Raw genomic sequence first — 72089 nt, 5'->3', positions numbered from 1 at the left:
ATCATTGCATTCAGTTTTTATTCATAATTTGTTTAGTGTCCCAACTTTTTTGGAATCCGGTTTCTACAAAGAATGTGTCATTTGTTTTATAATAAGTTTTATTTAACTATTTTAAAAAGCACAAAGAAAAGTAAAGCACTCCAAAAAAATAAAAATAAATAAATAACAGGGAGAGAGGCTTTTTTCTTTTGTCATTTTACACTTAATCTTGCACTTTTACACTTCCTTTTACACTTAATCATTTGGGAACTGAGGATACCATTTGTTAAAGTTTTTTTTTATTTTTGCTTGCTACAAATGATGGAATATTATTTTGTGTTTTGCCAAAATTCTCCTAAGCCCTGTAGTGTGTGTGGGTGTCTATATATATATATATATATATATATATATATATAATGTATGTGTGCTCCTTGACCCATAATCCCCCATGTGGGGTAACTGTAAGGGTCTTTGTGATTATGTGATTACACTTGTATACATTAAATTTTTCCTACACCCTTTATAATGCCTAATACATTTATTCATTCATTGTCTTTAACCACTTATCCAGTTCAAGATCGCGGTGGGTCCGGAGTCTACCCGGAAATCATTGGGCGCAAGGCAGGAACACACCCTGGAGGGGGAGTCAGTCCTTCACAGGGAGGCACACACACACACACACACTCACACCTGCGGACACTTCTCAGTCGCCAGTCCACCTAGCAATGTGTGTTTTTGGACCGTGAGAGGAAACTGGAGCACCCGGAGGAAACCCACGCAGACACACTCACAGACAGTCACCCGGAGCGGGACTCGAACCCACAACCTCCAGGTCCCTGGAGCTGTGTGACTGTGACACTACCATTTGATTAATTTAATTTATATTTGAACATCCATGTGTGGTTTAAATCTGTGGATGTGTAACCCATGGATACTGATGGCTGACTGTACACTACATTCCCAAACATTTTAGAAACCTTACAAATAGTGAATTAAGCAACTTGAATGTGCAGCCATTGTTCACACAGACGTTCAGCAGGGTTTTCGGTAAATGTCTTCTTTACATAATATGAAATGGAAGCATCTGCTGATGAGCTTAAGGTCACTGTGCTCAGTGTTGAGAGTCTGCTAGGTGGTTATAGATCCCTTTAGCACTCCGCTGTGGAGCAGTGAAACTGAGTGATGAAACTCCAGCCAGTACCTTTGGGAGGAGTTGAAGTGGTGTTTGTGATCCAGAATAAACCATCCAATGTCACTAAGGTTGACATGTCTGAATACTCTTAAATCTTCAGAGTAGCCGTCCAAAAGCTAGTGTAGAGCCTTTGCCAGAAAAGCAGAAGCTTTTAGAGGAAATGTTGTATGAGCTGGTTTCGAAAAACGTGTGATGGCTTTTGTGTACACAGAAACTCTGATCATTTCAGAAAAGCTGTTATTTTTGACATGTTTACAGTCACTGTGCTCAAAAAGATGAAGAGGCAGAAAATGGATGTGATGATTTTTGCAGCTGTGTGAAAAGAATCAAATCAGTATTTTCAGAAAAACAACCAAAGTAAGTTCTGCGAGTTTTGTTAACTGATTTCGGAGCATTGGTATTGGCCCTCCGTCACACACTACAGCAGATAAAAATGGAGAAATAACTCAGGCAGGTGGATGGAAATCTAGGGACTAATAAGAACTGGTGATAAATAGGAAGCAGTCATCTCAGAGATTGAATTATTGTGAACAATTGCTGCATAATTCAATCACTGAAATGAAAAAGTCATCTGATGTGGTATATTGCGTAGTAGCGAAACCCACAACCTCAAATTTCTTCACAGTGGTGGAAAATGGTACTGGGGTCACATTTCTTAATATAGCCATAGCACAGCTACAGCAGTTTTACTCACTGACAATAAAGACCAGTAAACCTACATTTCATGTAACTCTCTGTGCTCTTTTGAAACAATAAACTCTCCAGACGTCTGGTTCCTTTCAATACCACTGTAAATAATTCAGTCTCAGTCTGTTTTACAATAGTGAAGTGTTTCACACCAAACTCATCTGACAACACAAAAACTTTTTGAAAAATGAATGAAATTTTGAAAATGAGAAATTAGTTCCCCTTTCGCAAACTTCTAGACAATGGAATGTAGCCTGGAATTTTCAGTCAGGACAAGAGGGAGAAAGTATAAGAAAGAGTAAGGGTGAGGAACGAGAGAAAAAGAGAATAAGGAGTGAGAGAACAGAGGAAAAACATGTGATAGATAAAACAATTGTGTACAGATTACTACATTATAGTCAATGTTTGTAGTTACCTACAAACTGAAAACAGTATTTCACCAAATTGAGGACAGAATTAATAATAAGGTACACTATAAATGAAGACATAGACTGGAGATCTGTGCAGAAAAATTTTAATGAATTTTTCCATGAGATCATGTGCATAATGTGTTTAATGTCAGTAGGAAGCGTGAGAATACACACATTAAGAAATACCTGGAGAAATCCCCTTACCCCAAATAATTTAATGCGCTTGTGTATTGCAAATAAGCTCTGATTTTAATCTGACAAAGCAGGTTTTTAATTTAAAAAGCAGTATTTTAAACACTCACTAGCCAATTTATTTGAAACTATTTACAGCTCTGTGAAGGAAAATCTGCTACTACACGCTTTGCGTTTGTCCTCCTCAAGCCCTTCATCAATGGTAATTTTCTGACCACGGGTTGCTCTGGGATAGGTATACAACATTTGAGTAGAGTATGGAAGAATATGGACTTTTACACTACACTTTTCAACTGAAATTTAGATACTTGTGGATAAGCTATTGAAAATATTTGTAATATTTTGTATATGTAAACTATAGTAGTTTAGAAAAAAAAAAGATAATTTTTTTTTCTTCAGGATTTGGTATTGTTACTCCTGGGCTCCTTGTACAGATGCAGAATATAATTCACTTTTACAACACTGTCCTGAAATCAAGGGCGAGGGGGTAAGATAAGATCATCTTTTATTTGTCCCACAGTGGGGAAATTGGGGTAGGGGTGGGTTAAGGAGGTTGTGGTTTCCTACCCTCCTCCAAAAGTAACCTAGTGCAGTTTCTGCAGCGCTGCGACCAAAGTAGCAACAACAGAGGCTCTATTCTTCCTATTGCAGCTCAGTAAAACATCACAGTGATTTTGAAGCTGTAATTTTAAGGTAAACATATTACCCAGTGGGGGTGGCACGGTGGCGCAGCAGGTAGTGTCGCAGTCACACAGCTCCAGGGGCCTGGAGGTTGTGGGTTCAATTCCCGCTCCAGGTGACTGTCTGTGGGAGGTGTGTGGGTTGGTGTGTTCTCCCTGTTTCCGCGTGGGTTTCCTCCGGGTACTCCGGTTTCCTCCCACAGTCCAAAAACACACATTGGTAGGTGGATTGGCGACTCAAAAGTGTCCATAGGAGTGAATATGTGTGTGTGTGTGTGTGTGTGTGTGTGTGTCTGTGTTGCCCTGTGTTGCCCCCTCCAGGGTTTATTCCTGCCTTGTGCCCAATGATTCCAGGTAGGCTCTGGACCCACCGCGACCCTGAATTGGATAAGGGATATAATGGATGAATGAATGAATATTACCCAGTGTTATTTAAAAGAAAGCATTTGTAAGTGCAAAACCAATACATAGAAGTTCAAAAGGGGACTTAAAATTGTAAAGGGTCTCAGTAATTTGTGTTATCCTGGTGGTATTATATCATAAGTTATCTATGACTAATTCTTGATGCGACCCTGAACTGGATAAGCAGTTACAGATAATGAATGAATGAATAATTCTTGATGCATTTGAGCCTACTCTAATGGGATATAATTGTGGTCTAGAGGAAGCTAGAAGTCGTTGACAGTATCATCAAGCCAGTTTCATTAGGAAGCAAAATCCTTAGTTTTTATTCCTTTTAATGGTCTTTTCATAAACATATTCTGCCTTGCAACATATGCAGCAAAATTGCAAAAAATAATATCTGGCTCTTAAAATACAATATAAAAGACAGAGGGGTTGCAGGATGGTATATTGTGTGGCCAGAAAAAATTGGGGCCATGCAGCTTAAAATGTAGGTGATTCTGGAGAACTCCCCACTCCCATTTGTGGACATTCAGAAGCTCTGCATATTTAAGGTGGAGTTTTATTTTTGAGTAAGAAAGTGTTGTAGCTTGTTGAAGTTGAATTACTACAGAAACGTGTTTATGACTCAAGCCGTTTAGTTTTCCACTTTCCTCTGTTTACTTTCATGCAGTTAGCAGTCTACAGAATTTGGAGTTAGTCCCGCTTTAAGTAATGTACATTTTTCAGTTTCTTATGGTAAAAAATTGTATGTGGCTGAAGTTGAACTTGCCTGTAAGTTTTATTCACTGTTTAAAAACTACCAGAAGAAAATAAAAATCACAGAACAACAATAAACCAAGTGATTTGGAAAGCTTTGGTTACTGGTTTCCTTTTTCTTTCAGCTTTGGAGAGTTTTGAATTAGCTCTACACCTGTGCTCTCAGCAACAAGGAAAAAAAAGCTAAACAAAACACCATGAGCTTTAATTTATTTGAATTTCCATCTAAATGAATGGCAGAGTGCGGCTGATAAGCTACTCTCCTAGCGCTCACTCACCTCTTGTCTTTGACTTGAATCTGGAGCTTTAAGCAAAATGAGCACAGCACAAGAGGTCGAGTGTGGCGACCCCAATTCAAACGCTATGATAAGGAAGTTACTAGTCGGCCCACATCCTTAAGAGTGTGGCAGGTATCTGTTTGTGTGTTCATTAACCTTCTCCCCTGCAATTATGCAGATCCCTGTACTGAACTCTGTGAGAAACAACCCAGCGTTGGCCAAGGCTAATCAACGGCCCTCTTTACTTACGTTTTACCAGGAGTTTCTAAACTGACCCCTGCTGAGAAAATAAACCCCACTTTTTTGTGTGATACAGTCTCACTTTGCCTTCAAATGAGTTTCAGTGGCAAATCAAACTGTAGTGCTGGAGAACTTCTGTATTCGTTCCATTTTCATAACCCCATAGAGACCACATATACAAAAGCAGAGTAGACTTCAATACTGTGGCCCACATTCCAATTCAAAGCAGGTTTTCCACGTGTTTTTCCAAGCTTCCAAGCTGCCATGCTGGTGAATGTTTAAATCTCTATTTTTTTCCCCACTCTGCTCTGGAAGCAGCAAATGAAGAAAAACACCCCGAGGATATTATGTCTTACCCCAGGAGCTCATGGGCAAGTGAGCTCAGATCAATGTGAAGTAATTATGCCAGTTTCTGTCCGATATCACTTAACTAATACTGGCAGAGGAAATGAGACTCTCGCTCTGGTGGCCTGCAGTCACCTGTCAGTCAGAAGTGGAAGTTTCTGGCTGAATAAACTGAAAGATGTGGGTGCTGGTGCTGGTTCACTAGTGCATTGAAATGAAGGACACACTATTAAAACACTACCTGTGTTTGAAATAGCATCTTTTATAAACAGTAGGCCAGGGAAGTCCTTCAACAAATGTATTGGGCCCAATTTGCTGCAGATTCAGACACAAATTGGATGTGTTCTGCTCAAATCTTGTCTGAAACTGACATATCCATCTGACAGTGGTGGATCAAGTACACAAACCACTTGAGTAAAAGTACGGATACTCAAGATAAAATATTACTCCAGTAAAAGTAGAAGTCGTGGCTGTAGATTTTTACTTCAGTAAACGTACAAAAGTATTTACCTTTAAATGTACAAATGTAACAAGACTCATGCAACAAATTTTCACTTGTTTTAGCATGGCGACTGTGTCCATTCGTCTGCTAGCAACGGAGCTGCTGTGTGTCACGTGGAGAGCTGTGCGCAGCAGGGAGATTTTTTCAGAAACATTATGGTTTTATTCACACATAAACCAAAAATGAACAGCAGATTTTTATAATGTAGTGGAGTTAAAAGTGACTTTGAAATGTAGTGGAGAAAAGTAAAACATCGCCCAAATTAGAAATACTCAAGAAAAGTATAGATACAAAAAAAATACTTAAGTAGCTACATTATCGAATTATATTTACTTCGCTACTGTCTACCACTGCCATCTGAACATGTAGTTTATTATTCCTGTGCAAGGATAAACACAAAATGTATTTCTCTTTCTTAACAATTGGGTTTGTATTAGAGTCTCAAAAACATGGCGTGTACACATTTCTGTTTAAAACAGCAGCAGACACTGAAGCTGAGTCCAGGCACAAGCCTTGAACATGTCCAGAAATATCTATCATCAATCAGTATAACAGTGTCTAAAGTGTTTCACAAAATGTGTTGTTTGTTCAGACACAGTGTTATTTCACAATGTCTGTTTCTTAGCCAGGGTTAACACCCCAATAGAATGTTTAAGTGGGAAAATCATCTATCATGTCTTTTCATTGCTGAACTTACTTCTTGCTCCTACTTCCCCCTCTTCTCCCCCCTGGAGCCTGGAGAGCAAGAATGGTGTATGGAATTTGTGCAACAGTCTACACCCCTATCCCCAGCTCAGTATCCAACATCTAAGCAATATAATAGCCAGGAAGCAGAGCAGTCATTGGTAAAGTTTATAATGTCCATAAATCTATATTGATTTGGGAAATTACACCGTACCTCAAAGAGTACATTTAAATCGAATTGAAATAAATTCCACTGTTCTTAGTATGCTTTTTTTCTGTGTGCATGTGAAAAAAAATGACCATTTTAAAACATAATTAATACACTTTATTACCTTTCTTTATTTGACACAACTATTGTAAAGACCCAGTAAAACCCAAGGCTGTGTGTTATTAGGCATAACATAACAGCTGTAATGATTTATGGCTCTCATTTTCATCTTGTATTTGTAACCAAATCACAGCCTTGATATTACACACACCATGCACTCCCATTTTCACATTATTTGCAGATCAGTAATAAGTGGGTATAAAAATAGTAAATAGTATGGTAAACTGTTCTACATATCCATAAATTAAATGGATTTTTTTTGCATGCAATTTAGTCATCTCAAATTTGATTCACCTTAACTTAAGCTAACCAAAGAATGCTAACTATCCAGATTTATTAAACCTGCTAACAGACTCCCACACTGGCTAATAATGTGCTTGTGATGAGAGGAGAAGGAGGACCATTGATCCACCCAGAGAGCAAGGACAATTTTGCAGAAGCATCACCAGGGATTTAACCGGTGATCTCTATAACAGAGTCAATCAATTTGCTCATATGCTCTCTCTTTTGTTCTGACTTTGCATTTATTACTTCCCAAATTGTTGGAGTACAATCACAGCTCTGCAGTTTGTTATAACTTAAATCTTGGAAAATAATTTATGAAAATGTTTGAGTTACAGCTTCACTGTGATTCCACAGAGCAATTATACATGATATAAACCAATGACGAATATTGAATGTTTGTGGGAAAACTACCTTTAGTGTTAGGATACTGGGTCAGAGCACACTGAAATATCTCAAAGTTCATCTTGATTTTTACAGACAGTATGAAACAGCTTCAGAAAAAAACATCAGACCACTTTTTAGCTTTTAAATAAAAAAAAATGTTGCAGTGTGAAAAGGCTCCACAGTGAACTACAGCAATTCCAAAACTGAGAAAGGGAATTCAGAGAAAGGCCCCGCAATCGACCTGACCCCAAACCTTTAAGGCTCTGTTGAATAACAAGGAAATTGCTGTCTGCCAGCAAATTTAAGGCAACTTGAGGGAACTGTAGCAAGTCTGCCATGAAGAATAAGTGCACATATTGTCCACAGTGAAACAGGAAGCAGAGAAAGCTCTTATCAAATATAAATAAATAAATAAATAAATAAATGCAAAGCTGTCATAGTGGACTCTAATGGCACATAGATGCACTGACATCAGTGTAGCCCTGTACAAACCTCCGAGATCATTTCTCATTTATTTAATATCCAAACTATCCAATCAAGACTACCAATAGCTCATCAGGTAATCAGTCTGGAAGAAACCAAGCTCCATGTTACCTTCAGTTCTGGGCAAAACTCTAGAAATGTTTCTGTCCAACATTCTGCTTTGAGAAGACCACAACACAAAAGGTAAAAAAAAAGGGCTAGCAACTAAACGATTTCTTTTCCTTCTTTTTTCAGCATATTTTGGCAAATGCTAATTGAAGTGAAAGATGGAACGGTGCACCCAGTAAATATTGTAAATGAATTTTATTTAATGGAGAATTAATGTGTTTAAGACAAATCTGTGTTTTTTGTTAAATATATGTTTCTGTCTTTTCCTGACAATGAGAAATGCATAACTTTACACTTAATGACCAGTTTGCCATAAAGTAAATGAAGTGTGGTCTATAACCTTGACACAGAACTGTTTTATCCTTTTTTTTTTCATGCAGAAATGAGGTGCACTAATAAATAAAACACATTCAGTCTATGTGTTTTTTCAGTTTAGGAACTATGACAAAATCTGCCAGTCTGAAAATGCTGTTTACCAGATACAGGTTTTTTTTTTTTAGGGCATTTAGGGATTTCAAACTGAATTTTGCTTCTCAGCCATGCACCAAATCTGCAGACATTCTGGCACACATTTTGTTTTCCACTTAGACAGCACTTCGACAACATCCAGTTGGCAAAATACAGTCTGTGATTCTGGAACATTATTAAAATCTCTAGTGTGCAAGTCCCAGTGCAGAAACTCAAACCAAGTGTTTCAAATAAAGGGTATTTGGATATTTACATAGTGCATAGAACCTTTACATATGTGGATTGGATACTTTAAAGAAGTCTCATATCCCATTTACAGGAAGCTTACATTGTAAATATTCTGTAGGGAATTAAACATTGTTCTTATTTGGCTCCACATAATTACTAGCACCACTGTAGTGTAACGCATTTGCTTCTCACATACAAAAGTAATTTGGGTGAAGGAGTCCCCCCAGGGTAGGATGTCCCCATCTTATTTTCTTTGTTGATTAAATGATGAAGCCAAATCTAATCCCAACACCTATACTGAGTGACTGTGGTGTAATTAATTCGGAAAGTTCATCTGGATGACGGTTTACAAGGGATTTATTCTTCTGGTTTATTTTTTGTCACATGATACTATTGACCTGCATTTAAATAAATATTTCTTTGAAATATTTCATAATTAATAAAGATTTGTTTCCTGTGGGTATGTTTTTGTTGCAGCACTGTTCTGAGCAATATCAAACCCTGTCAGTCTAAACAGTGCTTTCTTGGCAAATCAGAGGGTTCTTGGTAATATTTAGGGACAAAATTATTTAGACCCTGATGAAAAGCCAGAGGTAAGAAGCCAGGAGTGGGAAGATGTCCACTAGACATAAAAAAATGCCTCTTTATCATGTCACACCATATATATTATTTGTAATAATATTAAATGTGATTCCATCATTCGAAATCTAGCATTAGTAATGATCAGCTAAAATAAGACAACATTTTCAGACATCTTTTCATTAATACATCTTTAAATTTCTTTATCCTGATTAGAGTTGCAGTGGATTTGGAGCCTATCTGAACTCATTGGTACGCACCCTAGAAAGGATGTAAGTCCATTAATGTTTCTCACATCTTATTGGACTTTCCAGCTAAACCCAAAATCCTAGGACTGTCCCACTGATCAAACAAAATGAACTGTCTAGACTAAATCAAATTTAAAGCATGAACAATTTATACTTCATAATGAACTCCAATTCAGAGTTTTCATTTTCCATCATGTTTCATGTTTTATTTTCTTTGTGTCATTTCAAGAATGTGACAGAAGTATTCTTCATGGTCTTCCGTTACCTCAGTCACGTCCTTGAAACATCAAAAGCTACATTTCTCCAGTATATTCAAAGGAGACTTCACAATGGGCAACAGCCTCCTATGACATAACGGTCAAAAACTTCAGCATGAACTTTGGGACTCGCATAGTTTAGATGTGAGTTTTGCAGCTTGGCTGAGTTCCATCCACACCTCCAGGACCAGGTAAGACGTTCAGGGCCGGATGTCCTTTTTTATGATTTCTTTTCTTGATTTCTTTATGATTTTCTTTCATGCAATAATACACAGCTTGCTTTTGTTCAGCTTTATTTCCTTCAGCTGTGCGAAGGCCTATGTATCATCCTGTATATTCTGAATGCATTTGGTCTAGCTCCACAGTAAATTATGGCACTTAGCCCACAGAACCCTAGGTGTAATTTCCTTTTGTCTTTTGGTTAATCAATTACAATAACAGAATATATACATGAAATGGTCACATTTTTTAATCAGACAACTAATCTAATATGTAAATGTCTTCACAAATTAAGTGGGGTTTTGGGTTGTGAATTTTCCCTGGATTACTTGCAGATGCCTTACCAGACATTGATGCTGATATGAATAGACAGCTGTAAAAAAAAGTAACCTTTCCTTGAATTTTATAAGCAACTTTAAAGTGTGTATTTAGAGTTAAACGTCTTAAAGTGAGGTGGCATGGTGGCACCAGGTAGTGTCACTGTCACAAAGCTCTAGAGTCCACAAAGCCCCACTCCAGGTGACTGTCAGTGAGGAGCTTGGTGTGTTCTCCCCGTGTCTATGTGGGTTTCCTCTGGGTGCTTCGGTTTCCTCCCATGGTCCAAGAACGCATGTTGGTAGGTGGATTGGTGACTCAAAAGGGTCCAACATGTTTCACGAGTCTTTGTTTTTAAACAGATGGAATCTTCATTCCTCTTTAACTTGTGCAGAACTGGAAGTTTGTCAGATTGATTTTTCATTTAAAATCCAAAATCTCAGACATAGTAGAGCAAAACAGTCCATAAATGAAAAAAAGAAATGAAAGTGTATGTAGAAAGTAGGGTTAGTTCACTGGACTGGAACACTGGAAATGTACAAACCTATTAGAATTCTTTTAATTACATTAGAATGAGTCAATGGAGCTACTTACTACCTGTGGTGGTAATTGTCTGTTGGCAGTTCACGTTTTGAGAAGTTTAATTTCAATCAAGTGGGGAAAAAACTCCAAGCTGTAGAAGCTAAATATAAGTTGAACCCTTTGGGAGGTAGATTTGCATGTGTATGTGAACTATGTACAGTGTACAGTGTTTTTAATTATGATGCAGATCCAGCTGTATCAACACTGACGACCCTATGCATAGACTTAATTAAAAAATAATTTCCAATGTTTTTTTTTCCTTTCCTGTCTGTCTGTCTTTTTTTTTTTTTTTTTGGTCATTCACAGGCCTGGTGTACATGTGCTCTTTAAAGCGTCACACAGGGAAGAATAAGCTGAATTTTAACATGCACCTGCACATCTGGCTGAAGCTCTAAGAAAAATGAGATGGCTTCAAGCAGAAAGGAGAAATGAAATACATAAATTGTAAATGGCGTCCTCAATGCCACACGCAGAAGGGCTGCAGAATCCCGCCACTGTGTGTTAAAGGCAAAAGCCAGGGAAAATCAATTAGAAACACCTGCTGTGCAGGTGAGAGTATTTGTGTGAGCTTGCAAGCATCTGCATGTGTAGGAGAGAGTGAAAGGCACAAAAAAAGAGAAAAAAATAGTGAGTGTAAGAGATTGAGAAAGGGTGACAGAGAGATTGAGAGACTGAGTGAAAAAGGCAGAGAGTGAGTGAGAGAAAGATTGTTAAAGACAAAAAGAGGTGGGTATGTGTGTGAGAGAGAGAGTTAGAGATGAAAGAGCAGAGGACAGAATGTGAGGGAGAGAAAGAAAGAGTAGTGTATAAGAAAGTAGTGTTCTCTTTCTCTCGTTCTCTTTCTCCCCCACAGAGAGAGAGAGAGAGAGAGAGAGAGACCAACACTCAAACATAGAAGATCAAGACTGAGAAGGCAAGACAGAGAGACTAAGACACTACTACACAACAGTGAGAGAAAGCAACACACACACACACACACAAGGAGCAGTAGAGTGAGAGAAAAGATTTACAGAGAGACTATGTATACAGGGTAGATAATACATTCCTCTTGCAAGCTTCCTTTGTAGCAAACACAGTTCCAGTGCAGTAGCAATGGAATGAATGAAACCTTGATGCAAAACTGTTGGACTAACTACAAACCCCCACCTCCTCCCCCTCTGTGATTAACACACTCTCTGACCAGTCCACTATCACACCATAATCAGAGCATCTCCTCATCAAACTCTTCTTAAAGAGCACTGAGTGTGTCTGGTGTGGCTCTGTGTGAACTCTGTGTTTATATATTGCGCAAGGATATAGCACAGGATAAAGTAGATCCTATCTTACATATTTCCTTACTATAAGCTTTTTATCAGTTTCTCAAAATCAAAGGCACATGCTGTTTAATGCATAATACTGATGTTATGAATATATATATATATATATATATATATATATATATATATATATATATATATGCCACACATTCATGCCAGGGTTGTTTCTTGAAAGAAATGACAGGAGTGTAAGTATTAATATTACAGTATCAATCCGCCCGTGTCTAGAACACCAAACAGTAGATGAACCAAATGCTGTGTGTGTGTGTGTGTGTGTGTGTGTAAAATAGTAAAAAAAAAAAAACAAACAAACAAACAAAAACAAGGTGTGTACATCATTGTGTGTGTGTGTGGGCGAGATATAAAAGACAAGGGGAGAGAGAACTAGAGTGACTGAATGAGAGGGGCAGAAAGACGGCGTAGAGCATGAGGGACTCAACTAGAGAGGGAAAGAATAAATAGAGAAAAAGAGAAATAGGTGTGGAAAACAGATAATGTTTCAGAGATACATAGGGAGAAAGAGAAAAATTGAGAAAGTGATCGAGGGATAAACAGAAGGAGTGAGAGAAGACAAAGAACAGATAGTGAGAGGAAGAGAGAATGAGAGAGACTTTGTTAAAAATTCAGAATGTTGTATATGCAGTCATTGCATTCCCCTTAAAGGAGACTCAGAGTTGCACAATGTAGATCATTTATTTTGAAAAAAGAAAAAAACATACCTCAAAAATAGTGTCCTCCAGCTGCTGTGAGTCGCACTGTAAATCTGTGTATTAACATCATGTGAACAGTCTCAAAAGAGAATTTCCAGCTCGATGGGCTGTGTTACATTAGTGGGAACATGGCTCACTGTGCAGATGTGTACAGAACTACAAATTGTGAATGGAAGGAAAGAAAGTGAAGGAAATTGCTGAATACGAAGCATTACGAATCAATTCATGAGCAAGTCAAGGATGGCAAGAAGCGAGTGCGTGTAGGTATTGTTTCAAAAATAAGTCCTGATTTTGCTTTTGAGTTAATTTTTTCCACAATATAGAAGACATTTCTATCACACAGTTCTGACCAAGTTCTCTTTGAATAATCCTTCATTGTGAACACACACATGCACACACACTCACCACATAAATGCACTTGGGGAAAGGGAATGCAGCTCAACTGAGGTCACAAAATGTTCTTCAGCATGTCTTTTGCAATTACCTGTTTTCCAAAGAGGACACCAATTCCCCAAATTTGTAAAGCTTCGAAAGCAATCAGCTTTATAGAAGAATTCTGTATTTTTGCATACTTTTGCCATTATTCCTATTAACATTGAGGAAGATTTGCTCACTTCTAGAGAAACTGAAGTGAAAGAAGCTTATCTCTGGAGCTTGTAATGGTCATGATGATTAGTTCTGAGTCACAAACAGTGAATGGAATGGAGTCATAAACAAAAAAGAACTTTTCAGAAAATTAGAAAAAGATTCATCATTACAAAATAATTTCAGGTGCTCCATGACTAGCTTTTCATGTACAGCAGACTATAGAATGTGTCATTTTATGCTTTTCTTTGGAGTTTATACCATCTAATGCATCTACCCACGATAGCTAATTCAATAATTATAAGCGGTGTCTATTGGATATGTGAGATACGGTTTGATTTGCCTTAAAATGTTCTTTAGGGCAGTTCTCAAATTTTATCAACATGATATAAACAATGTTGTAAAGCTCGTTCTGGATATGAAATATGAAATGTGTATTTTTCGTAATTCGACACAACCCAGGTTTTTCACCACCGCTGTAAAGAAAGTTTGGCAACAACAGAGCATTTTCAACTCTACATGTGTTGGCTTGCGTGTCACCAACAGAAAAATGAAGGGATAATACGATGGAGTTGTCCTCTAAGTTTACCTCAGCGTGGTTTGTCTGGAGCCCACTTCTACTCACTCTCGCGCCACGCTAGTCGATCTGCGCATGCTCTGATTGGTCGGCGCTCTCAGCGCACAGCCAATCGCGATCCACACTGAGTTGCAGCCTCTACTTAAAAAACACAAACATGAAGAGCTCAAGCACAACCGAGCAACGATGGAGCAGCGCGCGCTCCCGCGCAGCTGACACGAGCGGCACACACAAGCGCGCACACGCAGCCGCTCACTTACTTTCGGCAGTTACAGCGGACACGCGCGCGCGAGCTCCGTCCGGTTGAGTTTCTGAGGGGACGAGTGGAGCTCAACTGGAGACGCGCGAGGCACGAACATACTTTAACTCCCCGCCAAACGGAGGCGAACGTCGGTTACAGCGAGGAGGACGACAACCGGGCGTCTTATTTTAACATTTAAAGGGTTTCACGATTCATGTAGACATTTTTCTTGTTTTGGTCTCTCGGCTACGACTCTCCCCCCTTTGTTTCTCTTTTAAAACCCGTTCAGGGACTTTGGAAACGATGAAGCCAAAAGACTTCCTCCAATGTAAGTGTAGCCTAAGGCTCTGAGGTAAATACTCAGGGAATATTTGAATATTTGGGGTATGTAATGCTGTTTCAGGACACGCTTTTAATTTATGTGTTTAATATTTTGGAGGAATTAAAATGTAAAATATAAAATAATACTCAACTGTACTACAGATTTTGCTTTATTATTTCCATCATTTAAATTACGTGTGTGAACCAATTAGGCAGACATGTCTTATCTGTTAATGACGTGGGCAGCAAGGTGGCACAAAAGGGTTTCAAGGTCCTAGGTCCGATCCTCACTTCCAGTCATTGTCTGTGAGGACTGTAGTAAACTGTCCACAGGTGTAAGTGTGTGCCCTGTAAAGACTCGTGCTCTGCTCAGCATTTAATCCTGTCATGTGCCCAGTGATTTACACTAGTGTCTGAACCCACTGCAATTATGGCCCTGATGATAAATATATATGTTATAAATATTAAAATAAATGTAGAGAATGTACAATCGTTTTCACATTGTAAAATCCTCAAAACCTATTACTGGGCCTGAAGCATCCAAAATGTGCATTTTTATTCATTGTAAAAATTATTACATGCTGTAATCACATTTTAGGTTTTCTGAAGTACAGTTAGTACATCAACAGTTGGTAAAATCTAAATCTGAACCTTGCTCTGTTTTTATTTTTAGACTCATGCTAATACAATATAATTTTATATTATTGTGTATGACAAATGACAACTAGCCTTTATTGCAATTACTGTATTTTTACAACTTCCTTTATTACAGGTTTAAGAGAGTAATTAAATGACTTGATTCTCCTTCTATTTTCCTCCTGCAGTTGCTGTGAATGACTCTCTGTCCCTGAGACCTGAGCTGTAGTCCTGATGTCCGAAGAGGTCGTGTCCGTGGTGAGGAACCGCACGGATCCGGGACACGTGGGCCGGGCGCTGGGCTCGAGTGCTCGACCGGCCTGGGCCATCGCCGTGCTGGCTAGTGTGCTCATCTTCACCACTGTGGTAGATGTGCTGGGCAACCTGCTGGTCATCATCTCTGTGTTCCGCAACCGCAAACTGAGGAACGCAGGTCAGCATCATTTTAACTGAGTTTCTTCTGGTTTGTGTAAACACTGCTAGAGTTTTTAGGATATATTTAAAACAGCTAGAACTGTTAGAGTTGACTGGCAAAAACATGGCTACATTTATGAAAGCTTATTATATCCAGATAATGTAGGGAAAGTGTCATTCCTGAATTTTCAGAGACATTACGAATATAATAACGATGAATAGGGTTAGAGCTTTCTGAGTTCTTTCTTAGCCTTTTTTGGGAGTGAAATACTCTGGATTTGAGATTAGAGAGGCTGTAGTATTGGTTATTGTACAAATGTCATTTCTGGAAAACACTAGTAGCTAAAGTATATGACGCCATGAATTGCCTTGTACCCTGAGGACTATATTTAGAAAAAAAAATAGGCAAATTGAAATTTAGCAAAGCATGTAATTAATATATTGCCCCTTTTGTCATCATTTACATGGATTCAATTATAGCTTCAAATATTGGAAACACTAAACTGAGTGCTACAAAAGCTCTCAGTGTAATTGCTTCATATACAATAGTTTTGAAAATTTAATGAAAAGACCATTTCTCAGTGCCATTCTGTTTCTCATTGCACTAACAGTTTCCAACTGTGTTAGACTTCTAAATTCAAGCATAGTGGAAGTTTTGAGTTCTTAGTCAGAGCCTTCTTAGATATTTGTATGCTGAATATGAACAAATTTTGCTTGATTGAAGTGGCATGATCCTGATCGTTGTGGCTTTGAATGTAGTGTTTTATACTATAAAAGACACACCGATTTGTTTCTTGTCTAATGCTGATATTAATATTTGCCAGAATTTCCCAGCATATCAAAATATATTGGTTTGGAATTTTGGTCAGAGTCTAAACGCCTGCCTTTTGCTGATGTTTTGAGCAAATGTTTTGCAAATACATCTGTATCCTCACACATCACTTGATGTGCATGAAAACACAAGAGGTTTACACCCTGACTAAAATTTCAGACCAATTTATGCTGGGCATTTGTGATCTGGCAAATATTAACATCAGTAATCCTTAACATCACTTGATATGTATGACTACACAAGTTTAGTAAGATTATTCTGCTCAAAGGATGGGCAAATACATCAGTCTACTGACAGTGGTTTAAAACATTCAAAATGTCTGCAGTCACCACTTTATCTCTCTGACTGTAAACTGCAAAGTGAAGGCTGCTGTAAGACAAGCAGGATTTTATCCTCTTTACCCAGAAACACAGAGAAAACACCAATATCGGCATATCTTTGCATAAACAAATAGATTAACATCAGTTAGAATGAATAAGTTGATATTGAATATGCTGAATGTGGAATGATTTTGAATAAGTATCCCACTCTACCTGAATCTAAAGTCAGTGATTGCTAAACCGAGCCTCGTGGCTTAAACCCTCAGAGGTTCCTGGCTGTTGCCAGCTTGGTGTGTCTCTTGTGAATGAAAGTGTGTGGCGATGTGTGTAAGGAGGCACGCGTTCGAGTAGCCACCGCTCACGTGCAACTGAACAGGAGCGTTGTGAATGAATTATGCAGCGCCTGAATTAACTCTCAGCCTCATTAGCCAGAAGCTTATGCTTTTTTAATGTGGCAGAGCGGGATTTGCTCCTGGCTTGAAAAGAGCTCACAATTAAAACTTGCCAGCTAATTTGGATGCTACGAGATGAGTAAGGCGCTTTGTTCACAGTTGTTGATGCGCCTTTTAATGGCATTTTTTCTCTGCTTGTGTGAAAGAAATCAATACACGCAAGTCGTTTTAAAGGTTGCTTTGTGGATAAAATTAATGTGAGATCACATAGCTCACGCAGCATGCTTGGAAACATTTTACAAAGTGAAGGCATGTGATAGTACAGAGGTGAAATGGAAAAATTAACATGCGGCTGGAACTCTTGCTACTTTTTTATTAGAAAACCACAAAGCAGTTGTATCTTGAGACTAACAAAGATCTGGGTGATATGATTAGATATTTATATTTGGATCATTTTTGTGAATAAATGCTGTTTATCCTGTCATGCCTGTATTTTTGTGCTCAAAAAAGGCCATAAATATCTTCAGTTCAATATTTGTACTGTAAAAAGTACTAAAATATTATTCCATTAACATGATATGTTCTTAAAAGTAATTTAAGAATGTATACTGCAGGGCATGCTGTGTTGGGTGGTAAATATTCTTTATAGTATTAGCTATTTCTTTCTTCTTTTGAGGCAGCTGGTTAGCGCTATCACACAGCTCCAGTAGGTTGTAGTAGGCTCAATATGTGTGAGTAATTTGGTGTCTGTGTGGGAGTAGTCTCAGCCACAGAGGCTCCACCCACAAGTTGAGTGTCTGATATTTTCATTGTGTTAAATTGGCTTCACTGTTAGCATTCGGCCAGAAGCATTCTGATTGGCTATCAGCGTCATGCCAAAATAGCAGCCTTCTGATTGGTCCTTTTGCGTGTCAGTCAGATCTCTTTTCCTACTAAAGTAAGTGGTTTTTGGCCACGTTAAATGAAAAAATGTACCAGACTCTCCCTAGAGAGTCAGGCAATGTGAGACTAGCGTGGGGGTAACTTGCTGTTAGGTCGTTTGACTGTTTGAAATTGCCCAGAGGAGTGAGCGTTTGAGTGTTCTATGCCCTAGAATGGACAGGCACCCTGTCCAGGCTGTGTTTCTGAGTCCTGAAATAAAAAGAATGAATAAATTAATGAATGAGTTTCTCCCCCTTCGCCATTTCAATATTTTTATGCAGATCAGCCCTACATGCAGATCAGACATATGCTGCGTTATGTACAGAAGAGAGAACTGATCCCTGGTCTCATCAGTAGGGCTGTGGTATTAACAGCTAATAAGTGGTGGGTCCAACAAGTGTTCCACCAATGATTTGGAAAATATCTTATTTTACGTATTTAAATATGAGTGTGGGACTTGGACTCATATGAGTTTACTTCAGATGGTTTCACAGAAATTATAAAAGCTGTGAGTACACAACTGACTATCTGTGTCTACTGTCAGTGCCCCTTAACTATATTCACTAATTATAAGTGATGTCTACAATCATTTGGACATGCATTGTGTGATGTCATGATGTACCAAAAAAAAACTCAGTTAAGGGTAAAGATTTTGAAGTCACGAATGAAAAACATCTTAAACCCATTTTGAAATGTTGTGGGTCTTTTTTTGTATAATTCTAAACTTGAGTGTTATGTGAAACATTCAGCAAAGTTTAAATAAAAAACACAAAACAGAAATATGGTAAATCTCTGCTGTCCTCTGGATTTTTAATGGGCAATCTTAAAAGTGGGTAATGCTTATGTCACTATTACCCTGACCAATCACAAGGATACCATAGCCACACCTCCTCTCTGAGTCAAAGAGCCTGGTGAGCTAAAGCTTAGGAGCCATTAGTAAACGAGTTAGCTATCCAGCTATTCATCAAGCTATGGGGTAAGGGAGTGAAAAACATAAACAGAGCAAACAGAACACAAAACAATACAGATCGAACCTGAATGGATTAAGCCTGAGTACAACAGAGATAGCAGCAACACTTAGTTGGCATGTTTTTAACGGCATATCAGCCTCACAGGACGGGGAAGGCAGACACACTCAGTCGGCAGTACAGCAGAGATAGCAGCCACACTGGGCCGGCGTGTACAGCAAAGTAGCAGCACTGATAAAAGCCACACTCATTCGGCAGTCCAGCAGAGTAGCAGTGGGGGAAAGTATCAATTTGGAGACACTCTGTAAGGTATTCATACCCATAGTTTGGTCATATTTGAGGACAGATTTATCATATTTCTGTTTTGTGTTTTTTATTTAAACTTTGCTGGACATTTCACATAAAACCCAAGTTCAGAATTATACAAAAAATTATGTCAGGCTTTAAGTCCTGTTTTATTTTTTCTCACATAGCTGGCCTTCATTGGAGGAATGGTTTACACTGTTAGTGACATTTGCAGATAACAAAGGCACCTACTCCACATTTGCTAAGCATAACCCTCTGGGGTCGAAGAACGCACCGGCTCGTCAATGACCATTCTAAATGTTTCTATTAATATCTTAGAGATAGCACAGTGCAGAAATACATTTCAAACAGTCTGTGAATGTGCAGAAACTGCTCTTTCAATTGCATGTTATCGCGACTGTATGCGATACTGTACATCCCGAGTTACGAGTCTATGTATAAGCTTAAGACACGCCTCCTCTGCCTCTTACTGTGTCTAACTGGTGGATTCGCTTGTTTATAAGACTGATAAAACTATTTCATTCACCAAAACAATTCATCCACATGAGTAAAGGGATGATTTCATAGGAATGTGGGCAATATGTTATAATACAAGTACTTTAAAGACTAATTTCAGAAAATTGAGTAAATGTCCTTAAACCCCACTGTGTAGTGAAACATTATAAACATGTGTGTTTATTAGAGTGCAATAAAAGATTGAGTCTAGAAATCTATTCCAGCAAAGTAATAGTTTGCACCAGCCCTTTAAATAGTTCAGTTTGTCTCTGTGATGAGGCTGTTTGTGGATCTGCAATTTGTGCATACTGTTGCATCTTATCCTTTTTCATTCCAGCATTCCTCCCTCCCTAAAATGCAGAATGGTGAACATAAAGGACACACAGAAAAGAATGGACACATGAATCATTCCGTTTAAGGGCCTTCTTATGCTCACAAAATACATAAAATAGACTTGTACCCACTGCTGTCTCAGTGGAGAACCTACTTGAGTGATGTAATGACAGCAGAAGTGGCTGTGCATTCAGAAGACGTCAGATCTGACGAGTAGCAGCAGAGGCATGCATGGAATTTGTGAGTTTAGGTGGCTGAATGCAATTAGATATTTAATGCAATTTTAAAGTCTTTCCAGAAGAGTACTGTACAGTAAATATCAATTTTCCATGATGCATTGACACAGATTCATGACTCATATTTTATGTTTACAAAATCTTCCTAGAAAAGCATGACTAATGAAATGGGACTCACTGGAACAACTGCACATGAGCCTAAGGTCACCATTGTGCAATTCAAGCCACTTTCCCTAGAATGATGGCATACCTCCTAGTACCATGAATGAAGTGACATTTGTGATCCAGAAATATTAATCCAGCCTCAGTATCAGATCTCACTGATATCTATGTGACAGAGGAAAAATTCAATAGCCAGTGTTCCCATATTTAGTGTAAAGAATTCCCAGAAAAATTCCCAGAAGAGACTGTTACCGCAGCAAATGTGAGGAAATGAAATCCCCATTAATACCCATGATTATATAAGAGGCCCTGGATGAGCGGGTGCCATATAGTGTGTCAGTCGTGACTGTATCAGTCCAACAAAAAAAATTCTATGCAATTATGTGTATATTAATACTGTAAAATGGAGTTAATGGAACATTTTAATAATTTCTTTGACATTTGAAAGTAAAAGCTATTGCTGTATTATTATGATGTTGACAACTATGCTGGAATTCACTGAGCTGCATTAAATGAAATATTAAACATACCACATTGTGTGTGTGTGTGTGTGTGTGGGTACACCGATCAGCCATAACTATATGCCCACCTCCTTGTTTCTACATTCACTGTGCATTTTTCAGCTCCACTGAACATAAAGGAGCACATTGTATTTCTACAATTAAAGGTCCTTTTTAATCTGTTTCTTTGCATATTTTGTTTCCCTCTTTTCACCTTGTTCAGGGACCACCACAGGACCAAAGCAGAACAGATATGATTTATCTGATTAATCATTCTCAGCCCTGTAGTGACACTGACATGGTGGTGGTGGCATGTTAATGTGTGTTGTGCTGGTACTTGTGAATCAGACACAGCAGTGCCACAGACACAGCAGTGCCATCTTGGGAAAAGCTTGCCATGTGGAGCTAATTTAGTGCCAAAACTTCTCAAATAAACAGAACGTAACATGTAAACATAACATTATTGGCAAACAAACAACATGGTTTACCAATACATGACAATGTAGCACACATAATGTGGTTTAAAAATACAAATCGCATTTTTGGCTGGGAAATAAAGCATGGTTTCCAAAAATATACCCGATACCATCTTGATCTGTATACTTGTAAATCATATTGACATTTGACACAATTTTAACCAGGCACAAATCATGTAGAGATTTTCAGCCAAATCCAAACAGATTTCTGCCATGTAAACACACATAAACCAGGCAGTGCCAATATTAGAGTGATTAGTTATTACGAGAAGTTAGCATGATTAGTCTGGGTTTGTATATTTCTGAAGCAGACAAGAGCGGAGAGATGGACAGCAATGGAAGTATAATCTGTGATCTATAGGATGCACACACAATGTGAGCCTGAGACATAGGTGCTCTACACTGGCCTCTACACTTAATGATGGCTGGCTGATAGAAACACATTAGTGGGAGTGGCCTTAAATAGAGGCTTAAGATACTGGCGAGACACCCCCCCACCCCCGTAAGCACTGAAGAGAAGTGTGAACCATTAGATTACAACTGTCCTCCTGAGAAACTCCTCCAGTCCTAACAGGGCTTTAGAGTCTTAATACACTTGATGGCAATGTTTTTATTGTGGTGAGTGATTTAAATGTATTGCTGATTATGTGGCAGACATGTTTGTTTTTATATAAGCCGAGTTTACAATGCAACAGAAGAAAGCAGAGGGGGTGGGTTATAAATAAATAAAAATATAAAATAAAAATACAAAACTTTATCTTAAATCATACAGACAACAGTTTGAAAATGGAAGTAATTGGTTTCAAGGGACTCGAGTTTTCATTGCATTTAAAGCACATTGCACCTTGTCTGTTTTGGTTTTTGCAGTGCATCAGCTCACTTGACTTCTGTAACAACAGAGAAACAGCCACGTGGCAAGCAGAGCCATGTAAAATATGGTGAGAAAAAGAAAAGATTATATAATTTCAACATAATATGAGCTGTGGGGGAATGGTCTTTGGAAAAAGGGAAAGTGCATATTTTGGATGGAACTATGTTTATAAATTTGTGCCATTTGAACATTATTGTGTTAATGCCGTATTAATGCATTACCTTAACACCTCTAATATATAATTAGGGGTGTTTTCGTGACCTGGTTTTGAGATGTGTCTGAGAGTTTGGAGTGACAGTGGGCTTTGTAAAAGGCCTTTTGTCATTTGCACTTCAGTTTGGAATTCTCCTAAATGCTTGGAGAAGTGCATTCTGCTGTGAGAAATGCATTTAAGCAATAGAAAAAAAAAAAAAAGAATAAATTGAGTGCTGCACACTTGAAAAGAGCTCCTAAAGATGCATTTGCAGGATTGCTGTGAGGGATAGCTTTCATGTGTCAGACAAAAACCTTTTCACTGAATGGTTGTACAAGGGCATCAGAGGATTCTTTCAACAGCACATTATTAAAGGCTTATTAAAGACAGCAATAACAGATCTCTGAGATTTGTAATAGTAGACTTTGAAAGATCTGCACATTTCAGATTTCTTTTTTTCTCTAATTTGTAGTACTACCATCAAGGATTGTGACCTTGTTTTCTTGTGTTAATGAATGTGAAGCAGCTAGAAATCTTTCAGCAACTTATGATGTTTAGTACGTGAAGATAACAATATAAATTTGTATGGAAAAGTTTGGGCAAAGCTTCAATTTCTGTGTGACAAATGCACACTTCCATTACAGAGAACACCCACATCTGAGCATTTGAATTCACAGTTACTGCAGTTAGAGCTGAACTGAATTCTTTAATACTGTAAAAAAGCAAAGAGGCAATGAGACCTGTATAGAGGTTGTAGTATGTTCACTTCAGGGTGGCATTGTGGGTCAACAGGTAACATCAATGTCACAAAGCTCCAGGTTTGAACCCTGCCTCAGGTCATCTTTGAAGAATGTGTTCTCCTTTGTGTGTGTAAGTTTCCTCAGTGTTTCCTTCCACGGTCTAAATACAGACATGGATTGGATATTCAGGTGTCTATAGATGTGAATGTGTGAGTGTCCAGGTTATTTTAAAATGAGGACAGTATTTCAGAAATATGACATGTCTGTTGTAGGGCTGTGTCACATCATATCATTCGCAATAGTATCGTCATCATTTTGTTCCAATTCCAAAAAAAAATCAATAGTGTGATAATAATGATATTCTGACTGGTTTATGTAAGGAAGTCATGCAGTTACCCATAATGTGGCACAACATCTTTACGTTTAGCCACAGTGACAAGTATGGTGAAAAGTGCCTCTGAGGTGGAGGAATTTGCTCCAAAAACTAAAGTGACTTCAGTCGTGTGGAGGTGGTTCAGTTACAATATATCAGCTGTACAATAAACCATGGTATTATGTAAGAAATGAAAGAAGGCTGAAATATCAGAAGGCGGAGACACAACTAATCTGTATTTGTTTTGTTATTTATTGTGAAGATTTAAGGTAATTTTGGTTTAATGGTTTATATTAGCTGTTTCCTGCACTTTGGTTGTGTGGTAGATTTACATGCTATTTTTTAATACATAATCAATCTTGGTAAGTTACTGTTACAAAATAAGCAAATGTCATTTTGTCACTTCCTCTGTGTGTGTGTGTGTATGTATGTATATGTGTGTATATATATATATATATATATATATATATAATATATTTCATTTAATAGTATACCATACATTTTTTGTTTGCAATAGTGTATTTTTAAAATTTATAAAAGTATTTTTCAGTGTTTTCTCATATCGCAAATATTATGGTTATTATCAAAATACCCTGAAATATTGTGATATTATTTTATGGCCATATCACCCCTAGTCTGATGTTTCAGATTTCTGTTCTGTGTCTTTTTGGAGCAAAGGGGTGCTGTGGGAGCTCACTATAGAGTTAAAAATATATATTTTTGTATTTTTATTTTTTTGTATTTGAACCAATTCTGGCTTAAAATAGAGAGGAAGGAAGTGTCTGATTTAAGCCTCAGCTGGGACACATCTGTAATGTGTTAAACCACAAGTGCCTAACTTGCAGTATCTAAACCTTGGTGGACAGTTACATTTCAGAACATTCTTTCACTTATTTTTGAACTTTCGTGTTCCAATCACTGGACTCTTCTTTCTCAGTTTTTATACTGAGTGATACTGGGCTGCACTGACCAAACACTCCAAGAACTCTTCACTCTATATTGTGCTGACAGATACATGGAACCAACTCTCCCACAGACTCCGAACAGCATAAAGCAGTTACAGAAAATGAATGACTTAATGTTCATGTCAGCGAATAAAGAAGCTGTGCAGTAAAAGCAGATTTATGTCCGCTATTGAGGAAGAGTTACCTTATTTTTACTTTGAAAACCAACAAAATGTGTATATTTATCAAGGTTTTCCAAACTTGAGGATAGAAAGATATGCAAGAACACTTTATGTACTCTAGAGTCCTTCAGCACAGAAACAAAGACTAGAGACAGAATGAGAGCTGGCTCATTTTCTGTGAATGTGTAAGTATAAAAACCCCTCGTAGGACCCAATTTACTGCAGGCCGTTAGTACGTCTTTGTAAGCAATTTCAGCATTTTAGGCTACTAAAGGGATGTCATTCCTCTATTAGAGTATTAGGAATTGTGGTTTGAAGTGCAGTGCCCTATGCCTGAAATATATTGCATACTTGAAAATTGAATGATGGAAACTTGTACTAAACAAAATATGTCTCAAAGCCACTACATATTTTTCTGTTCAGAAAATGTACAGGACTTATTAAGTAATTAAAATCTTAGGTGTACAAATTAGTTTTAAAGTGCTTTTGTTCTACTGTTTTCAAAATGTAATTGTTCTCCTGTTCTTTTGTGCTTTTATTCACTACAGCACCAGTGTTTGAAGATTCATTTCAGCCATTGAGAAGCTGCGCTTAGAACCCAAAATTCATAATGTGGGGATGATGTTGACCACAGAAAGACTCCTGACTTTAATGGTCTATTCAAATTAGGAAATGATGAAAAAAAATTACCAGTAGATATGACAGAATAGCCCACCATGTTATTCTGCTTTTAATTTTTATTTCGCATTGCTAAATCACAAGCCTATCCTCCTTTAACATGAAGCGTTATCAGGATGAACATGATGAGAATCCACTGAATCTTCACGCCCCTCCAACATCAGAGCACATTTGGTGCCAATCATATCTTCACTGTTCCAGCCTCGCTCCCACGCACTGTTTATGTGATAATGTGTACAGCGAAATAAGAATTCCAAACACATGTACGTCTTATCACAACACAGCCGTTCATGCATTTGTATCATGAGGCTCTATATGCGATAGGACCAGAGGACACTATCCTACAATGAAATAAATCAGTATATCTGCTATATTCACTATATATTCACCCTATTCCAAGATATGCTGTAGTTACCCAAAGCTATCTCATTCAGTGTCCACACACAAGCAGTGAGTCAAAGGGTGGAAAAAATAATGAAACACCACAAACACTGAGATTGTGTTACTGTAGTTTTGTGATAATGAGAAACATTGTTTTGAGGGGAAAAAGAAGGATAACAAGAGGATCAAGGACAAAGATGGCCTTAATAATTTGAATCCTCAATTACATGTTGAATATATTGTTGTTTGTCAGCAAGAACTTCTACAGATTTGATCTGCAAAGGCTTTTAATAGAAGTTGTATGGAAAATGTCAACAATAAAAAGATATAATAGTGGCTAGAGGAATACATCATACATTTTTTTGCTAGGTATCTTTGTAATCTTGTGTCAGAGCACAACAAACTGCATTAGAATAGGGCAGTCAAAATATATTAATATATTCATTGGTTTTCTTGAAGATATGCACATTTCAATGTTGAAAACATCTATATGTCCCAGGACAATTTGGAACTGATATCACCACAAATGACCACCAGCAAATGAGGGAAGAACATGCCATTACTGAACAAGAAACAAACAAAATAATAATGTATTCTGTTTTTAATTAGTATTGTAGGGAGTTTTGTATACTCTGGGGATATATACAAATAGCTGATAGATTTTTAGTGGTTCTCATACAGAAATAGTGAATATGTTTACGAACTCGTTTTTGCTAATGAGTTAAAAATATATTTTTTAAATTAATTTCATTACTCATTACTTCACTTTTTTTCTTTCTGTTGATGTGTGCTCACATTCAACACATCCACACTCTTTAGCTTATGCTAATGCTATGTGTGGAGATGTGACCCCCCCACAAATAATTAGTCAGTTCCAAGTCATGAGCTTCTACTTTTTTAGAGATAGTTGAAGCCAGCCCAAGACTTCTTTTCAAACAGTTGCTAATGTAACTCAACTGAACTGCTTAGTGTGCTGGAGATGAAAACAAACTGCCCAGATCTGTCATATCAACTTTCAGACACTCTAGTAAACACTGTGAGTAGACAGTTGGGGGTGAGATGGGGATAAACCCATTTAGTGATCAAGGCCAGTTTTGCTGTCTAGGACTCCAGCCCTTAGAGAGCTGAGGCATCACCGGGATCACACACTGATGATAAGGCCCATGCTTAGACCTCCGCTCCATTTGGGAACCCCCATGTGGAGAGACCTTATAGAACTGTCATTCTCAAAGATACAACAGAATAAGCTTATGTACCTCTTTTGACAACCATCTTGCAAGTTGAAACCCGAAGGCTAAGATTCACAATGTGCTTTTCTGGTCCCTAGATAATAAATGCTGAGTGCCCCTTCATGTGGCACCCCTCAACAACTGGATTAAAAGTTACAAAAAAGTGACTCTATGTGTAACAGCTTTACAGTATGTGCTTTGAGCTTGATTTTAGGTCCAGAATGAGAGGCTTCAGTCAATGAGCTACCTGCTGAGCTACTTCTAATGTGGTCCTCCTCTTGTTCTGACAGACTTATAGCTCTAAAATCTCCTCATCTGTCTGCTCCTCTCTCTACAGTTCAGCTATGACTAATCACAGCTTGGCCTGTGTTGAACTCACTGCTGCTTTTCATGATTTAGGATGTAGCCAAATTAATTAACTTGATCAAATAAATGAAAGGAACAAATTAAGAGAACTAAACTAAACTTATGATGCTGATAAACAAAATCATAATTCTGATTTATTATTCCATGTGTGGTGTGTTTACTTGTTCTTTCATTCATTTATTCATTTAGTTTGTCAGTCATTGATTAACTGCTTCATCCTCTTCAGGGTTGTGGTGGGTCAGAAGCCATTGCAGAATCATTGGTCTCAAGGCTGGGAAACATCACACAATCACATCCATACCTATCACAGAGCCAATCAGCCAACCAACACCTGGAGGAAACCCATGCAATCACAAGTGGAACACACTAAACTCCTCACAGATTGTGACCTGAGGTGGGGACTGAACCCAACCATCTTATAGCCCCTCACAGCAAATTCACCAGTGTTAAATCAACAGCATTAGTGTAAAAATGTAACACTTGTCAGCACTCTCAGTGTTAATTTAACACTGGTGAATTTGCTGTGCAGGACCCTAGAGATGTGTGGCAGCAATACTCCATTTTGTGCCAGTGTTCCAGGCCTTTGTGGTTTTATTATTTTCCAATACCTTAAACTCAACAAATATATTGAAATTTTGAACTTATATTTGCATAAAAATAATCAAACTTGTTCCCCGCAGAGGAATTGTTTTTTTCTTAGAAAATCAACAAAACATGGCTAGGCAGATTCCATTTAGTTCTCCCACTGCTGTATTGTGTAGCTGTTTTGCACATTACACTAGGTTGTGTATTTTTGCAAGCCTTGGTTGCAGCTCATTTGAAGATTCCAGTGCTATTATGAATCTGAGAGTAGAGAAGCTCAGAATGCAGATGTGACGTTCCTCATTGCTGGGCAGGGCTGTTCGGCAAGAGCAGTAATCAGTATTGACATTCCTCTTAATACAGTCAATGACAGGCCTGAAGTTACTAACCCAGTCTTTCAAGCAGGGAATATGCATCACAAAGAAAAAAATGATTTCTTAGCAAGTGAAATAACCTCAGATCTTATCAACATATTTAAATGTAAGAATACTTATTTATTTTAAGTCATTTAATCTAAACTCTTAAAAATAAAAAACAGGAGTCACAAATAAGTGGACCGCGGTCCGAGTCTGAATCCAGACGCTGTCCTATCTGAACCTGTAACTGATAAAACAGACACTGTTCAAAATTAAACATTTTTTTTAATCTTTTAATAGTTTAAGTGGTGTGACTATGCTAGTCATTATGTTTCAGGTTCACATGTGTTTCTGCATATTACACATGAGCCCTATCAGATCTGTGCATTATGATGAGTGCTGTGACTTGAATGAGTGACACACAAGGCAGGGCTTCAGACACCCCTGTCCTGGCGCCAGTACAAATAGCGCAAGAGTCCTGAAAAGGGCCCTTTTGGGACACTTTCAGGATGACAGTGTTGTGTGAGGTAAAACCAGAAACTTTAAAAATAGGGGAACGATTACCGGGTGAAATTCTCATAACTATGAAAATGGATTCTGTTTACAGATCAAGTTCTATCCTTCAGCATAAAGAGCCAATCATCTTGCTGTTAACGGATAAAGTCCCGCCCTCTAGGAATAAGAGCCAATCAGATTGGTTATGGAAAAGCAGTAAAGTCAACTGTAACGACAAGACGTTAGGGACTTGATTTATATATGCTTTTTTTTTTTTAATAAATCAATATTTTGTTTGTAAATTTTACTTGAAATGAGAAAACGACATTTTAATTGGAGTATTTGTTATTTATAATATTTATAAATTAATATTTATAAATATGTTGAAATGTAATTTGATTTGACATTCTGTTGTTACCTACATAAACTGTTGCTATAACTACAAGACTACTTCAATATACAGGATATGGAACTGATCACAATGCAAGTTATACATTATGTTCCGGACTTTGGCTTGAGTAAACGTTCTCGAACTGGATCTTAATGAATTTTAATTAATTACCCCTGCCATAGAAGAACCACAGTTGGTTCCACAAAGAACCAACTTTTAAATTAATGCATAAACTTTGCATCAAGTGAAGTTTGTTTAAACCTTTAAAAGGTTCTTGACATTCACACATCACTTTAACAAACATTGTTCTTTACAGAACCAAAAGTAGTTCTCCTGTGGCATTGCTCAAATAACTATAGGGCGCCCCTTTATTTTTAAGGGTGTAGTGAAAGCATCTCATTGAGTTAAATTGCATCCCCATTTAAAATGTTTAAGACATTATGTAGGCTACAATTCAAACTGCAGGTCTTGAAATTTTAAATTGCAATTTTTAGATACATTCACTTTATAGACAAGTTCACTTAAGTACAATTGTCTCGAAATGTCTTAAATAGGACTTTTTTAAATCACAGTTAAGCCCTGATTTGCCTTTTCCAGCAGATTTGTAAGATTGTGGTGATAATCTCTAACAAATTCACAGATGTTGACCTCAAAGATTATCACTGAACCTGTTGATCAGTCACATTTCACTTTTTCTAGCATGATAAAATTGTAAAACATTTTCTGCAGATTTCACTCAGTTGTTGAGATTACTGTGCTCTGTATTATGACAGCTGTTAAATGTAAAATCTCAGGAGTGTTCCTCTTTTTCTAAGAGTGCATATATTATTTTAAAGCTCTTATTATTGCAGTGGTAATACTGAGAGCACGTAATGTTGATTTTAAGTAAGTCTTATTTTGGTTTGCAGTGTACAAAACCAGGTTGGCCTTTTACAAGTGGTGCTTCCATTACCTTGTGTACAGCCTGTAGTAATGAGTGTGAGAGAGTGACATTTACAGAGTGTGACATCTCTGTCTGTGTGCGAGGTTGGCCTGGATTCCACAACCTTAATATGTATCTTGATTAGAGGTGAGCAATATGACTTTTTTTTTTTATTGTGATGAATTATTTCTGAATATGTCACAGTAAACTTTCCTGAGTCTATTGCATATTTCATGGGTGCTTGAAGAAAAGTGATCCTTTATGTTTAATTAAAAAGAGAACTATTTCCTGTTAATGCCCTTCATATTGGATGAGCAGATGTCCACAAATATTGGACCACAAGTAGGTTTATGAGCTGATATTTTTGCACCTTCCTCCAGGTTTGCGTTATAATGCAGTCATAGTGTTCTACATGCCCTTAAAAGGTTTTACACAGCACATAAAACAGCCAGTCAGTAATAGGACCCTTTTTGCTTAGTGTGTCAACGTGTGATCACAGTCAGCCCGTTAGCTGAGTTTGTATTGTCCCTGTGCTGTTGTGTGAATAGTCAGACAGATGTATGGCAGGTAATTCTTTTAAAATCAGCCTCTTACCTTTAGGCTGTACACTGGGTTTTTGATGATACTGCCATTTGGGAAGGTTGATATCAGCATTCCCTTAGATTGTGCTGCTATGTAGGTGTGCGCTTGGAGCTGCAGATTCCCCTGCCAGGCTTTTGTAGGTCTGCGGGGTGTAGGTGTTTGGCACTTCAAAGCCAGCACTGCGTACGCGTTAGGCAAGACCCTCACCTGTCTGTTCAGCTTCAAAGGCAGCCTCCCTGTCTTACATCACCTTTCCTCTGATAGACAAAACCGGCTCTCCTGTCTCGCCAAGTCGCGTTTCGTGCTCACACAGGCACCGATGGCAGCTCATTAGGCTGAAGGAGGAACCCTGCCAGATCCTGTTCCCGCTCCACAGACGCTTTCCTAGCCTTGGCTGCCACTTCCGCCACCCTTCCAGTTGGTACGGCTTATCTTTCTTCATGAGGCATCGAAAAAAAAATATTCCTTCAGCTGCCACCATTACACTGCTGTGTCCAGCATCACTCATAAGCAATAGCAGTCCTGCAGATAGGCACTGAGTGTACTTCAAAGCTACAAAAACCAGCCCAAGGAAAGGAAAATTGCATCCTATTTATTGATGAGTGCTGGTGAGGATCTTGTACATCCATTGAACTACGTTTCTCTTCTATAACTAGGACTGGGACACTAGCCATGAAAAGCTTTATCAGCTGTCCAGTGCAAGAATGAGAATCCCGAACATGAGACAGAAAATTAAAAAGACATTACGCGTATCAGGAGATGATATCAGGGCAGGTGTATTGATGTAATAGTTCGGAACCTCACAGTTCAGCATCCTGCAGTTTGGATTACGGAGCCTGTGACTTGAGCTGTAGGGATGTAGGCCATGCAAAAATATGACTGCAGGCTCCATGAACATTACTATGACTCTAAGCATAAAAAATGACCTTTACCATTAATGCGCTTTAACCTGTGGAAATCAGAAAGTTTGGAATTTCATAACCGTAAACTGTACATGAAGTGAAAATAATTTGTAAACAACTCTGACATCTTGTCACCACAATTTGTTTGCATAAGCAGTCTGAATTTCGTCATATCCTCACTGTAGTATTCCAATATTCACCTAAAGAAACACTGTTCTCACTGGTATGTTTACGTTCAGAAGCTCCATGTCTTTTTAAAGAAAAAAAAGATTTTATTCACTTCTTGAACTACAGCTCAGCACCTAGTTAGCACATTGTGAGGAAATATCCTCAGACATTTATATAAAAAAAAATGTTTTTTGATTAAAATTAAATGAGCACGTATTTGACAGAAGATATTCTGCACTGTCTTTGTGGTAAAGTACAGGAAGCTGGGATCTATTGTTCACCTCCAGGTCATAAAGCTTCATGAATCATGAACATAATACATAGTTTAATACATTTATTTAATAAATAAATGGCTATTAAATACCAGTTAATTAAAGTGCCTCTCTACTATAAGTGCATACAATATATGTTAATCTTCAAGATATACCACAAAATATGCATTTGTCCATGCTATATTCAGTATATATTTACATAATATTGATGTTTATAAGTAGTTAAATGCTCCAAAACTCCCTTTAACATTTGCGAGACTGCGTCTAATCTCAGAATGATTGATAGTGGCATTGCCATGACAACGCAAACAATGCAGCCTCAATAGTAAAGTGATAGCATTAGCAAGAACCTTAGTGAAAATAACCCTGCATCTAGCCTGGGTTTGGATGCCCCTGCAGTGGATGAGAGATGAGAAGCTGTCTGCAAGTGAACTGAAGTCTACGATATGTAGAATACACGCACTACCAGGACGCTGTATTGAGGACTCATTCCTGATGGCCAAAGAAACCCATCATTAGCAGGCAGCAAGAGAGTCTGCATGTTACATCTAGAGGTGGGTAAGGTTGCAGGGCTGTAGTTAGAAACTAATGTGTAGTAATTTTAGTGCGGTCATGAGTTACATTGCTGAAATATTTATTTACAATTGTCCCCCTGAGAAAGTCGTTCCCCCAAAAAGGGAATAAAAGGCTGAATACCTCTATGAACGTACTTATATGAATGTATTACTAACACTCATATGTTCTTTGGCACACCCAATGTCCATCCATCCATCCATTATCTGTAACCGCTTATCCAATTTTAGGGTCGCGAGGGGTCCAGAGCCTACCTGGAATCATTGGGCGCAAGGCGGGAATACACCCTGGAGGGGACGCCAGTCCTTCACAGGGCAACACAGACACACACACATTCACTCACACCTACGGGCACTTTCAAGTCACTTTCAAGCCAATCCACCTGCAACGTGTGTTTTTGGACTGTGGGAGGAAACCGGAGCACCCGGAGGAAACCCACGCGGACACGGGGAGAACACACCAACTCCTCACAGACAGTCACCCGGAGTGGGAATCGAACCCACAACCTCCAGGCCCCTGGAGCTGTGTGACTGCGACACTACCTGCTGCGCCACCGTGCCGCCCACACCCAATGTCATGTGAGCTAAATTCAGTCCCATTCTATCTGCACCACTTCAGAGCACAGTCGTCATAAATTATTCATATAATGGTTAGACGTATGAAAATGAGTGGACAGTGGCTTAAAGTTAAATAAAACAGAAGTCTAAAATATATTGTCAATGTCCAGAGAAAAATATACATCTCCATTGCTGTCAGTTTTTAGATTACTACATCATATGAACACAGCAGGTGTTCTTCATATTTTGTGAACATTTCATGATGAATGGATCAGTAGATTGCTCCAAAATTACTCTGGATAAAACCTTTTTATATTTACTTCCATTGAAAGTTTAGAAGGTGTTTTCCCTCTCTTGGAGGTGTATGTTTTTATCAATGGACAGTGACAGTCCTTTAATTTATCCACACTTTCCCTTTATTTTAGCATTTATTCTTTTCAGAAGACGTCTTTTCAGATTTATTAGAGAATGTGGCAGAGGAATCTTTTCATACATCATCAAAATACAGTTTAGAAGCTGATTGCACTTTCTGCTTCTCAAGATCCAAACAATCCTGATTTTAAAAGTAGACACATATGAATAAAAGCTAACTCCAAATCTTAGCTGTCCCATTTTTGGAGTTCTGGTGCAAATTGCTTTATTTTTGCCATTTATATTTCTCAGTAATGTCAGAAAATTAAATAAATTTAAGGGTGTTTTCTCTGAAGGGTACTTCTGCTTTAGTGTAGTCCTCCTATTAGTGTGAAACTGCAGATGCTGTTTCTCATCAAACTCAAATCCTTCAAGGCTTAGTAGGTTCTTAATGGTTATCAGCCTAGATTTATGGTATTAAAAAATGAGAATTGATATAGATGCTTTATATTACGTGAATCTTTCTTAAATATATTTTAAAGGCTCTTTTCTCTCATATGTATCTGTTTTACAGAAGTTCTTTTTTTAAGAAATATCTGTTGTGGGGTTCTTTAGGAAGGCAAATCAATGATTTTTCTATTTTTCTCTACATTTTTGTCACCTTAATTTTAAGAGTGCACTCTATTTTATCGTTGCTTGGTCAATAAACTCTTGCTTTTTTTTTTTTTTTTTTTGAAGAATGACAAGAAAAACTGTGAAGTCATGAACTGCAGTACCTCATTCAGTTGAGGTTTAATGACTGCACTATTTTATACAACTTTCAGAACCAGTGTCATATCTAGTCAGTTTACTAACAGTACTTTGTGATGTGTTATTTGTACCGTTGTGTCAGGCATCTTTAACCTCTTTTTATCAGCAAGTTATTTTCATCTACTCCCTTGGCTGAATTGCTTTTAGAATGAGGATTTTTCTAATGCACACAGACACTGTGAGCACTCAAAGCAGCATAACAGACACCTGCTTTTAATGCCCTGTTCAAAGGCATTGACTTTTATTTGTTCTTTGCTCATATTACCCCCAGTGCACAATCCTTGTCGCAGTTGACCCTTTTCACACGTTAATGCTGAAATAGTAAGGCACTTTGCATGAAGACTCCAAGACCGTCCTCATATGTCAAGTAGTGATGTGGACTAATTTATAAAAGAGTATTATTTAATCCTACTTTGAAATACTAATGAACTTATTAACTTACCAGGAGGTGGTAGAGACATGTCAGCCTTGTCAGATTCACAAAGTCACATTCACGTCCTCAGTGAGGTTCTCCTTCTTATCCTAGTGTTAACATCTGTTCCAATCAGTGTGGATGCTCCTGAATAAACAGATTCACTTTTGAAAGTTATTTCAAGAGAAATAGCAGGGTATAGGGTGACCAGAAGACTGCAGTTGTGAGTGCTGGTATTTATTTTTTATTTATATATATTTTTTCATTCAATCATTCATTCATTATCTGTAACCCCTTATCCAGTTCAGGGTCACGGTGGGTCCAGAGTCTAACTGGAATCACTGGGCGCATGCCAGGAACACACCTTGGAGGAGGCGTCAGTCCTTCACAGGGCGACACACACACATTCACTCCCACACACTCACACCTACGGACACTTTTAAGTCACTAATCCACCTGCCAATGTGTGTTTTTGGACCGTGGGAGGAAACCGGAGCACCCGGAGTAAACCTACGCAGACACTGGGAGAACATACCAAACTCCTCACAGACAGTCACACGGGACTTGAACCCACAACCTCCAGGTCCCTGGAGCTGTGTGACTGCGACACTACCTGCTGCGCCACCGTGCCACATTTTTTCATTTTAATTGATTTTTTATTTTATTTTTTTAAAATGTAATTTGATTTATTTAGATATTTTTGCATGGATTGATTCAGATCTTAGCATGTGCTTGGTTTGTAATTTATGAAAACCCAGATATAGCTGTTTTTTATTGGTTCTACTTGGGGTGGGGCAAACATTTTGGAAAGTGGTAGATGTGAGAACCTGGAAATATGAACATGGTGTAGTTCCTCATCCCCTCACATTCGTTTTCACTGATTGACGCATAATTTACAATCACAGACCATAGCACTGGCTCATTGGTGTTCTTTCATTGCCATGGCCCTCTATATCCCAGTTCATGGTTATGTAATGCAGGGTTAAAGCAGCAGGAGATGGCTAAATTCCTCTGAGGCCTTTGGATTTGCATAAACAGCAGCACATGGATTCCATGACTTCAATACTGAATGAATTACAGGGCACATAAGGGATTGTAGAGGGGCTTCCCTTCAGCACAGTGGCAAGGCAGGGGCACAGGGCAAATGAGTAAGCGAGAAAAGAGAATTCATGAGAGGGCAGAGATTATGCTTTTAATCAGTAAGTAGCACACTTAAGCTTATGTATACTTAAACTCTTTGTATATGATTACCTGGACTGTTCTAGAACTTGCAAGAATGACTATAAACAAATATGCATACAGTACTTTCGTGAAGAAATAGTTTAAAACAAATGAACTATCTCAGTTTTGACCAGGTTTGGTATTCTAATGCTGCTTCTGTACTTAGCTTAACATATAGCTTGTGTTGCCCTTCACTAAAACTCCAGATCTTTTTTATGGTCCCTCTGACTTATTTTCTGTTTTTTAAGCTGAATCTTATTCATTCACCTATCATTTTGAAAATTAAAGTGAGGTCCTTGTTTCTACATTCACTGTCCACTAGATCAGTTCCACAGATTTTGGGCCATCTTTTTCTCGACATACTTCGTTTTATCAATGGCCAGTGGATCATCCTCAGCATTGCAGTGACACTAACGTAGTGGTGGTGCGTTTGTGTGTGTTGTATTGGTATGAGTGGATCAGACACAGCAGTGCTGCTGGAGTTTTTTAAACCCGGTGCCTACTCACTGTCTGCTCTGTTAGACACACCTACCTCGTTGGTCCACCTTGTAGAGGTAGAGCCAGAGAGGGTAGCACGTGTGTTCCTGCACAGTTTGTGTCTGTCAAATTCTAGCACGGCTAGATATTTTTGGTTGTTGGACAGTTCTCAGTCCAGCAGTGACACTACAGTGTTTAAAAACTCCAGCAGCACTGCTGTGTCAGAACACACACTAACACATCAACACCACGTTACTGCAGCACTGAGAACGATCCACCACCGTAATCATATCTGCTTTGAGGCAATCCTGTGGGTGTTCTGAACATTAAAGAAAAGAGTGAAAGAGGGGCTAATAAAGTATGCAAGTGTACAGAAGTGTACAGATGGATTACAGTCTGTAATTGTAGAGCTACAGATTTCTCCACTGTGATCAGTAATCTGAAGGAATGGCTGATGGATGTAGAAACAAGGATATCATTTTAATGATTTGGCTGATGGGAGCATATAGGTAGACTTATATATATATATATATATATATATATATATATATATATAGTCACTGTCCATTGTTGTGGAGATTTAGTTTAATACATCAACTGAACACAGCAGCTGTCCTTCAAGTTGTGTGAAAATTTCATGATGAATGGACCAATAGAAATGCTCCAGATTTTTTTTAAACTGACATCCATTGAAAATGAATTTCTAAAATTGGTGATATTTTATGCGTTTTACATCAAGCAAAATTTGACCCACTAAACCTTGGCTGTTCACCTACATCTAGTGTAAGTGTAAAAATGTATAAATATGAACACTTCCTTTTATCCTTGGTTCCACTTCTAGAAAAATAAATTAATCAGTTTGCAACCAAATTGTCTTAAACTGAACCTTATCTATATCATTTATTCATTGGACTGAGATCACATTAAGAAAAAAATTGACTGAATTAAATAGAAACAGTTGAGACGTAGGCAGAGTGCATCTGAAAGTTGTTTTATTCCTACAAAACACAACAGATTTCATTTGATAGAGTAATGAACAATACAACTGACAGTAAATTAAATAAACAGTTATTCAATTTGTGAAGCATTTTGGTAAAGCTAAAGAGGTTAGAGACTAGTCTGATTCTTATTCTGTTTGTGTTGTTTGTCTCTTGTGTAAAATAGTTCATGCTCACATCCAAAGTCAGAGTTGTTTTCATGTTCCAAACCACTTCAGTCGAAACCTCTCAGGGTTCCAAGTGATAGCAGTGTTAGATGTTGCTCTCTCTCTCTGTCTCTGTCTCACTCTCTCTCCTATTTTTCCCATTCTCACACTTTTTTTTGTGACTCCTTGTCGCCGTGTTTCCCCTCTCCCTCTGTCTTCATAGCTTTTATCCTCTCTCCAGCTTTCCTCTTCTGCTTCTCTGAGTGCGTACACACGTCTGAACTCCTGTCCTTGCCGTCTGTCTCCGAAGCCCAGCAGGGTGCTGATCTAATGCAAAGGTGTACACCACCTCTGTCTGCTCGAGTCTGTCATGAGCTGAGACACGCACACTTGCAGAGAGAAGAAAGGGTTTAACACCTACGTGAACGAGGGCTGGCATGTCCCACACTCAGCGACACGAAGAGGAAGAAAAGCTCTGAAGAGGAACTATCACCATGACCACGGCCCACCAGCGCCAATACCTCAGTCAGCAGAAACTCCATCCCACGTCCCTAGAAAACCTAGATAGACTGGAGCACGAAGGAAACAATCATCTTCAACTTCAGTGCATGTAACCCACTTCAGCTGCTGGATGGGGTGGAACGTTACTTTTTTTTATCAAATCCAATTTCTTATCCAAATCTCATATCCACATCTCTGATAAATGCATCGCCATCATGCGAAGAGGAGGCTTATGTAAGGATCTCTCAAGACCCAGGGGTATTTCGGGTGAAGGTGGAGGGGGTGTTTTTGGCGGGGAGAGGGGAGATGCTAGAGCAGCATTCAGAGGCTTTGATGTGTGCCGTGTGAGGCTGAAGTGTGTCAGTGAGAGAGCGAGTGGCAGTGAGAGAGCGAGCAGGCTGCCCACCTGCTGTTATTTTGCCCCCGATATCATAACTCGTAACACCGTAAAACTGTTTTCACAAGCATCAAAGCCTAATAGAGCTGGCGCCGGGGCCAACAGATGCCGTGCCTGCGTTTTTCAGGCTCTTGTGAAAGAAACAAACATTACATTGCTTCAGTTGCTAATCTTTTATTGCTCACAATTTGAATTCGGAGGTGTTTCTAATTTCCTGCTGATAATTCAATACTTTCCAGCTTTAGAGAAGTATGACGAGCCGCTGAACCGCTCAGCCGTGATGTTCTGCAGCATATAAATCCTCGATTCATTCTGCATGGCAGCCTCAACGGCTCAGAATGTTTCCTAATAAAATGTATTAGGCCGTCCCACGCTGCCTCAGTGGTCTAGACTGTTAGTCATTAGAGGGAGGTATTAATGTGGAAACTTTATGGTCTGCTTTGTTATGAGGCTCAGTCCACCTCATATTTTCAACATCTAGGTATCCTGTAGTTTACAGGGATTTCTCAACTGTTTGCCTTTAATAAAGGAAAAGCTATTTTTTGTTACCTACAGTATAGGAGGTGCACTAATGCTAGCTTGGTTGTATATAGGGCTGGACAATATGGCTAAAATTTATATCACGATATTTGTCAAAAATTATTCTGATAACGATATGAAGAATAAAATAGCCACAGACACACATAAAGAACAAACAAGAAACATGACATCAATGTCAAACAAACCTCTTGGCTTTATCTATATTAAATTAAATTATATAAAGTAATTGGTACCCATTTAGAATAAAGTTACACTCATTTCAATTTATAAATTGTTTTATAAATCGGTTTATTAATAGTTATTTTTTATAGTTATAAGCACATTTAAATCAATAATAATCATTTATGACCCGTAGATAGAAAGGGCAACAGGGACATATTTGTCAAATTTAACATCTCTGCTGTTAAACTTTCTTCATCTGTCAATTTTAATCCTGTCAGTTTCATCGCATAATTGTTAATAGGTTTAACCATTTAACCACCAAGTTGGACCAATTAACCACTCATAATTATTATTATTATTATTATTTTTTATTTTTTTTTTTTAGAAAATAATGATAATGTGGTGTGTACCTTAAATTCACACTCTCAGGTCTTAGCTTATATTTTACTGTACACTTTCAGTAAATTATCTGACACTTTCTGTATTAGACAAAGATGTTACTGTTGCCCTATTTATCTGTGTTAAAAATGATTATTAATGAACTTTAAGGTGTTTACAACCTAATTAATACCCATACAATAAAAACATTATAAATCACTTAAAAGCCTTTATAAGTGTGGTCTTATATAAAGGTGTGCAAAAATTATAATTGTTTTTGAAACATTTTATATTGCAATATATATTAATATTTAATGATTTTCCAGCCCTAGTTTTAGGTCAGTGGTTCGAACAGTAGTTATAAAGTCTGTGTGTGTAATGCTGAGTACCGTACACAGTAAACCTGAATAAATTTGCAGAACTTAATCATTCACTCATTTATTGTCTGTAAACGCTTAACCAGTCCATGGTCACGGTGGGTCTAGAGCTTTGCTGGAATCACTGGGCTCACAGGACTCTGCTAAATCAAAGCTACACAAGTTCACAAACTTATGAATAAAATAGAAATTTTTGAATATAATCGATGTGTTAAATTAACTGTAACTTTTGAATACATTTAAAGTGAGAATCGCTCAATCCAGTTACTTTGAACATTAGGGCTCACAGTGTAGTGTGAGAACGTTCATTAACAAGATGTAGACACAATCTAACAGTGTATCTTGTTTGATTTAGAGAAGAATGACAAGTCACTGGACTGCTCAATCGTAATGATTAAAGTCTCATACATCACTGGTTTATTCAGCGAAGCAGCTGTAATGATGCAGAATGTTTCATAATCAAATGCATGAGAATGTTCTACACATGCTCAGCGCTCTGTAGTCTCTTAGTCATTTAGGGACTGGCACGGTCTTTTTGCAAATATGCTGCCTAACTAAATACCTACCAAATCCTAAGTGATTGCTTGTTGTTGTACATTAGCATTTATCAAGGCACAAGCAAATGTCAGTGCACACACAGGATATTAAACTTCATCATTCTGAACAAATCAGGAAACTTAACTTTGTGACATTTGTAAAATAAGAGCTTCCACTCCTCATCTCAGCAGTGCAGGGAATGGAGCTGTGTAGAAAAGATCCAGTTTAAAAGTCATTTTGCTGCTGTGTTCCACTTTAAAGGAAGATGAGGAATGGCCTTGGCTTGGAGTCTGTTTCAGATTTATGTGGTGTGTTCATGTGCATCGGAACAACTTAGAGGCTGATGAGTTGAATTATTTAGTTTGTGGATCTATTTCATTGCTGCTTTACCTGATAGAACACTGAGCTCTTAGTTCTGGACTTCAATTCATTTGGTGCAAGGCAAGAACACACCCTTGATTCACCGATTCAGTGACCACAGACATCAGGTAGGATTTATATCAAGAATGTATTTGATGGATATTTGTGTATGAATAATGGTAAGAACATTTATTAGCTAATAATATATAAATGTTTGACATGTCTGTATGGGCGCAGCACACAGCTATTTTGATAATTTAGGTAGTATTTGGTTTTCAATTTTGATAAATGTATGCAAAAAAAATCGATCGTGTTAATTGATAAATGCAACTCCCCAATCCACCCTGTATCCAGGCTTGTCAACATAAATGACCTTTACCTCCTAAAACAGCCCGCTTACAAAAAACAACACCCTACTGTCAATGCCAATATCTTACATTTAAGATAAGAGCGGTATTTCCAACTAGTGCCACGTGGGCAGTGTGCACCCACAGTGCTTTGCCTCCTCAATCATTTTTCAGACCTTCTAGTGAGTTATTCAAAAAACAAAACCAGACTAGCACCAGCGACTTTCTGTACAAGCCTTCACTACTTTATATAGAAGAGAGTCGCCGGTAGCACAACTTGTAAGAACACCGGGACTGGCTCGTCTGCTCCAAAGACGGAGCAGTGCAGTATGTCCGCACGGCAGCTCACGCAGATCAGAATGAGCTGCGAATGTGCAAAAATGTGCTGCAAAAGACAGTTTTGCTTCCTTTTATGTTCGGTTTATTTCTTTTTCTGAACTCCTGAACTGAGATCACATAATTGATTGAGCTTTATTCAAACAGTGAACATGTCTTATGAATGAATGGCACGGGGCCAAAGGCGCGATTGGTCCCAGAAATGTCGCAACGTCACGTGAGGCGTCACACTTAAGAAGCAGATACCAGCGATTTTGCCGACCGCCCTCAGCTTGTTTTAGGTTTTTGCGCTGGTATCGTTTCAGTATCGGTATTGAGATATTTAGGCAGGTATCTTATTGAAAGTCATAATTTTGGTATTGTGAAAACACTACTACTCTTGTTTTAAGTGTGTGTTTGTTATCAGAAAAGCAGTAAATATACTCCCTCCCCTCTAAGTCTCTTGCCTGAGAGAAACTTTATGTTGACAGTGGGCTGTTGTCTTCAAGCTAATGGTACTGTCAAAAAGTGTCTGTTAATACTTTTTCTTTATCTTGTAGTGCTCCGATTTTCTTCAGCTGAATTGTGTTTTTCATAAAGGTACAAAATTTTATTTGACAGCCAGGGTGTCATGAATATGCTTGACTGGCTGTTAGGATTGGTTGACACACTGGGAGTTCTCAATATAAAACTGTGAATTCTGTCAAAGTGATGAGGTTGAGGGTCCAATTGTACACTACCAAACGTTGCTTAACAGGATAAATGGCACATTAATAGTTTTATTACCCACTGGGAATCACTAGGCGCAAGGCAGGAACACACAAACAGGAGAGGGCGCCCATCAATCACAGGGCACCAGAAACTCACCAAGTAACCCGTGCACTTACCTGTGGATAATGTTAGTCCACTTACCATTGTGTGTTTTTGGAATGTGGAAGCTGGAGCACCCAGAGGAAGCCCCTGCAGACACAGGGAGAACACACCACATTCCTCACAGACAGTGAACCGAATCAGGGCATGAACCCAAAACCCCAGGAGCCAAGAGCAGTGTGATAGAGACACTCTTTTACCACTGTGCTGCCCCTCTGCAATATGAACATTTTCATTTTATTCAACAAAAAATAAGCAAAAAATGAAGTAGATTAGAAAATGGAAAGTGAGAAGAATTTATTCGTCACTTTATTCTTTATGAGTTCCATCAAGGAAAAAGAGCAGAGCAGGTGCATTGATTTGTTCTGTTACTGGGAATAATACTGTATCTAAAAGTAGGTGTGAAGTTTGGTTTAGACGATTTAAAGATGACAGTTTCAATGTTAGTGATTGTGATCGTAACATTTCATTCATTCATTCATTTATTCATTGTCTGAAACTGCTTATCCAGTTCAGGGACCCTGTGGGTCCGGAGCCCACCTGCAATCACTCGGCGCACACAATTGTGAAATCTATGGGTTATTTGTACCAGGGGCATTCTATCTTTATTGTGTAGCCATAGTCTGTAGAAACTGTGGTATTTAAACTTTTTTATTCCTGAATATGTTGCCAATCTAATTTCCTCCACTTAGTTCCAAACTGAATCCTGACATATACATTCATCAAAATCAGCATCAAGAGACAGTGTCACTTTCAAAAGTTATGTATGTATTGATTCCTGACACAGATTGAAGCGCCTCTTATACAAAGACACTTTGTGTCCAAGTGCACTAAATTCACAAATGAAAGAGTCATCAGAAGCAGCCACATGTCAATGAGCAAAAGATCCTTGCAGTATCAAGCAGGGTTTTGATCAAAGTTGTTTAATGAAATCCACAGTTCTGTCCCCTACATCAAGTGATAAGGATGTGAAGCTGTAGAGCAAATCATTTGATTGTGGGGAGGACTGTGGGCCGGGGCTCGGAATCTGCATTTCATCAACCCGAATATTGATGTGATCAAAGACCAAAAGCCCGCAGCATTTCCCCCCTTCTATGTGCTAGGTTTCCTGTTAGCACCAAATAAAAACGTATGACCTTATGATTCGGTTCAGTTCAATAATGTAGCGCCCATAAAGGCACGTATACGCCATGAAATCATTAGTATGAGCTCTGATTATAAATGAGGCCGTTTAACCTTTGCAGCATTATTTTTCCTGTGCAATTTAGAGCATATTACATGTATAGCAGGGCACACGGCGGCATCATGTTTACATTACGTCTTGATTCATCTGGCCCACTTTCGAGAAGGGTCAAAGGTTGCCATGTTGACATTTGGAGTGGGGTGATTGGATGATGCAATCATGAAGGGATTTGGATGTCAAGGGCAGGAGAGAATGTCTGATTAGTGGAGGTCCATGCTGCTAAAAACGAGCCGCATACTGAAGAGAGGGTAGATTTGTGTGGAACTGGAGTGCGGGCAGTTAATGAGGGAACATTTTTAAAAGATACATTAGCTTACATTTAGGTCTACATTGCATAAAGCACAAATACTAAAAAATTCACTGGTCTTTGAGAGGGAAGAGAGGACAGGTTTTGGGAAAATAGCCATGTTTCAGCTCTGCTGGCTGAGTGCCTCGCTCAAGGCCACAACAGCAGGCTCACTTGGTGGTGTTGAACCAACAGCCCTCAGGTTATCAATTAAACATCGTCCCTGGGATTTAATCCATCACAGCTTTCTCTTGATTCCTGTCTGTGACAGGCTTGGCCCTAGACATGGCCACAGGTCAGCTGATGCTATTTCTGATGGAAGGTAAAAGAAAATAAGGCCTGACAGATATGACATTTTAGTGGCTTAGACATTACCTGTTGTAGGGGATGAACAACACTGATTATCATTAATATAGGCCATGTCCCTTTATATTGCTATCACACTTCTTAAATACCAAATGAGCCACACAAATGATCTTTCATTTATTTTCTGTAACTGTTCATCCTGACCAGAGTTGTGGTGGGTCCAGAGATCCCCCTGATTCAGAGCAGAAAAACACCCTTCATATTTAATTCCAGTCAATTAAATGGCATTACACTCTTAATTAGTTGCATTGTAATTAGTGTTTGTTATTCAGATCAGTGTTAACTTTGGCAGCTGATTTGGATTAAGCTTTAAAATGTATATTAGTTTTACTTTAGATTTGTTTGATGTTAGTCCATTAAATAAAAAATAGCCTAATATTAGTCATTTATTTATAAAGGTAATTATTATTTTAGAGATTTTTAATCTTTCATAAACAACAGCTTCAAAGTTATGTTACATTTTAAAATGTTAGCATCCGAAATTATGGTGGGAATATAGCCACTTTGAATTTATTTTAACGTTAACATTTTAAGTTCAAAGTGCACTGCAAACTGAGACTGAGTCGACTCCAAGAGTTTCAACTTTATAAAACATTGGCCAGCAGAGGCTTCAAGAGGCTCAGAATAATGGTTCTTTGGGAGTCGACTCCTCTTAACTATTCCAGTTAACTGAGCATTTCCTTGTTTATATTTCCTTAAGGTTTTCTGTTTCCAAATCATTTATCATATTTTTTAAATTTTTTTAATTATTATTTTTATTTATTTCTCATCTAGTTTTATTTGTGAAAAATAGACTGTGAATATAGAGCACTATGACGTTCGGATTTATCCGCCAAGCCCTACTGCAAACCACAAATGTCACTCTCTATAATGAAATTTGCACTGGAAGCAATCTTGAGGATGCATGTAAATGAAATCCTTTTCAGGCAGTTCCACACTTCTGCATCAACCCATTAATCGACCTTGTGCATATCTTATCACCGTCTTAAAAAACTGTCCAGTCCTTCCCTCAGTTTAACAGTGGGGTCTCCGCAGTCGTAGCTCCCAGCAGGGATCAGCTTTACGTTCTGGAAAGCTTCAACTTTTTGGGGGGAGGTTTAACTTTGGAATGCATAAACTTTCATAATCAAAGGATTATGATCAAAGACTAACTTTGATAAGCCTCAACAAAACAAGTCTAGGGGCGCTGGCTAATGCAGATGAAAGCTCTTAAGTTACAGCAGTAGCATGTGTGGTGGTGTGACTGGCCTGTCCTGATGTACTGTACATTAAGGTTGTATGAATGAAATTCTGAAAATGATGAACATGACATATTGATTTTCTCCCATGTTTTCTGACTTCTGGCAAGATATCAAATAACTGTGATTCCCAAACTAATATGCAGATGTACTCAATGTAGATATTTATCATTTTTCCCCTCCCCAAGTTAGACAAAGCTGAATCTTTTAGCCAAAGCACATTTTGTAAGACTAACAGGCCTCCTGGGGGAGAAAAGTGCGGACATCTTTAGCTTTATCCATTCATTCATTCACTGTCTGTAAACACTGATCTAGTTCAGGATCGCCGTCCACAGACCACTTGAAAGCACTGGGCGCAAACAGGAACACACCCTGGATGGGGCGCCAGTCCATCCCCACATATTCATGCACTCATTCACACATATGAACACTTTTGAATGGCCAATCCACCTATCAACATGTGGTTTTGGACTTTGGCAGGAAACCGGAGCACCCGGAGGAAACCCAAGCATGAAGAACACAGCAGTCTCCTCACAGACCCAGGGCAGGGCTTGAACCCCACTACTCCAAACATCCCCAGTTTTCCTGGCTTTGCTATTCAGTTTCTAGGTTGATCTAAGGCAGCCCACATGACAGGATGAAAATATGACACAGTGCACAAGAAAAAGACAGGTCAGGCTTAAATCCCCCAGACAAAGCATTAATGAAGCACTGTTCCAGTCACATGCATGAGACTTGAGGGCTCTCTGTAGGATATCAGCTTTGATGCTTCCCTTTCCTGCGTATTCGGCATCAATTATGATCAAGAAAAGAGAAGTTGCCGCTAATGAGTGCTCAGATCGGACTATGGGCGATGCTCCACAAGGTCATTCCTCTCCCTCTGAAGCTCCGCAGAGGGACTAATGCATAGTTAAGTTCAGAGCAAAACCGCAGGCCATGGTCAGCCGTCTCCCTTTTAAAATAAACCTGCTTGGCCTTCCCTGGTACGTACTGCCCATTATAAAGCAGTAAGATGAGAAAGTTTGCCCAGTTCATGCTCCGCTCCTTTTTCAAAAATGTATTTATTTATTTATTTTTTTGCTGTGTTACTGAGAAATGGCACCATGAGTGTTAGCCCAAAAGTGCATAAGGAATTGCTTTAAGCTGGAGCAGTAACAGCACGGCACTTTCCTCAACTTGTGCACTCCCCAGAAGAAACCTATCACAAGCAGCAGAGCAGAGATTGTTTATTTCACGCTTCAACATGTTTGAAAATCCAGCGCAGGCGGCGCAGACACAACTTAGGTAATGTGTGTAAAATGTTACTAGCCCAATGCACAAGTAGCAAAATATATATATATATATATATATATATATATATATATATATATATATATATATATATATATATATATATATTGTTGTAACACTGATATATATATATATCCTGCTGTATAATTTCAAAGCCTCATATTGGTGCATGACATAGAATAAGCAATGCTGCATAACTTTATGGCTAATTGTTAAGACTGTTGCATCATTAACTGCGGCTGTGTCATATTGTATTCAGAAGATGCAGAAGAGGTGTGTACAGCTTGTGCTTATGGTTAATGAACTCCATCAGAATAATGGGACTTCAGCACCATGGACAGTGGCCCTCTAATGGCAACATAAACTATTTGGTCAAAAGTTTATAGATGCAATGTAAACTTGAACAAGTTAGCACAATGGTTCATAAACTCAAATGTCCGAAGTATGCATACACATTTACTTTTTGTATACTACCTCATTTGATGCTTGGTTCTCAATACTGTTAATTACTATTAACTAATTGGTTTTAAGTATTTTAACTAAATATTTATGTTGCCTAAACTTATTGTGTAAGAGTTCTTCTAAGCTAACCATAAATTAATTAGTTGTCTGTAACCCAGGCGCCAGTCCATCACAGGACACCACAGACTCACACCTATGGACAATTTTGCATGGCCAGTTTTTGGGAGAGCATTCTATGGGAGAACATGCCAATAAACATGCCAAACTCCCAATGTGAGTCTCAAACCTACAACCCCAAGACCCTACCTGTTGTACCACTGACCCTCCTATTGAAATAAAAACATGAACCTGTCCACATGACATGCACTAAATGCAGTGAACTCTAGACCATTCGCCAACTTTGCTGAAAATTGCTGCGCACTGCTTCTACGTTTGTGACTTCATAACCTCAAAACATTTAAGTTTAGTTAAATTTACAATATATTGCAAATAGGTATTCACACATCTATTGAAATCATTGGTTCCTATTACTATAAACCTATGCATGCAGATTGCTTCTATAAACTTTTGTGAAAAAATGGGTCGCTTTCAGGAGCTCAGTGAATTCCAGCTTGGTAGCATGATAGGATGCCACCTGTGCAACGAGTCTAGTTATGAACCTTCCTTGACACTAAATATTCCACTGTCAGTCACACAACTGTCTGTGACATTATAACAAAGTGGAAGCGGTTGGAAACCACAGCAACTCGGCCACAGTGTGGTAGGCCACATAAAATGACTGAGCGGGGTCAGCGAATGCTGAGGCGCATAGTGCATAGAGGTCACCTACTTTCTGCAGTCAATCGCTAAAGACCTCCAAACTTCATGTGGCCTTCAGATTAGCTCAAGAACAGGGTGTAGAGAGCTTTGTGTAATGGGTTTCCATGGCCGAGCAGCTGCATCCAAGCCTTACATCATCAAGCGCAATGTAAAGTGTTGGATGCAGTGGTGTAAAGCACACAGTCACTGTACTCTAGAGCATCACAGTTCTCCATCTGGCAATCAGGGTTTGGCAGATGCAGGGGCTGGGTTTGTCAACAGGCTGAGAACATGCAGGAAAAAAAGATGCACAGATAATGTGCTTACAACACTAACACATTTGAAGAGTTTGGTCATTGTGGGAGGGGGAATGTGGACAGGAGTCATGCAGTATGTACACTGTTTAAAAAGGTGCACTAAAAGACAGAGATGCACTGATTTTTTATTTTTTGGGCAGATACGATAACTGATAATTAGCAGCTTGGAGTAGCTGACAATGATATTAATGAACAATAATTGTATATTTTTTTAATTAAAACAAATTCACAGGATTAAAGCAAAACAAATCATTTTAATCATAGGTAAAAAGCCTTTTCTTCAGCATTTGTACATTTTTGTACTTTTTTATATTATCTCAAGTTTATTAGTTGTAGTTAATTAGTATTTATTATTATTTTTTTTTTTATCAAAGATTTACTGCTGGTTCCGCATGAATGGTTTTTAGAGGGGTGCTAATTAGTGCAGCACCAAGTTTGTTTTGGAGTGCGAGGGAGAGAGCCGCACAAAGCGGCTCCAAGAGAGTGAGTCTTTGTAATCGTTTTTCATCATGTTTCAGCAATAGATTCACAAGCTGAATGAGTTTATATCTATCTTCATGTGTTTTATATACAAAGGGCTCCTGCACTGTGGTGGTTGAGAGTATCGTTCTGTCGTTTAACATGTTTTTGTATGTTTACACTGCTATCTGTTTGTGTGTGTGTACTGAGCGTTGCTGATATTTTAAATTAGTTTTCACCACAGAGAAATTTAATCCCTGAAACTGTTCTCTGCAGAAACAATGAAAAACATCCGTACGGCAGACATAGTTGTGTATCTACACAATAAAAATGGCACAAAGTTAAAAAAAATAGGCGCCAAGTTATTGTAATATCGGACTGATAACATTAATTTAATAAATCCACATCTGCAAATAATATATTGGCTGCCGATATATCGTGCATAACTACTTGAAGATGTTGTATATGATTTTAGTACAGTGCACTTTATAAAATTTAGAGAATGTTTCCTAACCATTTGTTAGCTCTCTGGTATGTTCATACGCTAGAAGAAGACCCAGCTTTTATACACAGTCCTGGCTCAGTAGATGAGCAACAAAGTGTCTTGGTCTGAACATCAAAGCACTATTCCAGCCAATCAGGAACAGACAGCGTTCATGCTCATGCACAGGATGGTGGATGGTCTCTGTCACTTACACTGGGACTCTGTATTGGTTGCTGGCTCATGCGTTCTCTCTCTCCATATAACAGATATGTAATATATAACATATATTCATCCAGTATTTAGTACATTGGCCTCAGTCACAGCACTGTGTCTGTCTGAATACGTCCAGTAATTCTTTCAGATGAATACGAATTTGACTGCATTATCATCGCAGTCTAGTATGGGGACATAGTATCTCTTTAAGAGAGACATCAGAAAACCACGAAACAGGACAGAAACACAGTGGTTTAATTCAAAATAACCCCTCGGTTACTGCTTACTGAATAATGTTGCATTATATATTCCTAATACATTCATACGACCCGGAATCAATGGGCACATTGTGGGAACACACCCTGGAGTCGGAGTCACACAGCTCCAGGGTCCTGGAGGTTTTGGGTTCAAGTCTGTCTGTGAGGAGTTAGGTGTGTTCTCCCTGTGACCGTGTGGGTTTCCTCCGGGTGCTCCAGTTTCCTTCCTCCCACTACATGTCAGTAGGTGGATTGGTGACTTAAAAAGTGTCCGAAGGTGTGAGTGAATGGGTGTGTGTGTGTCGCTCTGTGAAGGACTGGCGCCCCCTCCAGGGTGTGTTCCCGCCTTGTGCCCAGTGAATCCAGGTAGGCTCCGGACCCAGCCCGACCCTGAACTGGACAAGCGGTTTTAGACAATGAAGGAATAATTCACTAGTGAAGAGCTAATTGACTTTCATTCAGAGACAGGTGCTGTGTGACGTCAGTGTTTCCAAAAACACTAGTCGCTTATAGCTCTCTTACAGATTGAATCATCATTTTCCAGGATTTCCCTGTACACAGCTGCATTCATTATACTCTCTGTTTTGATGAGCCTTCCAGGGCCTGCAGCTTAGAAATGTCTCCACATCATGAAGTTGTCACCACCATGCTTCGTGGTGGGGATGGTGTGTTTGTGGTAATGTGCAGTGTAGTTTGAAGGCCAGAAACTTCTCATCAGACCAAAACAACCTACCAGATGACTTTAGTGTCTCCCTCATGCCTTTGGGTGATCTCTAGTAAGGATTTAATTGGTGCAGAACCCACACAACAGCTGTCGTGTGCATATTCTCTCCCATCTCAGCTGCTGAAGATTTGAACTGATTCAGAGTAGTCATAGGTGTCTTGGTGGCCTCCTCTATCACACCGTGGTTTGTGAGGACGACCTGCTCGAGGCAGATTTAAACATGTGCTATTTTCCTTCAAGGTCTCAGTGGAGCATCCCAATGACTTTTTGTAAGGTAAAATACTACCTAATGTTTCTTTAAAGGTGCAGAAGCCACTCATTAGAAGTGGCGTCATTATCAGAGATATTATGTGGTCGTAGCCGTTTTGAGTACACCATTACTGTAAAAAAGCACCCAGGGGTCAGCAGAATGATATAGGCATAGATAAAATGATATGCAGATTAATAAATCAAACCTGTGAGATAGGGTTGTGGGGTATGACGATAATCCCGTAGACCACAGTATTTAAAAATCTGGACAGTATCTTAAAATGAGGGCTGTATTTATGAGTGTGTGTGGTGTGTCAAATTTCAGTTCTGTGTCTTTAAAATTCGGCTCGCTGTGGGCACTCAACGACTGCTGATGTCACGGTCTGAAAACGGGTGGAGAAAAGCACAAGCCCAGTAGCCCACCGCAGCTGTAAGTTTAGTGCTGAGTTTGGGTTAAAAGAGAAAGGAATTAAGCTGTAAACAGACAAAATTCTCAGAAAATCCTTCACTCGACTATGTGCTCAAAGGTATATGGCTTTATCCTCTGAATATGTGTGTTTTGAGCCTCAATTCACTGGCAAATCTGCTGTGATGTGCTAAACCACAAGTGCTCGTTAGCGCCAGCTGTGCTTCTAAGTGGTGTACACCGTCTTATTTCGATTATTTTCAAACTTTTCTGTTCCTTCAGCACCAGTTGCTGAAATCTGCTCTCCTTGTCAACACGTGTGTCGGTGTGCACTCTCAGGCTGTGTTTAGCTAAATTCACTCGACTTTGTGCTCACAGATATAAGGCTCAGCGCAACCTGACAGAGCACCCCCTCCCCACGGTAATACCATATACTGAGATAATATTTTGAGACGGTATTATGGTATTTAAAAATGTGGATGCCGCCCATCCCTAATGTGAGAAAATTAGATGTCAGTGTGCGGTCAGCGGTGTGACAGAAGTTGATTGTTCTCTCAACCTTGATGTTGAGCTGTGAGGCCATTCATTGTAAAAGACCACCAGACCCTTCTGTTGCTAGTCTAGGTTTACTCTCCTTGGATACAGTAATTACCTGGCTCACTTCCAGTCCATTAGAAATTGCTGCCTCATAACTTATAGGAGCACTGAAGAGGCTTTTTGTTTTTGTGTGTGTGTAAGTGTTTTTTGTTTTTATTTTTTCAAATGGTGTCCAGCTCTATTAAGGTGAGGGTCAGCCTCATCTGTCCTTCAACTCCTCTTTCTGCACACGGACAACAGAATGAGTGTGGATTCAAGCTTGCTCACATCGAAGGAGACACACTTTGACAAGTGAACCAGGGTGTGTTGTTTTACATGGCACCCCAAGGACATCGTTGTGTTATGATAATCCTCCCTGGCTTCTTCTCAACTTCACTGAACAGCCTTAAACACACAAATGACCTCTCCGCCCACTCTTCTAACCTTTCAAATGTACTTTTTTCATTATACAATTGCATGCAAAAGTTTTGTAAAATTTGTAAACTAGGCAAATGTAATATGTGGCCCGTGGTAGTTATATTTTTCTTTACATTGAAGACACACTCCAGTGGAAATCAGCTGTTTTACTTTGTTTCTATGTGGGGTTTTGGTTTTATTTTAGAAATAAGCCATAGCTTAGCCTTTTATCTTTGACATGGGCAAATTCAGACAGCCAAGATTTTCTACATCATAAAACAAATGACCCAATCCTGTCAACTTATGGGATGGGGCATTGCAGCTAAAGGCAGATGGCGGAAGTTGTGTGGATATAAAAAAGAGGACTAATTGAAAATTCATAGATCTACACTTACGAATGAGGGCGAACGTGTACATTTAAATTGAACCTCTATTAAGGTATTGGGGACATTTTTAGTAACTTCTAAACATGTCATTTTGTTGAACAGATCTGAGCTGTTAAGGATTTAATCGATGTACATTGAACACAATGATTTATTGAGCACATACAGTATATTTGTGATTATTTTTAGAGACACACAATCAAGAATGCATTAGGCTGATATATGATTAAAACAAATCATTCTGTTTTCACGTAGTGATGTATTTATATATGGCCTGTTTTCCCACTATGTGAAAACAGAATGATTTTTTTAAACCAACATTGCTTTTTATTATTATTTTAATTTTAAGGTAAAAATGTTCCTTAAAAAAAAGTCCCAGTAGCAAAAAAAACAAAAACAAATTATGCCTAGTGTTACTTTAAAATGAACACTACTGGACAAAACTAAAATCAAGATTTTGTATGCAGAGGGCTGCTATCAGAAAATAATCATTAATTAATTAATTAATTCATTCATTCATTCATTCATTGTCTGTAACCGCTTAACCAACTCAGGGCCGCGGTGGGTGGGTGAATCGTTGGGTGCAATGTGGGATCACACCAGTGGCAGATGCTGGTCTTTCAAGGAGAGGAAGCTCGATTTTGGCCTACATCATAAAATGTGTCGGTTTATTTATACGTACATTCTACCCTCTGTTCCTTTTCAAGAAAATGATCTGTGACCCTGTCGTACCAACAAGGCGTCTTTTCCAGGGACTTGACTAGTGTCCTCTCAATGGCCAACAGAGCTAGGCTGCTTAAACGGCCTTGCCCCATGTGAAGTGTGTCCGCCTGTGAGTGCTTTGTGACGGTGGAGGGGCTCAGCGGCACCCGCTGGACATACACTGCGATAGAAGTCAGAAAGTGTGATAGAAGTCAGTCTCCAAACACAAGCAGCTACAAAAAATCCACCAGAAATAGAAGCTCGATTTGTTGCTAGTCGTTTTTAACAAAGAAAATGCATTTAGGTTTAAGAAAGTCTCGAGTTCAACTCAGAACAGAATGAAAATTTAATGCTCCCTCGGATCTTTACGTCAAAGTATCGCTGATTCGTTCATTTCGCTGTCAATCAAAAAGGGATTCAACCTCAGACAGATCATCCAATCATCATGCAGAAGCTGAGCATCCGGGTCAGCCGAGGCCAGCCCACTGCCCCATAGACCCCCAGAGACGCTGAGCGCCCGATGGGCGGGACAAAGCCCAGCATTTATCCAATCACTCGTCTCGTTTCGCTGCACTTCGCTGCTTCGCTATTGAACTCTGTGGACACTGTTTAAAGCACTGTGAAGGGAATGACTGAGAGGAAAGCCGCGTCTTTACCAGTGATAAGAAGCTGATTCTGAACAAAAGTTGAGCACAATGTAGTGCATATTTATTCAATGACATGTACACACAACAGTATATGTTTTATCACTTATTTTTTGACATTTTAGGGAAAACTGAGCTTCCCTTGCAGTCTTAGAGCAATCGCCTCTGGATCACACCCTGGAGGGGTCTCCAGTCCTTCACAGGGCGACGCACACTCACACACTCACACCTATGGACAGTCCATTTATTTGGTAGTTATGCATTTTAACCCACTGGGGTCGAAGAACGCACCGGCTTCTCAATGACCATTTGCGATGTTTCTGTTAATATCTTAGCGATAGCACAGCGCAGAAATACAGTTCAAACACTGAATGTGCAGAACCTGCTCTTTTGTTTGCATGTTTTCGTGACTGTACCTATACTGTACTTTCAGATATGAGTCTATGTGTATAAGTGTATAAGCTTGAGACACGCCTCCTCTGCCTCTCGCCGTGTCTAACTGGTGGATTTGCTTTTTTTTTTTTTAAGACTGTGATAAAACTATTTACCACAAATCACCAAACAATTCATCCACATGAGTAAAGGGATATTTTCATAGGAAATATTTTAAGAAAGGATTTAAGTTTTTCAGGGTTACAGACAGATTATCTCTTCATAAAATGCTCTAAGTCACATGGGCCTCTCTTAACGAGAGAGCTGAGATTGTTCTGAACATTTCGACATAAAACATGGGCAATATATTATAATACAGGTACTTTAAAGATGAATTTCAGACAATTGGGAAAATGTCTTGAGAGCCCAAAGGGTTAAAAACACTACAGATGGCATTAGCATGCCTGTGAGGGCTTATCCTTCTGCTGTTTTGTTGTCTTTTGCTCATTGAGTGGGATGCTCTTTTGTGGTTTAGTGGTATTAACCCTGTAATGAAGAGGTCCTTGGTGATTGTAATCTATCTTGATATTCAGCATGGACAGTGATCATAAATGAATTTTAGAAACTGGAAAGGTCCCATGTGTCCCTTCCTTTGCAGAAGTCACTGAATATATTACGTGTATTTAGTCCAAAATAATGGTTGTTGTGAATGAAAAATTCCAGTCTCCTTCAGTCTCCTCTTTCCCACTCGCCCTAACTCCTGCTCTCCTCCTGCACATGCACACGCACAGAGATGACCTCTGTAGTTATCAGAGGGGATCATGTCACATTAGATGCTTAGTGAGTAATGAGAATCCTGACAGAGGAGGAGGGAGGGAGTGTGTGTGTGTGTGTGTGTGTGTGTGTGTGTGTGTGTGTGTGTGTGTGTGTGTGTGTGTGTGTGTGTGTGTGTGTGTGTGTGTGTGTGTGTGTGTGTGTGTGTGTGTGTGTGTGTGTGTGTGTGTGTGTGTGTGTGTGTGTGTGTGTGTGTGTGTGTGTATGTGTGTGGGTCTCAAACTGGCAGAGCTGATCTGAGAGGATGTTTCATTTCTGCTCTGTTCTGTTAAGCTCCCTGACTCCAGGATCAGACAGCTGGCTTTTCACAAGTCATATCAGACTGGATTACACACACACGCACACACACACACACACACACACACACACACACAATGGTGGGTGATATGGCAAAGATTTCATAATACTTGACATTTTCGCAATGCGTTAGGTATTAGAATATTTCATTGTTCTGATGATTATGAACACATCTGAACAGGCAAAACTAGCAGCATTTTCAAAGTTATGAAAATATGAGTGTAAGATATTTTTGGAAGGAAACTACAGAAGGTAAACTGCATCCAAATATGCACACACCTGCTCACCTAATACTTCTTGGAACTTTTGCAGTGAGGACATGTCAGTATTTCATCATGAAAATATTAATGAGGTAAAGTTGAATAACTGGTTCTCTCTCTGTAATCTCAAAGGTACTTAAAGTTGTCACAGTCACAGTTTTTGTTTATTATTTTTTTTAATGCGATATTCCATTCATTGCATTACGATTCACCACAACTGTTTTGTGTTTTCTGTTCTGTTATGTTGTTGTTATGCTCTCCAGTGTCGACCTTACGAGTTCCAAGGTTTCTCCCTCGTGCACCGAGGTGTGTTTTTCCTTGCCACTGTTGCCCCTGGCTTGCTCGTAAGAAGCTTGGACCCGGATCTCTGTAAAACTGCTTTGTGTTTACTTCTGTTGTGAAAAGTGCTCTATAAATACCTTTTGCTTGATTGATTTCAAAGTGTTGTGGTGGGCCGGAGCCTACCTGAAATCATTGGGCACAAGGTAGGAACACACCCTGGAGGGGGCACCAGTCCTTCACAGGGCGACACGCACTCACACATTCACTCTCACACTCACACCTATGGACACCTTTTGAGTCGCCAATCCACCTACCAACGTGTGTTTTTGGACCGTGGGAGGAAACCCATGCGCACATGGTTGCATGGAGCAGGACTTGAAACCACAAATCTCCAGGTCCCTGGAGCTGTGTGACCGCAACACTACCTGCTGCACCACCTCTATTGATTGTTGCATAATTTAAAATAAATAGTTGTAACACACAAGCCACTTGTTTGTTTGGAGATGTTACAGCCTTCTAAATGACCTGAATCCACAATTTTGTGATACATTTATGTGAATCATTGTATCAAATCATAACAGCCTTGTCTTGGGAATGCATTTCAAGGTTTTATTATTCTATTTGTATGAGTTATCACTCTGTTCAATGGGCACTGAGATGGCAGCTGCTGTTATCATTTTACTCAGGCAAATTCACAACATGTTTTGTCAGGATTTGTGCCTGTTTTAAATTACTGGTTGATTAAACAGTCAAGCGGGCTTAGAGTAGACACATTGTCACATCGTTGTAGCTAATATGTGGTGCTCCAATGGGAACAATACTTTCACCTTTTCTCTTCACCCTGTACACCACTGACTTCCTGTACAGGTCAGATCTGTGCCATCTTCAGAAGTTTTCTGATGATTCTGCTGTGATTGGATATATCAGGAGGGAGAGTACAGGAATGTAGTGAATAGCTACAGTAGTGAACACGAATGTAGTAAACAAGATCAAGGTGGTGGTGGTGGACTTCAGGAGGAAGGGTCAGGATGTTGAGCAAGTAGAAACATAAAAAATACCTTGGTGTCAACCTTAACAACTGTGTACAGGAAGGGGAATAGCAGACTTTATTTTCTGAGGAGGCTCACATCCTTTAATGTGTGCTCTACCAGTTGTTGCAAGCGCTATCTTCTTTGCAGCTGTTTGTTGGGGAGGTAGCATCAGAGGTGGAGACATGAACAAGCTCAACAAACTGATTAGAAAGACTGGTTTTGTTCTGGGCTGCTCTCTGGACACTTAACACACTTACAGCTATCCCGGACAACACTTCACACCCCCTCCATAATCTACTGGCAGAGCATGTTTAGCCACAGACTCATTCAGCTCCGCTGTAGGAAGGAGATCGTTTGTACCTACTGCGATCACACTGTACAACTCTTCTTCTCTGTGTCAGGACATTATTGAGTACTAGATAATTGTACTTTGTCCAGTTATATCCACTCTACTATCACTGTCTACTGCACTCCCTGTTTATACATTTAAAGCATGTAGTGCTGGAAGATATGAGCGCAACTCAATATCACGATTAATTTACCATGTACATTTACCATGATTACGATTAATGAGCGATTATTATGTTTTTGTATGTTTTAACCCTCATAGTTCAGTGACTCCAGCATGCTCCAGTATAATAAGCTGGGATATTTTTTTCTAATGTTGCTGGGAGCTTGTTCCTCTCTTGTTTTTTGAGCACTGTTCATATTGTGTGTGTGATTGTGCTTTAGTCGTTGAAACAGTTTTTATTTTCTTTTTGTTCCGTGTCATCTTAATTAAAGTCAAAACACAACATGTCCAAACAACAACCGCTGTGATTTTCTTTGGTACGAACTGTTTAAGTAGCTCAGTCGGCCTCAGCGTTTAGGTTCTCCTCCGTGTTGCCAGAATCACGTGACTACAGTGTGGTAGTGTGGTTTAAAAGGGATAGTACATGAACACACATTGGGGACATAACAGAATAAACAAACAAACAAAAAATGTAAATAATTGATATAAGATATATAGACAAGACTATGTTGATTCGAAGTTCTGAATGTCAATTTTGATTAATTTTTGATGAATTGCCCAGCCCTACAAGCATGAATACATATTACTCACTGAATGTTTACATTGACTCTTTACCTGTATACAGTGAATGGACAGACACTACCGTTAGTGTATTTTGTATGTTATTATTTTAATTATCTAATTTATTTATTTAGGTTTATTGGCAGTTTTTTTTACCTATTTATATTTTGTGAGTTTATATCTGCTGTTACACACAGTTTTGCCTTTCTGTACCTTGAGGTACTGCAATATGTCAATTTCCCTTGGGGATTAATAAAGTGATCTATCTGTCTATCTAATAACCAGAAGATTTTACTGAGCCCACAAGGCATTTAACATGAGTGGGTGTTTTATTACGCTAAAACGTGAAGTGTGTTTCTAAAATATGGCTGTGTAAATGGACTAAAGCAATGCAAGGATATAATCAGAGCCATGCAAAGAGATGAATAAATGAGAAATTAAGCTTATCTCAGAGGGTAGCTCTTCAACAGGGCTCAGTGTGTTTATTGATCACTTAAGGTTATATTTGACTTCAGTATTTTAAGTTAATGTCTCCAGATCCGAGTTTGAATTTATTGAAAGACCAATATTGAGGCTGAAAAGCTTCACTAGATGCACACAGTCCAAAGTGCACTCTTTAGACTGACCTTGGAGTTTTGAGTTTTTGACTTTGTTGAGTTTTTAAACCTGACTTCCGCGCTCCGTAGGAGAGGCAGGATAAGGCAGCATGTCTGTTTGTATAAAGCAGAAAAGGACATATGGGAATTTCTGGAGGCTACTCGGGTGAGCAGGAGAAAAATTGACTGTCGTCTCTGCTGCCTAATGTCACACTGCAATGGAATACCCAGCTGATGCTGTGGCATTTGGAATACAATGCAGAGTGCAAAGCTTTCGCCTTGTGGTGAGAACCATTGTAAGTGTGATGTGCTTCTCATGTTTTGATGTGTGTTTGTGCATGTGTATGCGTCTGGGATTTTAGACGCATCCACTTTTTTGCTTGTGAATGGGCAGACAAACACTATCCAATAGGACATAATTGGTTTATTAGCCAGTAGATAACATCAGACATTTTTAATAGAGAACAATGATGTTTGGATATTGCTTAGTGTCAGGAAATCAAAACGGTTTTAACTGTCACTGTAAAGAAATAAGCACAAAAAAACACACTACTGACACATTGTACATATTACAAAGAAAGAAAGGACTTTCAAGAATCACATTACAGTCTGTCCACAAACATTCACTGACCCAACCCCTTCAAACTCTCAAACACAAACATTCTGTCCAACCAGAAACTAGCCCAAGCAGTTGATGGAGCAGACAATTTTTTATTTATTTATTTATTTTTATTTGACAGATAGATGATAGCAACCTGTTTTCATGTTCAGTGTTTGTAGCAGCAGAATATAAAACTGATTCTGTTAGAAATATGACAAATATGACAATATACTATTTACCCAAAATCACTGGAAGAGATGACAGACGAGATGGCAGCACAAACAGCTTACAGTTTTCCAGCAGGACACTCATACTAAAATGGTTATACACATAATGTACTTCAGTTTATATCAAATGGCTTTCCTGGGATGAGAGAAACACTAATGTGAACATGTGACATTGATTTCCTTAATGCTAAATGAATTATTATTTGTTCGCATTGCTAAATATTGTATTAGTTAGTTAAGAGTTACAGCCTCTCTGTGGTGATGTTGCTGATTGTGTCCACATGTCCAGACTGAATTTGATATTCAAATAATCATTTTTAAATCTTTTGCTTTGAACTTTTCTGTAAACATCTTTGGATTAACACTTCTCCCTTGACACTCTTTCAGCGTTGTGTGATAAAGGTTGGCTTTTTATTACTGAACATATTTCAGCAATACAAATCAGGACATGCTTATTCATTTCACAGAAAACGTAGCTTTTCTCCTAAAGTACTGAAGCTAAACTTAAGCTTGTTATAGGTGCCTTGCAGTGCAGCGCTAATGTAGCCATGTACCATCATCTTCTGAAACCACTTTCCTGATCATAGTGTCTCTAGAGGCTTCCCTAATCATTAGGCACATGAAGGAACACACTCTGGACAGAGTGCCAGTTCATTACACTCTCACCTAGTTACTCACACTCACCAAATGAAGACAATATTGCACAGTCAGTGCACCTACCAACATGTTTTTGGCTTGTGGGATGAAACTGGAGCACTCAGAGCGAGTGCAAAATGAAAGAATCAATATAAGATCAGTACAATGGATTTTTTTATATTAGTGGTGTCAATTGATTAAAAATAAATAACCACAACAGTAAAGTTAAAATGCTAGTACCTCCTTGTATTTATAGGAGGAGATAAATGTGTAGTGTGGTATGCATGGGAAACTGGCGAGAGGAATTGTTTTCACGTTATTAGAATACCTCGGCATGGTTTTAATGACAAAACAAACAACTCTATGTTCCAAAAATTATTTATTCATTCATCCATTATCTGTAACCGCTTATCCAGTTCAGGGTCGCGGTTGGTCCAGAGCCTACCTGGAATCATTGGGCGCAAGGCAGGAACACACCCTGGAGGGGACGCCAGTCCTTCACAGTGCAACACAGACACACACACGCACTCACACCTACGGACACTTTTGAGTCGCCAATCCACCTACCAACGTGTGTTTTTGGACTGTGGGAGGAAACCGGAGCACCCGGAGGAAACCCACGCGGACACGGGGAGAACACACCAACTCCTCACAGACAGTCACCCGGAGCAGGAATCGAACCCACAACAGCTTCAGGGGGAGCTGTGTGACTGCGACACTACCTGCGGCGCCACTGTGCCGCCTGTTCCAAAAATTTAAATAAAATTATTAATTAGCATTAAAAATATACATATAACCTGTACTGATCATTTAGGTTTGCTTCCACTTTCATGATGACCTCTAATGTTTGCAGTTCAGTTGAAATACAAACTGAAAATTCTTTTCGGGGGAAAAATAAAATAATTGCAATATGTTTACATAAGTGTGCACACTCTCTTATAACTCGCAATATGATTGTATTCTGATTCATATTCAGTCTCATGTTAAATAGCATTTAGTACACACTTGCTGTCAATCACTGACCTTGTTTAACTCCATATTTAGATTCACTCTTCCAGTAGGTTTTACACAATTGCATCTTAAAGCAAAATCATGGTCCACAAAGAGCTTAGAGAGCAGCAAAGGGATCTGTTTAAAGATATCAGTCAGGAGAAGCAAGTGGATAAAATATGGCACAACAGTGACTTTACAAAAAACTGGACATCCCTCCGAGACTGAAGAAAACTGGTACAATAATCTGCCAAGAGCCCTACAGTGACATTAGAGGAGCTGCAGGAATTTCTGGCAAGTACTGGCTGTGTACTACGTGACAGCAATCTCCCATGTTCCTCATATGTCTGGACTGTGGGGTAGGGTGGCAAGACAGAAGCTGTTTCTTACAAAGAAGAATATCCAGTCCTGCTTACACTCTGCAGAAACCTACATCAAATCTGCCAAAAGCACATGAGAAAAAAAAAGCAGCATACCCACAGTGAAGCATGGAGGTGGCAGCATTTTACTTTGTGATTGTTTCACTTCAGCTGAAACTGGTGCGTCAGTCAAGGTCATGGGAATTATGAACACCTCCAAATATCAGTCAATTTTGGCACAAAACCTTCAGGCCACTGCTAAAAAGCTGAATATCAAGTGGAATTTAACCTTTCAGCACAACACTGTCCTGAAGAATACCTCAGCAACAACAAAAGAACAGCTTCACCAGAAGAAGATAAGAGTTTTGGAACGTCCCAGCCAGAGCCCGGACCTGAATCCGATTTAAAACCTGGGGTGATGTGACAAGGGCTGTACACGGAAGATCTGGCAGCTTTGGAGTGATTCTGCAAGGAACATTGCGATAACAAGTTGTGCTATGCCTATAAGAGGCAAAGCATTATAAATTTAAAAGGTGCTTCAACAAATTATTACTTTATAAGTGTTTAGTTATTGTGACACTTTTTGCAACCCATTATATTAAGCTTATTATTTTAATCCCTGGCTTAATAAGAATAATAACTGTAACAAAACTACTAAAATGTATGGAAGCTTAAGAGGTGAGGCTATGTTCATTCATTCATTCATTCATACATATATTTATTCATTTACTCATTGGTTGCGGTGGGTACAGAGCCTACCCAGAAGGTCCAAGGCGAGAACACACACTGGACAGGACGCCAGTCTGACACAGGGCATCTGTTATTTTATAATTATATGTATATCATTTTTTATCAGTTTTGAAAATGAATATTTAAAAACATATAATCATTTCAGTCTGTAAAAATGCGCAAAACTAAATCACTTCACAACAAATTATGAGAACATAACTCTTGATTTTCTTATTACGAAAGAAGCTGAGTATTGATTATCATAATTTATAGCAGATTTGTAGCATAATTTATATGAAATTGCTGTGGGATTTTTCCTGTCAGTTGGGTCCTGCATTATTATATATTCTAAGCCATATGGAAAATTTGACATTGGAACGATTTCAGTTACCCTGAACACATGAAAATTGGAGGGAAAGGAAAAGAGAGAGGACTGAGGGATAATGAGGTCTAACCAGCCAGGGAGCACATGCAGCATGGTTATAGGCTACAGCAAATCACCGGTCACATCCCTGAATGCAATCAATCAGGTCTAGCTCACACTTCATTGTGGTTTATTCCCATTTCTGCCCAAGGAATTGCCTTACAAAAACCCTTGTCTTATTTATTTGCCCGCATCTAGGTAATCTAAATGCAAATACATGGGATAGGACGGGTAATAAGTGGAATGGTATGGCACAATTAGGACAGCCAGGGTTTCTCGCCTGTAGTTTAATGAGATTAGTCATCCCCTAGTGTTACCTAACCTGCAGTTATAGGGCCTATTTAACGAGCCAGGCGAAATAACACGACTGATAATGCAGGAGAGCCGTGCTTGCCATTAATCCCAGGAGACCAGGGGTTAAAGAGGTCTCTGCGGTCTTCCTCACAAGGTGTTGACTGCAGTTACGGTGTGATTAAGGTAATCAAAGGATTTGCACACCTCGTTTGAATCAATTCTGACTAGGGTTGTACAATATGGACATACAATGTGATGTTTAAAAGAAGCTGTTGGTTGTAAATGTGACAATATGAGAAGTATGAGAAAAGATGAAAAAATGATCAAAATAATGTGCATGCCTGGCTGTGCTGCGTTGTCCACTCATCATTTTCACACATTGTGTAGGAAAGTAAAAATCCACAAAAAATGGCCACGACAAAATGATTCATATACTAATACAAATCAGTGGCGGATGCTGGTCTTTCAAGGAGGGGAAGCTCAATTTTGGCCTACATCATAAAATGTGTCGGTTTATTTATACGTAAATTCTACCCTCTGTTCCTTTTCAAGAAAATGATCTGTGACCCTGTCGTACCAACAAGGCGTCCTTTCCAGGGACATGACTAGTGTCCTCTCAATGGCCAACAGAGCTAGGCTGCTTAAACGGCCTTGGCCCATGTGAAGTGTGTCCGCCTGTGAGTGCTTTGTGACGGTGGAGGGGCTCAGCAGCACCCGCTGGACAGAAACTGCGATAGAAGTCAGAAAGAGTGATAGAAGTCAGTCTCCAAACACAAGCAGCTACAAAAAACACCACCAGAAATAAAAGCTCGATTTACTCGTTTTTAACAAAGAAAATGCCACTAAGAGAACTTAGAAAGTCTCGAGTTCAACTCAGAACAGAATGTAAATGTAATGCTCCCACGGATTTTTCCACCAAAGGGTCGCTGATTCGCTCATTTCACTGTCAATCAAAAAGGGATTCAACCTCAGACAGATCATCCAATCATCATGCAGAAGCTGAGCGCCAGCCGAGGCCAGCCCACTGCCCCATAGACCCCCAGAGACGCTGAGCGTCCGATGGGCGGGACAAAGCCCAGCATTTATCCAATGGCTCGTCTCGTTTCGCTGCACTTCGCTGCTTCGCTATTGAACTCCGTGGACGCTCAGCGTCCACACCGTTTAAAGCACTGAAGCTGCGGGAATGATTGAGAGGAAAGCCGCGTCTTTCCGCGTCCAGTGATAAGAAGCTGATTCTGAACAAAAGTTGAACGCGTTGTAGTGCATATTTATTCAATGACATGCACACCCAAGAGTATATATTTGATCACTTATTTTTTGACATTTTAGGGGAAGCTGAGCTTCCCTTGCAGTCTTAGAGCAATCGCCTTTGATACAAATATACTTTTATTAAAGACAACTTTCCTCAGAGTTGTCTTTAATGATGTTGCAGGTTGCGTGTAGCAATAGCTCTTACTGCTTTACTTGAGAATACCAAGAAATGTAATTTAGCTTCAAACATTTTCATTGTTGATTAATTAAATACAGATTAATATTTTAGCTGAGGGAGAGTGCATGTTGTTTGTGAGTGGCCTCAGTTGGAGAGCTAATGGCTAACTCCACATTCCAAACCATTTGCACTAGCCAGCACTTTTCTGTCCTGTAACTGTAAACCTCTCATAAATGTATGTTAGTATGACAGACCATGATTGATTTAAGCTCATTTATGATGTGTAAAACTGATCTACTACAAAGTGCTGTGGTAACACATTTGGCACAAATTGTCCATTTAACTCCATTGACCATACAGGGGCACTTTGTAATTCTGTAATTACAGACTGTAGTCCACTGTAGTTTCTCTGCAACAGTCAGGACCATCATAGAGCAGGTATAATTCTGGGCTTCAGCGCTGGGAATGATCCACCACCCAAATCAAACCTGTATGGTCTGTGGAGCTGACAAATGGACGATGAGTGTAGCTAAAAGGTTGGTGTTGCTAATCCAGTGATCCTTCAGGTTTTATAAATCATTGTTTAACCAATTAGAAATTATACTTACCTTTATTTTGCAATAAAAAGTCATGTAAATTAATTTTAGACCATCTCTATTAGTATGCTTATTATTAAATGTTAACCACAGCAATAATATCTACAATTTACAATCATATTTTGTTTATGATGTCTTTGGGTTTGGCTGTAATTAATTGTATTGCTCAACAGGGGGCAGTAGTGTGCTCCGTGTTAATGAAAACTTCACAAAATCAAATTACTGGAAAGCATCACACCTTCTGAAAGCTTAATTTCCGAATTACCAATGAATGACTAATGCTTCTCTCTCTCTCTCTCTCTCTCAGGCAATGTCTTTGTGGTAAGCCTGGCCTTTGCTGACCTTGTGGTGGCCTTCTATCCGTACCCACTGGTCTTGTATGCGCTTTTCCACGACGGCTGGTCCCTGGGCGACACGCAGTGCAAGGTGAGCGGCTTCCTGATGGGCCTAAGCGTGATCGGCTCCGTCTTCAACATCACCGGCATCGCCATCAACCGTTACTGTTACATCTGCCACAGCTTCGCCTACGGACGCCTCTACAGTTTCCGCAACACGCTGCTGCTGGTAGCCCTGATCTGGATGTTGACGGTGCTGGCCATCCTGCCCAACTTTTTTGTGGGCTCTCTGAGTTATGACCCACGGGTGTACTCCTGCACCTTTGCGCAGACGGTTAGCAGCTCGTACACGGTGGTGGTGGTGGTGGTGCACTTCTTGGTGCCCATCGCCGTGGTGACCTTCTGCTACCTGCGCATCTGGGTGCTGGTCATCCAGGTGCGGCGGAAAGTAAAGAGCGAGGAGCGCTCCAGAGTGCGGCCCAGTGACCTACGCAACTTCGTCACCATGTTTGTGGTGTTTGTGCTTTTCGCCATCTGCTGGGCGCCGCTGAACTTGATCGGCCTGGCTGTGGCCATCAACCCTGAGGTGATGGCACCAAGGATACCCGAGTGGCTCTTCGTGGTCAGCTACTTCATGGCCTACTTCAACAGCTGCCTCAACGCCATCATCTACGGACTGCTCAATCGGAACTTCCGCAAGGAGTACAAGCGCATCGTCACGTCTGTGTGGATGCCCCGGCTGTTCGTCACAGAGACGTCCAGAGCAGCCACTGACGGCATGCGCAGCAAACCTTCTCCAGCCATCAACAACAACGAGTGACCCAAGCCAATCACTGTCATCTCTTTCTCTTGCCTCAACATGGGGGGCTTCTGGGAAAAGGGGTCCAGGTCAAAAGGCCGCCTCAAGTTCTACTTTTTAAACGAGAGCATCAGCACTTGACATTTGTGACTTTGATCATGTCTTTACACGAAGCTCAGGGTGCCTGTCTTATTTTTGCTGTTGTGGAGAGCTCAATTTCAAAGCAGTGTTATTTATTTCATCATTTATACCGAAGCCATGTCAATTCTAAAGGGGGGTATCCTTTTAAGATCATTTCCACTAGTGACATCAGATCATTTCATGCCTCGTATTTATTAAAGATTTTTTTTTTGGTATATTTTTTTGGTGCAAGCGTTGAATGGTGTTTTTCGTCAGCTAAGCCTTACATTCAGAATTTGACCCGAACCATAAATCTTCTTTCAGACATTCAGTCACATAACTGGCTTGTAGGGCAGGCGATTAAACCTGGTCCTGGATTAACAGGGAGCTTCCAAAAGAAGTCACCCAACAGTTGTGTGATTTAGAGCAGGATGAGGCTCAATCTGTTTTTTTTTTGTTTTGTTTTGTTTTGTTTTGTTTTTTTTTCTGAATGTGAAATCTGTTTTTTGATGTACACAAGGTGCCAAACTTTTATCTCCAATACAAAATACCTGAAACACAGACAGCTTATGCCAAATTAGAGTGCTCATTTTTCACAAGCAATGGAAGTAAGAAAATGTCACGCATTGAAATAGACATCGAAGGACAGTTATAACGCGTGACAGACAGAATCTGTCGAAGGAGTAGTGAAGCTGGATAAAGCACAACTTTTAATCTTCTCCTCCTGAGGATTCAGCCCAGATCAATTTTGCCCTTTGAAAGCAAACGGAGACAGTGTGAGGAGGCTCATCTCATCCACTCTGTGTTTGCCTCTTATCATTCCCACATTAAATGTCATTTATGACTTTGGGGCACTTGTTATTTTGCAGAAGAAGAAGAAAAAAATGGCTATGTGCATGACAGAATTCTATAATCTTTTTACTTCTTTAACAAATGTTTTGTGACAAAAGGAGCCAGGGGTGAGAAGATACGAAAGCGAAAGGTCGATGGTGAAGAGGACAGGGGGAGCGATGGGTTTTCTGTTTGCACTGTGAAGGAAAAGGAAACAGTTTGAATGTATTTAAGATATTGTTGCTGCTGGATTAAAACCTTGTATCTCCATATTGGTCTATTTTTATGGATTGAACATGAAATGCTTTTCACCATGATTTTACCAAAATATCATGGACTTTAAAAGTATATTGTTACATTATACAGGAGCCGTTAGTCACCCAAAATAGCAAACAACATTTATGATATTTTTTTACATTACCAGTAAAGTACAAACAAAAGTTCTTGGCAAAGTCTCTAGGCAGTTATTTCACGTCACACAAGACAAGAGGAATCAAAAATATTTGAAACTGAAATTTCAGTTACCAATTCATATTTTAAGTCACTGATGCAATCTGACACAAAATCTCAGGAATAGTTTGTAGTACTACTCTTAACCCATTTAATCCCATTCCATTTTCCAGACAAGTAAAGATTCAATTTATCAATTTATCATTATTAACCCTTTGAAAAAAAAATCTGTCAATATTTTTACATGTTCAAGGAAAATGGGTGAAAATGTTTGTTCTATGATTGGTCACAACTGTGACTGGTGGGATGATTTGGAACTGTGTGATTAATTTGTCCTATGCAGTCACGTACAGTCTTGTATATCCTGGCCTAGTTAATAGCACATTTAAAACTTTCTCATGAGTAGGCCCCAGTATTTCCACAAGAATGCTCTATTATATTCTAATGTGACTATTTTACACATTGAAAAACCCTTATGAAAGCAAAGATAATAGAACATCAAACATCAACATTGTTTCCTTTGTGCAACAGGTACTGAAACATTCATTCATTCATTCAGTCATTCACTAATTTGTTCAATGATTCATTGTCTGTAACCCTTATCCAGTTCAAGGTCACGGTGGGTCCGGAGCCTACACAGAATCACTAGACGCAAGGAGGGAACACACGCTGGGGGGAGGTGCCAGTCCTTCCTTTGTAGTCCCCTTATGCTCCATGGAGAGTGTCCCCTACATGTGGGTGGTCATGTTTAGAATAGCTTTAGTACAAAACTCTAGGCCTTTAGGCTTTGATGTAATAACAGTTTAGAGGAATGAAGAAGAATTATTCAAGGAATTGACTTGACTGATTGCGCCTTTACATTTCCATTATAAATAAAGAATGTATTTGCTTCACCTGTAAAGTAGTCATTTTGGAGATACAAAGTCTTGTTCTGACAGCGATGATATGTACTTGTTTTTTTAACTTGGCTTGTCAATGTGCAGCTGAATCCAGCGTGAACAGGGGAGGCGATATCCGTGATATTGAAACCTGTACTGTGTGTGAACATGCTGCTTTGCTGTTTGACCTCAATAAAGGAAGAGTCCAAATGAAAGTGGTGCTGCTTATGCAACTGGTCTCGGTGGTGATGAATGACTCGGGCTGAGGATTAGACGGAGAGGACGAGTTGTGTTTGAACCTCTTGGCCGCGGACCCGCAGGGAATTATGAGGAGAGTATGGGAAGCGCTGCGCAGATGGTGTGGACGAGAGCGACCATTGGCCAACCTTACAGTAATCCAGTAAGCCAGACACTTGAAAGAGAGAGAGAGGGAGAGAGAGAGATATCGGATCCTCTCTACAGTTCTAAGAGCTTACCACATTATTCACATCCTCACCCTTGGCTAAAGCACTGCTTCTATTTACACATAAACTACATCTGCAAGTTTGTACACACCTCTATAATTTGACCCAGAAACAGATATTCGACCTGTAAAAGTGACGACTACAGGGGTGTAAAGTCCTACCAGGACTGAACTGCAGTGTTTCTGTGTTCTCTGGAGTGATGGAGCACCTTCCACTGATTTCAGTATGAGTTGGAGAGGCATTAGTGATCCAGAACGAATCATCCAGTATCCAACCTCACTTACATTCTCAAAGCTAAATGCCATCCTCAGAAAGTCTAGTCTAGAATACTAGAAAGCGAAACTGCACCTAAAGACCCACTCTCCCTTACTCTCAATACCTTTGGTCTCAGAAGAAATGTTAGTTTTGTCCTTTGTGTACGTGATCACATCGAGTCAGAGTCGAGTTTATTATCATTCCTTCTGAGGAAGTGATGTAAGTAATAGTTCCTCAAGGAGACAATGCACCATCAGCCAGGATAACCACAAACAACCGTATGAAATCGAGGAGGGCACTACATATGGACAATAGACAATTCCACCAGGTCCCATAGCTAGAAATCCAAGAGATCGTAATGGTCTCCCTTTATCTGGGTCATTAGGTTGGCCCTCCATTTTTCCCATTACTCTGCATTATCTTAGACAATGTGGGTATCTATTAGTGAACGTAAAGGTGATCACCGTCCAGTGACGTGGATCACTATGTATATCTCCCAATTCATTTACAGAGACATACAGAGACTAGGGAAAGAATTGGGAATATAGAATCAAAACTAATAGATTATTCACTAATTCATCCAATCATTCATGTTCATTTCAAGCTTTATCCTGACCAGGGTCCTGGTTGGTCCAGACACTGACTGCAATTGCTGGCTGTTGTTGATAGATTAATACATGAAAAATACTGAACACTGGCATCAGCCCCATATCTGTGTATCCAGGGCTTCCAATGAAAGTCTTTGGGCAGGTGTTGGTTCTCTATTCGTGTCCTCCAGAGATATTCTACAACTTCATTCGTGAGTGCGCACACACACACACACAGAAAGCCCAAGGCTCCAGCATAGCACTACTACATTCAACAAATGTCGAACAAACATTGTAACTCCAATTCTTTTCCTGGTTTCACACCATACATTCCATATTCATGAATGAACACACCCAGAAGTGAAGTCTAAGAGTTGACCCTAAAAGTATGTACAGGCATCTGTTAACTCAGGGGTCACCAATCTTATCCACGAAGGGCCGGGGAGGCTGCAGGTTTTCATTCCAATTAAGCAGGAATGAAAACCTGCAGCCACACCGGCCCTTTGTGGATAAGATTGTTGACCCATGTGTTAACTAATATGACACAACTGGGCAGTTAGTGCTCTACCCTCCATCATATTAGTGACAGCTTGTGCTAAGGAGGCAATGGCTGGGTGTCTCAGAGGAAGCACAGGCTTAGCTTCATGCTTCTAGGATGGTGGCATTTTGTTACTGGGGGACTCTTACATAACTGGTTGGAATTGGCTATTAGTAATAATCAGGGTAAATTTAGCAAAAACTAATTTGTGTAAGAAATAGAAACTGATTATATATTAGATATAATACACAATGATCTCCCACAGGGCACAGAGCTGAACCCGGTCTTAGGTTTAGAAGAGTTTCTACTTATTGTGTGAAATATGGACAAATATCTGAAAATGTTCACTGCCTTTAGGAATATATAAGTGGCGGAACGGTGAAGCAGCAGGTAGCATCGCTGTTACGCAGCTCCAGCGTCCAGGGGCTGGGGTTGTGTGTTCAAGCTCCACTGTGGGTGACTGTGTGTGAGGAGTGTTCTCCCTGTGTCAGCGTGGGTTTCCTCCGGGTGCTCTGGTTTCCTCCCACAATTCAAGAACACAAGATGGTAGGTGGATTGGTGATTCCAACATAGGTAGAGGGCATCCAGCATAAAACTATGTCAAATCGATTGTTGATCTGCTGTGGCGACCCCTGATGGGAGAAGAATTTAGGAACATTGAAGCAATCTACAGATGTATACGTTTCAGCTAAACAGTGTAAAGTGTAAAAGCAAGGCCTGATACACTTCTCAAGCTGAAACTTAACCTTTGTTACTAGAATCAGAGACTTTAATGAATGTGGAGAAACACTTCTCTCCTGTTTGCTTACGTTCAGTTCTTCATGTCTTTTAAGGTGGAACTGTGTGTATGAGGGGAAATAAATGACTTGTTTGTACATGGCTGTAAGTTTTTATTCACTGTTTGAATTACCACAGAAACTCATTTATAACTCAAATGGTTTTGTTTCATTGCACTTCCTTCTGTGTTTATTGCCAAGCAGTTAGTGCAAGAGTCAGTTTATCTACAGCAAAAATAACGCAATATTACCCACCTATGGAGCAGGATTAGAGCAATGACCTCATCTTGGTTCACGCTTTTCAACATTTGGAGGACTTTAAAAACCTCCAGATTTCTTTGCCATGAGCAAAGAAGCCTAGCAAACTCAAATGACACACTGTTTTAGAAACACTTGGGATTCATAAACAACAGTTTCCAGCATGTAAACAAACCAGAAAAGCTAGGAAGTGTTGAAGAAACATTCATTCATTCATTTATTGTCTGTAACTGCTCATCCAGTTCAGGGTCACGGTGGAGCCAGAGCCCTCCCAGAATCACTGGGCTCAAGGCAGGAACTATGGAGAGAGATTAGTCTCAAAATACTTACAAATGCATAAATGTTAATCCACAAATAAAACACAAATCACAAATATGTTTCACTGTTTACAAATGAACACATCCCAATCTGTGTCTCACAGTCTGCAATTTGTACAAATACAGTTACATTCATAAATACATGTCTTTGGTTTTCATAGATATCCAAAATAAATACATTTGTTTGCATTTACATTGCAAATATTTGTAAAGTCTCGAATTTAAAATTTATTTGTAAAATGTAGAATCTGCATTTGTGGATCAAGTCACTCACGTGTTTTCAGTGACGTGCATTTCTTCATTTCCTCTCGCGGGTGTTTACACACAGCCCTAGCTTGATAAATGGGAATAAAACTAATGGCTCAGTCTGAATATCACAGAATATTTTCTGTGCATTGCAGGCTGTG

General features: G+C 39.2%; 1 protein-coding gene across 1 annotated transcript; it reads left to right on the top strand.

Annotated features, from left to right (window-relative positions):
- Window positions 1-14206: 14206 nt before the first annotated feature.
- Window positions 14207-68631, top strand: mtnr1bb (melatonin receptor 1Bb). Its single transcript, XM_066650698.1, has 3 exons — window positions 14207-14591; window positions 15409-15653; window positions 65382-68631. The coding sequence occupies exons 2-3, from the start codon at window positions 15455-15457 to the stop codon at window positions 66227-66229; spliced, it is 1047 nt and encodes a 348-aa protein (XP_066506795.1). The 5' UTR covers window positions 14207-14591; window positions 15409-15454; the 3' UTR covers window positions 66230-68631.
- Window positions 68632-72089: the final 3458 nt, after the last annotated feature.

The sequence above is a fragment of the Hoplias malabaricus genome, chromosome 18, assembly GCF_029633855.1.
Source record: "Hoplias malabaricus isolate fHopMal1 chromosome 18, fHopMal1.hap1, whole genome shotgun sequence".
In the NCBI taxonomy this organism is placed as follows: domain Eukaryota; kingdom Metazoa; phylum Chordata; class Actinopteri; order Characiformes; family Erythrinidae; genus Hoplias; species Hoplias malabaricus.
The sequence above is the reverse complement of the archived record's forward strand: the minus strand, read 5'-3'. Positions and strand labels throughout refer to the sequence as shown.

Bases quoted from the DNA above. Each gene is read 5' to 3' on its own strand.
- mtnr1bb (XM_066650698.1), top strand. From the start codon at position 15,455: ATGTCCGAAGAGGTCGTGTCCGTGGTGAGGAACCGCACGGATCCGGGA. The intron at 15,654-65,381 runs GTCAGCATCATT...TCTCTCTCTCAG, and splicing joins CCGCAAACTGAGGAACGCAG to GCAATGTCTTTGTGGTAAGC.